The 69,551-nt window shown below is 39.5% G+C and overlaps 5 protein-coding genes across 6 annotated transcripts; 2 read left to right on the top strand and 3 right to left on the bottom strand.

Moving 5' to 3' along the window:
- The first annotated feature begins 1,280 nt into the window (after nt 1-1,280).
- Nucleotides 1,281-3,909, top strand: LOC102229889 (keratin, type I cytoskeletal 13-like). 2 transcript variants are annotated; one of them, XM_023334159.1, is made up of 8 exons: nt 1,281-1,699; nt 2,111-2,193; nt 2,328-2,484; nt 2,878-3,039; nt 3,119-3,244; nt 3,358-3,578; nt 3,671-3,681; nt 3,773-3,909. In XM_023334159.1, the coding sequence occupies exons 1-8, from the start codon at nt 1,349-1,351 to the stop codon at nt 3,856-3,858; spliced, it is 1,197 nt and encodes a 398-aa protein (XP_023189927.1). In that variant the 5' UTR covers nt 1,281-1,348; the 3' UTR covers nt 3,859-3,909. The 2 variants fall into 2 exon arrangements, with proteins under 2 accessions (XP_023189927.1, XP_023189926.1); XM_023334158.1 differs by having other exon boundaries at nt 1,282-1,699; nt 3,668-3,681.
- A 2,763-nt stretch (nt 3,910-6,672) lies between these two features.
- Nucleotides 6,673-8,798, bottom strand: LOC102225487 (keratin, type I cytoskeletal 13-like). Its single transcript, XM_005810340.3, has 7 exons — nt 8,277-8,798; nt 8,087-8,169; nt 7,844-8,000; nt 7,579-7,740; nt 7,298-7,423; nt 6,983-7,200; nt 6,673-6,880 (listed from the first exon to the last, which is right to left on the bottom strand). The coding sequence occupies exons 1-7, from the start codon at nt 8,733-8,735 to the stop codon at nt 6,787-6,789; spliced, it is 1,299 nt and encodes a 432-aa protein (XP_005810397.1). The 5' UTR covers nt 8,736-8,798; the 3' UTR covers nt 6,673-6,786.
- Nucleotides 8,799-15,758: 6,960 nt separating this feature from the next.
- LOC102230152 (keratin, type I cytoskeletal 20-like) lies at nt 15,759-22,085 on the bottom strand. The gene is made up of 9 exons (XM_014473035.2): nt 21,725-22,085; nt 20,563-20,688; nt 19,406-19,488; nt 19,128-19,284; nt 18,882-19,043; nt 18,665-18,790; nt 17,005-17,234; nt 16,880-16,917; nt 15,759-16,773 (listed from the first exon to the last, which is right to left on the bottom strand). The coding sequence occupies exons 1-9, from the start codon at nt 21,965-21,967 to the stop codon at nt 16,667-16,669; spliced, it is 1,272 nt and encodes a 423-aa protein (XP_014328521.1). The 5' UTR covers nt 21,968-22,085; the 3' UTR covers nt 15,759-16,666.
- Nucleotides 22,086-25,779: 3,694 nt separating this feature from the next.
- LOC102225751 (cholecystokinin-like) lies at nt 25,780-26,491 on the top strand. The gene is made up of 3 exons (XM_005810341.3): nt 25,780-25,866; nt 25,954-26,193; nt 26,323-26,491. The coding sequence occupies exons 2-3, from the start codon at nt 25,956-25,958 to the stop codon at nt 26,400-26,402; spliced, it is 318 nt and encodes a 105-aa protein (XP_005810398.1). The 5' UTR covers nt 25,780-25,866; nt 25,954-25,955; the 3' UTR covers nt 26,403-26,491.
- A 67-nt stretch (nt 26,492-26,558) lies between these two features.
- Nucleotides 26,559-49,779, bottom strand: LOC102230415 (trafficking kinesin-binding protein 1-like; the record flags this gene model as incomplete). The annotated part of the gene is made up of 15 exons (XM_023334527.1): nt 26,559-27,891; nt 30,295-30,397; nt 30,528-30,716; nt 32,025-32,362; nt 32,446-32,655; nt 33,194-33,405; nt 33,933-34,007; nt 34,178-34,308; nt 34,397-34,475; nt 34,591-34,699; nt 36,605-36,699; nt 36,790-36,906; nt 37,054-37,130; nt 48,182-48,370; nt 49,488-49,779. Coding segments are annotated over 15 exons (2,622 nt in total), but the record flags the coding sequence as incomplete, so codon positions are not given.
- Between the last annotated feature and the right edge of the window lie 19,772 nt (nt 49,780-69,551).

Genomic DNA, 69,551 nt, shown 5'->3' on the forward strand with positions numbered 1-69,551 from the left:
TGTAACGATATGCTTTCAACGATATGAAAAAAAACCATCACAGGCACCGCAAAAAAAGGAGCAACATTGAGTATAAACTCATAAAAACACATAAATGAAATATACTTCTGGTTTAGAGGGTTTTTTAATTTGGCGGTGCGTTTATTCCAACTAAAAACAGTTTGTTATTTTGATAAGTGAAAATACATTCGCAAAAATTTTTATCGTTTACGAACACAAACAGGTTGTACTGACAAAAATACCTCCACTTTGCTTGTGAAGAAATGTTTTACAGCATTGCCAAGAATAATTACTGCAAAGATCACAGGCGCATATTGCCCTGAAGAAACCTTTTTGAAATTCTTGAGCAAATGTCACTTAACGACAGCAAACTAACACATCGACGGCAGCAACTGCAGCAGTTGTTGCAGTGAAAGCTTGTTGTCAGACTGCTTTAGGTGAATATTTAGCTGGATATTTGTACTACTTTTTACAATGAAAGCAAAAGCCATCAAAATTAAAAGATTTCCATTTTAGAAAGATTTCATTTCATCCGTTTAGTAAAAATGTTGCTATACTTTTAAAAAAAAAGTCTATGTCTGTGTCACCGCAAAATGTGTGTAAGAGTTTCTATAATTACCTTTCATATAAATGTTAACATCTGCAGTCTAAGCTGTTCACACACCAATAAATGTAATTTATATTGAACTTTTTTTTTTTTGCTAAAGCTGCTAAAGCTTGTGTGCTACCCTTTGATAATAGGCAGTGGAAGCAAAAAGTGTGGCTGGTGAGAATATTACAGCCGATGAGCAACTTGAAACTTGAAAGCTCCATTTTCATTCTGTTATCACCAGATTAGATTTTGGTATAGTTCTAAAGACTTTCTTAAAGATGTTTCTCAAAGCCTGCGTGTCCAAAATAACTGCAGCTGCCATGTCCTCCACCCCTGGGTCCACTTTTCACAGAGGTGAAACTGTCACTGGCATGTGTCAATTCTGTCACTATACGAGCAGCTGGAAGACCAAAATATTTTTAATATATATTTATTGTAAAGCAGTGACTTGAGTTTGCCACTGATGAGAAAAACAAACATGTTTGTACCTTTACCATGCCCTTTAGGAACAAGAAAATGTGGATTTACGAGTTTGACTTGTTGGTGGACAAATGAACCCCTACCCCGTGATCGCCACACCCATGGCAAAGAAGGGATTAGATAGAAGAGGGGTAATCTGCCAAATGCATTCCTCCTTTCATGTGAAGCTCCAGGCCCTTCCCACTTTGCTGCTATATAACCAGGGAGTCCCAGTGGTGTTTTGTACTGCAGATCATCTCCAGTTGTTCTTGCTGGTTCAGATCCAAACTCTCCAAGATGTCTTTCTCCTCCAGATCCTTTGGCCAGAGGTCCACTGGTCAGAAGACCATGAGTGTCTACGGCGGAGCAGGAGGTTCTGGCACCCGCATCTCCGTAGGCCAGATTGACTACTTGTCCCGTTCAGGAGCCATCAACACCAATAATCTCGATCTCCACGTTGATGCCAACGAGAAGGCCACGCTTCAGAACCTGAACGACCGTCTGGCCTCCTACCTGGAGAAGGTGCACAAGCTGGAGAAGGAGAACGAACGGCTGGAAAAGCAGATCGCAGAGTGGTACACAAGCAAAACTGTGATCAGCCATGATTACAGTGCCTACATGGCCACCATCGAAGATCTGCAGAACAAGGTAAGAGAAAACACCCAGAAGGCTGCCACCCCTGTAGGTCTGATGGAACCACATGTTGTGTCTGTGAAGGTGCCACGTTATAAGATTTTTAGATGTCTTTCAAAGTGTGCGGTTAAGAAATTTTAATTACTATCATAACAAATTCAGGCCTCAATGGAGGGTTGATTTTCACCGTGACTCATTTATCAGTCCTTGTTTAATGGCTAATTTTAATCATGAGTTACATTCTAAATTCATGATTAAATTAATTTAAACTTTATTTTAAAAGTTAAGTCAATATAATCAAACCATATTTGTGGATGAAGCACAATACTCCTTCTACTCTTTGTCATCAGGTAACACTAAGAAACAAAAAAAAAGATATGCTCACCTTTATTGAACAGCATTCCTGATTTATTTTTCCATCCTCAGATCCGAGAAGCCACCATGGTCAACATAAGGACCTACTTGGAGATTGACAATTCAAAACTGGCTGCTGATGACTTTAAAATGAAGTGAGTCTAAGTGTTTACTCCCAGCTCCTGCTGTGCCATTTCGCTAATGCATCACAACGTAACGTGAACTCATGCCCTACAGAAAACGTCTTCTGCCTGAAACCTCTCTGACCTGTTCTGCCCTTCCTTATCAGATATGAGACCGAGCTCAGCATGAGGCAGGCTGTAGAGGCCGACATCGCTGGGCTGAAGAGAGTTTTGGATGATCTCACTATGTGCAAAATGGATCTGGAGAGTCAGCAGGAGACTCTGAAGGAGGAGCTCATCATGCTGAAGAGGAACCACGAGGAGGTAAAGCTGCAGAGAAAACAGAGAGCCTGTGACAAAGAAACAAGTTCGACGACTTTGGGGTGCCTGATAAGTCAATATGTCTGTCCACACCAGGCCTAAACAGAAGCTGGACTGACCCGATCCGACTATGATTAATTAACGCTGGTTGTAAATCATCTATCCGCACCTATTTACTTTACTAGTAACCTTAGTTTGACTCATATTTCTGTTGTGTGCTAAAGATAAAACACATTACTTCTTCCTCGCCCCAGATAAAACAGATGGAATATTACTTTAGGCTGCATTTAAATGAAAGAACTGGTGGCATTTTTGTTGTTCCTGGGTCTGCCCTTTGCTCTCTTGACATACCCATATGTTGTTCTCTTCCTGTAAGATTATTTAATTCTCCTACAGGACTTGGCTCAGCTGAGGAAGCAGATGAGCGGCCAGGTTAACGTGGAGGTCGACGCTGGTTCTCAAGTTGACCTGAACCGGATCATGACGGAGATCAGGGAGCACTACGAGGCTCTGATTGCCAAGAACCGCAAGGATCTTGAGCAGTGGCACCAGAGCAAGGTGAGACACAAAGCTGCAGTCCTTTCAGTCCAACAGAGCTTCACTGGACTCCAACAACATTTGATGTGATTCTGTCCAGATTACAGTGGTGGAGAAGGGTGTAGCAGAACAAACAACCAATCTTCAGACATCCCACACTGAGATTAAAGAACTGAAGAACACCCTGCAGAAATATCAGATTGAACTGCAGTCACATCAGAGTATGGTAAGCCTCATCTCTTCCTTGTCACATTTTCACTCCATTCAGTTTACCTCCCCATGCAGTTGAACCAAACTATGAAAAAAACTAAACAAACATTTTTTCTCCTTCCCCAACAGAAATCATCTCTAGAGGCATCTCTGCTAGAGACTCAGCAACGCTACGCTGCCCAGCTATCAGGTCTGCAGGATGTCGTCACAGGCCTGGAAGCTCAGTTATCAAGTCTGAGCGAAAACATCAGAGAAAACGAACTGAAGTACAGCAATCTTCTGGACATCAAGACCCGTCTGGAGTTGGAGATTTCAGAGTACAGGAGGCTGCTTGATGGGGAGGACGTCAGGTGAGAGCCGGGCAAGATAAAGAGAACTTTATGAGTAAGATTAAATAAACATGAAGTAATCATTTCATTTCTTTTCCCTTTTCAAATAGCAGCTCTAGACAAGGTAAGATGAATTTTCTTCTAAATTTGCCATTTAAGTATTCTAATCTTTAAGAACATCAATTGGTTTATAAATCCTGCTTGTCTTTTTGCAGTGGTCACAAAGACCATCGTTGTGGAGGAGACAATTGTGGATGGAAAGGTGGTGTCTTCCTCCTCTTCCTCTAAAGTGGTGGATTAAAAATATTATAAAGCACAAGCAAAATTTAATAAAGGTCTTGCAGTCAAATTACATTTTCTTGTGTGTTTTTGTTATATATATATATATATATACACATTTAAACAGCAGTTTTCTTTTCATACAAACTGGGACAAAATATCATAATTATATTAGAAAAGACTATTTAGATCTGCTTCCTTTTCCACACCTACCCAGTGAACTAGCCTTGGTATTTATCTTTTCATGATTAAAACCACAAAGATTCACTAGCTAAAGACGCATGCTTCAGTATTTACTACAGACAGTAGTTTTGGGTTTCTTTTAAAAAGATTATTATTGTTATAGCACAGTTTTTTATGATTGCTAAAACATTCAAGTTAAAACTGTCCCACATTTAGCAAAACCTAACAGCCAATTAGCAAAACGCCACCCCAGATTTGCACAAATATTACCACATTAAAAACTTCAAATTTCTATTGTAAAACCCCCAAAACATTTAACAACTTTTAAATTAAAATTGATCATTTGAATTTATTTATTATAGGGACAGTGGATATTGATAACATTTCTGTCAAAATGCCAGTTAGCTTAAATGCAATTTTTCACTTGCAGTTCTTAGACACCCTAAGAAATTAGAAGTAGAACTATAAATTTACAAAACCAAAATTCTTTTCCATCTTATTTTATTCATTTAATTATAGACAATTATACACTAGAATACGAGATGCGATGTTTTTTGTGTTATAGCGGCTTTGCTAATTATCAACACCTGACTATAGGAGGTTTTTGAAGAATAAGAAAAGAAAGGGGGATAAAATGAAGAAAAATAAAAAAAGCAGAATGACCAGTAAGCAGCTTTGCCCAGGCTTAAGCTATTGCTTTTGGGCACTATTACAGATGCTAATGTGTGTCTTTAGCTTTAGCTCAGTGGCAAAGGAGTTCCAGAGTTTGGGAGCCTAAAAGACTGCAGCTGTTAGACAAACATCAGTCAGAAACAATTAGCACAACCGAGACACGGTGACAGCAGAGGGCAGCAAAAGCAAGTCTAATAGTAGAGGTACAGTATGTCTTATAGAAATGTTTTGGCTGCTGCTTTCTGGCTTTAAAGTAATTACGCAGCTCGGTGTTGCGCCAAAATCTGATAGGGAGAAATCGGGCGCAACCCCAAGGAGTGAACCCAGCCTGCTTGTGTCTTGATGAATTGTTTCAAATGTCTTTTTTTGGTTGTTTAGTTCTTATAGATAAACTATACAGCAATAAGACATGGTTATATGCCCAAGGTTACAACAACGGTTTGTCTAATTTATCATTTTCTCTCCCTTGGAATGTTCTCTGCGTCAAAGTGTCAGATTTACGTGTTTCGTCATTTGTCATAAATATTTCCTCCTCCCATCTAAATAGCAGTGAACGTTTTCTTTTCACAGATTGTCTACAGGCTTTCTTAAACTTAGAGGAACTGTGATTCTGTGTGTGACTCAATGAATAGTGCTGTGGGGTTCTATTAATTAGATTAAATTCAGAAACGTCATGTTTGAAAAACTAAAGCACAGGTCTTGTGCAGTATATCTGAAGGCATTCAGTGTCACACTGAAAAACGCCCAAAGATAGAGCATGTAACTTATTTTTTTTAAAAACACTATTCTATTGTTATAACTGTCACTGTGACAGTATGATATGAGACAAATAATCTGTGAAAAGATTGAGCTCTTCTGACCTCCCCTGAGAAATGCACCGTCCCTGTCAAAAACAACCAAGCAGTGCCAGGAGGAATATCTTAGCGCTGTCAATACCCCTCTTTTATGAGATGCTCATTCTGCTAATAGTGGAGAAACAATGTTCCAGGAAAACAGTTTATCCGCTATCTTCTGTGGCTATGCTAACTAGCTTCAGCATTCACAGCAGGTTTCATTGTAGAGTAGCAGAGAGCAAGGAGGAGGTTGGGAGAAGCGCATACACATGGATGATGTGAGCAGGAGCAGTGTATTTCTTCAGATGGCAGCAGGTCCACAGGGAGAGGGCATAGAGTTACAGAGTTATGACAGTGACAGTTTTAATAAAAATGTGAAAGAACATATTTGTTCATAAAAATGTCATTCAGGTACAACCTACAATCAAACTACAGCTGGACCGCTCACATTCCTTCGTCCTCTGCAGAAGGTCAGAACATAATGCCTGTATTATTTGGTACTGAATGTAAACAATAACAAAGAGAGAGACTGAAATCAATCTGCATCGACAGAAATTGACAGAGACATACGTTTCCTGTAATTTTCTGTCAATTTTAAAACACTAAAAGGATAAAGTCACTGGCAAAGCAACAAAGAAAATTACTGTTTTCTATCACCTTGTTGATTTTAAACTCATCCCTGACGGGTGTTTTTGTTCAGACTCATCATCTCGAGAAGAGGGATAAATGTGTTTAAAGACTCAATAACTTTCTTTTTAAATGTGTTAATATTATAGGATTTATTTTTCTTCCAACATACGATTTAATTGAGCCTGGAAGCTTTGCGGTGAGCGATTATGATTATACTGGAGTACTGCAAAAAATATACATATATATATATATATTTTACTTCAGGACACTGAACAGGTCAACTCATAAGAAATTGTTACTCAAGGAGGTTTTTATAAACTAATATCTATGTTTTCAAGCAGATAAATTTCAAGTTGATCTACTTTTTTTTAATTAGAGGCTGATCCTTTAAGTCTGAAGATGTTGTGACAGAATACAAGACACAATTCCCATGTTACAGCGCTATAAAGCTGCCTGGTGATAGTATGTTAATGAAAACATATTTTACATTATCAAGAATTACAAAGACGCAGACAGGATAGAGTGATAGAGGCTTTTATTGCGTTGGTGATATATGAAGGAAGCAGTTCTGATCCAGATGGTGACGTGACCTTCAGCTGCGGTTCCTCATGTTTTCCATGTGTCTCAGGTCATCAGGAGGTTGTTGAGGAAACCAGCTTGCCGTCCTTAATCTCCTCTGTGACCACGATGACCTTCTTCACCGTGCTGCTTTCTTTACTGCCAATGCTACAAGGACACAAAGACAATCAGCGCTTGTATAAAGATAAATGTGAGGCTTTTGTTTAGTTTTTGATTAAATGTCAGATTGTCTTTTTTTTCCCCACTAACCTGCCCTCTCCATCCAGTAGCCTCCTGTATTCTGCGATCTCCATCTCCAGCCTCGTCTTCACGTCGAGCAGCATCTGGTACTCTTGGCTTTGTCGTTCCATGTCGGCACGCAGCTGTGTCAGCTGTGTCTCCAGAGATGTCACCTGCATCTGGAGCCCTTGGAGCTTCATAGAGTACCGGGACTCTGTTTCAGCTAACGTGCCCTCCAGACCCGCTTTCTGATGAGGAGAGAGGAGGATACATACATTTGCCAAAAGCAGAACAATAGCATTTTGTTCATGGGAACAGAAGCAAAGCCAGGTCAGGGTAACTTACCATGCTGTATTGTGACTGGAGCTCAATTTCCAGGCCTTGTAATGTGCGCCGGAGCTCAGAGATCTCTGTCTTGGTCGTCTGCAGAGTTTCTGTGCTCACCACCATCTCTTTGTTGAGTGTCTCTGTCTGCAGATATGGGAAAACATCAGTCATGAATCACATCACACTTTTAAACTTCTGTTGACCACTGGGTTCAGTGACCATGAAATCAAGAATCTGCAAATACCGAACCGTAAATAGACTGGTGTCCGCTGAACTTCTCAGAGAGAACCAAGTCTCACCTTCGAGTCGAACCAGGACTGGAGTTCCCTCTGGTTCTTGGCGGCCACGCCTTCATACTGCTCACGGATCTCAGCCATGATCTTGGTCAGGTCTACCTGCGGCTTTGCATCCACCTCCACATTGATCTGGCCACTCATCTGGTTCCTCAGAGCCTCCATTTCCTGCATAATCACAACGCATGTGCTGTTGAGTTGGGTTTCTGTGGATTTTATGCTACCTTTCAGACAGCATGCGGATGTAGACTTGCTCCTGTTCTGGACGCACCTCCAAATGGTTCTTTTTGAGGAAGATCAGTTCTTCCTTGAGACCCTCTATCTGCATCTCCAGGTCAGATCTGGCTAACGTGAGCTGATCCAGTACTCTCTTCAACTCAGCAATGTCTGCCTCCACTGATGTACGCATGCTTAGCTCATTTTCATACCTGCGGGGCAGTAAAAAACACACATCATCTTCTAGGGACTTCTTCCAATTGTACGAACACACCCAGGCTTAAGCTCCTGTTCTTACTTGGCTCTGAAGTCGTCTGCTGCCAACTTTGCATTCTCATGGGCCAAGAAGACGGTTCCATTATCACAAATAGCTTTCTGGATCTGCAGGATGAAGAAGCAACTCCCAATATTGACTGCCAGTGATCTATTTGACACATTCAGGATGGAAAATCATGTTTTAATTAGAACTAGAAAGTCATGCAACGTACCTTTCCCTGCAGGTCAGCGATGGTGGCCAAGTAAGCAGAGTAGTCCCGGGAAGCGGGGCCGGTCTTTTTGTCCAAGTACTGTCGGATCTTCAGCTCCAGCTCGGCGTTGGCGCTCTCCAGTTTGCGCACCTTCTCGAGGTAAGAGGCCAGACGGTCATTCAGGTTCTGCATGGTGGCTTTCTCGTTGGCTCCAACGTTGATGTCCATTCCTCCGCCGGCCCCGAAGCCTGCACCACCCCCGAAGCCCGCTCCACCGCCGAAACCTGACCCCCCTCCCATCCCATAGCTTCCACCCCCAAACCCACCAGAGGAGATGGAGATCTTCGCTCCACTCCCACCTGCTCCACCATAAACACTGGAAGCGTACTGCCTCTGCATTCGGGCTCCACCCAAGCTTCCACCACCTAAGTTACGTCCAGAGTAGCCGCTGGACATGCTAATTCTTGATACGCTGCTCATTGTTGAAGCTGCTCAGGAGGTCTGCCTGCTCGAGAGGGAAGGAGGTGGCTGAGATGCACAACGCTGCTGCTGCCTCCTTTTTATGCTGTACGCCCCTACTGCCAACATGGGTGGAGCCCACAGGATGACTGATGGCGAGAACATTATCTAAAAGGGGTGCAGAGTCCAACCCTTCATGCACCAACTTCAGACTCTGTTTTTTTATGCCACAGTACAGAACTAGATATTTTTAAAGAAAAATTTACAAGCTGAAAATTAGTTTTAAAAACTAACCCAAGACACACTAATTTCATGAGACAGTGTTTGTTTTTATTAAAACAGTGCTCATATCTCAACATTTCTTGTGTCTGCAACAGGTTGAGTAAAAGAGTAAAAGAGCCACACCCATTATTGTGTGTTTGCTTTCACCTCGGACAGGTTTTTAAGTCCTGCTAAGATCCTCTCAGGTAAAAACAACTTCCTTTGATTTTCTGCAAAACCAGCTTTGTTGCCAAGACGCTAATCAGAACAAACACAAGAAAATGGATGAGCTTGGCTTATGTCCGATACATTTTCACGTTACATTCAAAAAAACTTTCTTTTAAAATCGTCTAGGATAAGTTGCACATCTTACATTTCAGTCTCCTTTTGTTCTGCAGCAGCCTGCAGGGTTTTTTCCTCCTGCAACTCTCTCTGGCTTTATTCAATACTTGGCTCACCATGGATTTAACTGCCTGTTATTTTCTTGGACTGAAGTCCTGGCATGCCCGTCATAACCCGAAAGAGAACAAGCTCTCGCTTGTTTGCTTCTTTACATCCTGAAGGGTTTCATAATATCCCCCCGAAGATTTAACCAAACTGTGTCACAGAAAACCTTTGGAAATAATTACATAGTTTTAACCATTTGAGTCCAGATCATGTTGGTAACACTGAGTTTTAGCAACACCCCCTTTTTTTGTGTGTGTGTCTGTGATTTATGGTTTTTATTACCTCCAACCGATGGATGCCTGTTGCTGACGGTGCATGCACACAGTGCAGGAAAACGCAAACCAGAGCTTCCCTCAAGCTGCAACTTATCACTTTGAGGGTCCAAACTCGACTCCTCAGAGCTAAACAAGAAACAGATGTCAGGGACTCTGGGCAGTTTCAGACCGAAGGGAAGACAAAATATGCACAACAAAGTTGCTATTCATTATATCTTGATTACTACGCCACTGACAAAATAAAAAATTTTATCCCTTTGAAGGATTGGCAGAACTTGAAAATGATTAGATGTAAAAGGAGCTTGAACAGGCAGCAGAGGGGAAAACTGGTGACATCACCACATGTGCTTCAAAGACCAACTAAACAGCCTTTCCAGAACTTCACAGAGTTCATTAATGTCTGTTGGAATTGCCTCGTGGAAGGATTTAAGGTCCAGTTTAATTGCCCGTGGCAGAGGTAAATGTCAGAGAGACCTGAATTTGGAGGCAGTGGGTTCATGATCGGAATATTCCTTCTGGAGAAAGTTTTGTCAGAGTGTTTGGTTGGTTTGCAACCTTGAAAACAGAAATGACGTGATCGATTTAAAAGCATCAAGTTTGCATGTGCTCCCCATACATTCACGGAGGCTCTATTCGGTACGCCAGCTTTCTCACACAGTCCAAAAACACAAGTTAATTAGTCTCTCTGAATTGTTCTTAGGCATGAGTGTGTGCATTGCACGCATGATTCCTGTGATGACAATCTGTCCCTCTGCCCCTCTTAACACGTACAGACTAGAGATGAATATGTCTTGATACAGTCCTCTGATTGTATTTTTTATCACATTTGCAATAATAAAAAAATACAAATTAAAAAAACAACCTGTAAACGTGCTGATGTCACACATATCCCACAACTTTGTGACCAAATCTTCAGTAGTTGTGTCGATCTTGCAGCAGAGGCATTAGGGGACAGACGGGAGCTGAATCGCTTAGGATTTAAATTTGTTTCCATGGTGACAACTTTCCTCAACGTGTCTCCGTATTTCCGTCCGCTGCACGACTTCACATCACAGCGCACTTTGGTGTGGCACAGAGGTGGAAGGGAAGCAGAACGAGCCGCTGCTGCGCTCATCATATTGAGCACATCTCAGCTCAGTGCAGCAGGTTCTGGTCCGATGAGGGGGGAAGCAAACCGGTCCTGATCACATTAATACAGTCAATGCTCTGTGCGATGCTGGAACAGGTTGATGGACTTCAAGCTACGGAGATTATTCAGGGCGGAACAAAAGAGAGAACATAAGAAACAGAAACTCCTCGAGAAAGCTTAGATTAATAACAATATATATATTAATGTGCGCTAATTTGTGTTGCCCTCTCTGTTAACCCTTCAGTGAATCTTAATTTAGTTTGTCAGATTCAAAATATTTAAAGGTTATCAAGGCTTATTAACATTTACATCTATATTAAATGCCTCCTTCAGACTGCTGAGCAGGGGCATAGGCCTATCCAATAAGTTTTTAAAGAGGAGTGAAGGGGGGACACGGTTGAGGTGGGGCATCACTGAAATAACACCCCCCCCCCCCCATCTAATCCTTTGACGTGTCATAACGGGGTTTTCTGAGCCGCCTTTATGCAAATCATGAGCGTTAAAATGCTCACGCCGGGTTTTACACCGATGTGTGCAGAGCGGCTCGCCTCATGGCAGCAAGACGGCAAAAGGCAAAGAACTTTTCCAAACAAGCCAAATACTCTGAGTGACGCTGTTGGACTCTAATAATGTGTTGAATTAATCTAGGCCTGTATCTTATAACAAAAAGCTACTAATTTTGTCATTCTGTTCAGAGGTTTCTCGTACTGGCCACATTTACTTCAGTAACCTTTTGGTAGCAAAAGTACTTGTGGGAGTTTTACTGCACTTTTTCCTTTTACTTGACTAATACGAACTATTGCTACTCTTATTGGAGTAAATCGATTTTGCATTTAAAGAAACAGACTTCAGAGATCGCAGACATTAGATTCTTTCTGCAAAGTATGAGCAAATGTTCATGTGAATCTGAACGTCACTACTCTGCATTTTCTATGTGTCACTGTTTGCATCGTTGTTGTTTATTGTGTATTAATAAACACGGTTTATTGTACATACATACAACATGGTTATTTCATTTGAAAGATTACATAAGTGCTTGTATTTGTATTTATGTTACATTAAAAGCCTGTTTACTGTTACCCCCCTGGAATAGGCAATTGCCCCCCCAGCTGGAGGGGGTACCAGACGCACAACTTGAAAATCAAAATTGATATGAACATATATACATAAAAAGATGAATATAATTTTAATTAAAGCTATTTATCTTATTTTTTTATTTATTGTTAATCAAAACATATTATCCAGGTGAGACTTTGCCATCAGGGGGTTTAGTAGCTCAGACCTAATCTGAGCTGGTTTAGTATATTTGTCTAATCAGAGTGACTGTCCAAACAAAAAATGCTTAGCAATAAAAATAAATAAAAAACCTCATTGATGTCCTTTTTTTCCTTCAAATTATTCCAAAACATCATTGTAGCAATACTTATCAGCCATATCATTGTTTTCTTCAAAAGCCATAATCAAAACATCAGCAGCTGTAATTTATTGTATGTATCAAATTCTTATCTACCATTTCAAGCTCACTGTAAACTAAACACCTGCCAGATTTCACTAATACCCTCAGTCAAACAGATTCAAATCTGAGGCATGCAGGTGAATTGTCCTGTTTCAAAAGTGTCCAATGTGAGACTCTTCCTTGTCTCAGACTTTGGCACTCAGCTCAAAACTTTTCACAAACTCTGGCTGCTTTGTTTTATCGTAAAAAGGATAATTGGTGAGCTGTCACAATTGGAAAAATGATGGGTTTCTCAAAGATCAACTGCGTTTAGCTTCCACGATCTCTCACATTCTGAGACAAAAAGCTTATGTTTAAGAACAATAAGTTTGCATTTGGTCTCCATATTTTGCTGGTGACATTGTGAGTTACTTCACAACTTGTCTTGTTGGCAGATCAGGGAGAGAAATTGTAAATGTGTTGCTACAGGACAGCTCTGTTTGAGAAAGCGCTGGCATTTTGGCATGATGTGACCTGCAGAAACTACCCAAAGTGAACAGCTCACATCGCTGCTGCAGGGCAAAACGACAATCCGGAAATGTTTGCAGCTTGTGGTTGCTTTGTTGCCCTGGGTAAGTAATCATAACAAGGTAACGTGAGAGGATCTCTCTGTCCCGTAATTAAACATGAGCATCAGCAGCCAGAAGGGAAGACAAAGCACCGAACAGAACATTCAGGACGCAGTGCACAGAAATTAGTTTCTGTGGTTTCATCGGCCTGAGATCAACAGAGTTGCGACCAACCTGGATGTGTTTCACTTTGCACCCAATGACAGCTCAAGATAGAAACCCGCTCCCCCTGCAAGCAGGAGCCTGTATGGACAATGGATGACCAAACCTGAATTGTTGGCAAGGCTATTTATAACAGGGACAAATGATGATTTACATTCCTTGTTAGTATCCACTGCATTGTGTTGCATTCCTACCCGCTCAGCTATGTCATATTTTCTCAAATTACAACCACAAGCCGCAATGTTTTCACAAAAATTTTAAATACAAAAGCATAACAAAAACTTTGTAGAACCACCTTTTGCTGCAACCTCTGCCAAAGACAAACAACGAAAACATTCAAACCAACTCAAGAAACCAGAATGTATGCTGCTTTTATTGAATTTGCTTTATTCCGTTAACCTCTGAGGCCCCACCCTTGCCTATTATTGATTCATGCAAATAAGATAAGTCAAAATCAACAATGCACATTATTTCTTATACAAGAACAAAACAACCTTCGAAGTTCAAGCAGTACAAACCTTTCCCACCGTGCAACATGAACTCTAAGGTCTGGTTAATCCCTGAGATTTATAGAACTACAAACTAGCAAACAGAGGAAAATGCGAATGTAAGTAAGAGTTAATAACACCGTATTCACCTGCTCTCTGTTTGTCTTGTTCTTTGTTTTATCTTAAATGTACAACTCATTTTAAAGCTGTTCATTCCTGCACTACGCTCACCTTCCCTACAGCCACAGTGAAGCCATTGTTTCATTTGTCGCTGAATGATTGATGGTGTCGGTATGTGTGGGGATAAGCCAAGGTGTGGTTGTGGTTTTTGTTTGGAAGCTTTGTATTTGCTTGCTCCGTTTTGCTGAATGAAGTAATCAGCGTTTCGCTTGCTGGAACAATCCAAGCCTCACCACAGATTCATCCTGATTTATGATTTCTTAAGTGGGTTATTATTGCGCATAAGTTGGAGATCAGTTTGCGGTTGAGGCAAGAAGATCAAGCGTAATTCCTTGTCACACATTTGCCTGCGCTGCACGCTCCAGTGACTTCTCAGGATGCAAAAAGCAGATTCGAGTCTGAGTAGAAAGTCCTATCCTGGCATATAGAAAACCTCCCCCCTAGCCAACCCTGCTTGTCATAAAATGAAAAACAGTACGTCTGTAATGTGCAGAAGAATGATAGATATGCCCATCGGCCTTTACCTGGGTGTGGATCCCTTCTGTGTGGGCCAATACTACACAGTATCTCTCTACTCATTGTGAAGGTGAGTGTTAGTGCCAAGATGACTCACAGCCTAGTCAGGCACTTTTTACTTATTTATTGGCAGTAATCTGGTGTCTTTGTGTTCTGTTGCACGCTCTGCTTCCTGTACGGGTTTCTTCTGATGCCCTGCAGTGACCACACCTCACACAGGTTTCCATGCAAAGGCTGCAGAGATTTCACAAGTCTGGAAATTTACAGCTCCCATTGATGAAAATTAAAGTTGATTATTGTCAATAAATTTTTAAAAAAGCCATAAAGCTTGTGCTTGTGTGGTGTCGTGGTAATGATAGAGGTAGCTGCGAGTAAACTGACGGAGGGATTTTATCTCCCGAGGACCTGAACACAAATGTGAAACGCAGCGTTCTGGTTAGCTTGATTGTAAATCCTCTATAGCTAAAGAATAAAAAACATTTCTTCAGGCAGCCATTTGTTTTTACAATTTTCACATCAGGAGGAAACACTGAAATTAGAGATGCTCCAACCAGAGTTTTGTGTTTGAGGGCGTTTTTTTTTTGTTTTTTTTTTTTGCACCTGAGGTTGCTGGTCAGTTTTGTGCGGTTTGCAGCAAGCAGCTAAAATGGAGACCAAAGCAGCGGTGCAGAGGCTGTCTGGAGGAGGCAGATGGATTCCAATGAGTTTCAGCAAATTTAAGCTGCTTTTTGCTACTTGTGTACGTAAAAGAAGCTCGAGAGGCAGATTGTTGAGCTGCGAACTCTAGAGAAGATTTAATGTAGCATGCAGGTTTGCTTTAGATAATGTTTTTCACTGACCTGCACTTTTATAATTAGTAACTGGATTAAATGGGACCGCATGCGGTTATACGGGATTTAAATCTGCCTGCACTTGAATTTAATTGAATAAATCTGGATTTCACTTAATTATACGCATGTGGTAAAAATAGCAAAGGAAGTAAACCCCGTTCAAATACTTTTAGGGTTTCTAGTCTACTTAGTATTTATTTACTTTTTCCCAGTTTTCAGGGCATGGTGAAATATCTAGTGTGTGTTCTTGCACAAGTGAAGTTGAATCACTTTAGAAACCGAGAACACCTTATCATGAAGGGTGTATTTGATTGCATACTTGAAATGGTGTTTATTCTGGATTTGCCCTTAACAAATAAAGCTGAAGTGAGCTAAATGCTGTTCAAACTTCCTGTGCTACTAACTCTGGGCTGTGGTCTATTTAAACAAGTTAAATTATGGGGTTCTGCCTTTTTCCTGCAACTTGATTGATTTGATGGTATCTGTTTTCGTGAATAATGTCATGTTTTGTGTAAAGTGCTCATTACTTTAGCTGCCCCATGGGGCTGCAGCACCACCAGCCCACCCCTACCTGCGCCAGTGGTCGCCGTAGTCAACCTAACACTTTAAAAACATCCTTCTTTTGCACGCAAAATAAAGATGAGTTCCTCTGCTTCAGCACAGGTTGTTTCACAACTGAACTGTCGATGGGAATGAGTTTCACCTTTATTGTTACGGAAACTTGACATTTTGACAGAGGATTATAGATGACAGCATGTTGACAGAAAGCAACCGCACAAAAGCAGCGAAGGGGAGGCGGACCTCAAACCGCTGCATTAATCCCAGCGCTCTGCTTCATTCAACTCCGCTTTGACAAGAAATCTTTGATGTCTCCAGAATGACCAGCAACCCATAATTTTAGCTCTTAGAGCATTATAAATCTCTTTGTACGATCTATTTAATAAAGCAAAAAAAAAAAATCCCCCCCTGCGTGCTTCTGTCAAATCATTTCCAGCATTGGCTTCGTTTCCTCCGGGACTTTTGGATGTGCAATAAAGCTTCAGTTTTATACATCCAGCAGATAATTAACTTACTGCCAGTAAACCAAGCTAATCATATTTGGAAAAGTCTCTTTTGCAGCAAAAAGAATCTGTTTCCATTTTAGCAAATTCAGGTTATGCAACACGAAGCTGTGCCAGACCGTCTTCTCAGAGACAACAGAGACACCTGGTGGTCACAACTTACATTACATCACAGTGAAATTTATGTTCTCTGAAGATATCTTTGGGTTTATAAAACCTTTGCAGTATTATTATATATTTTATCTTTAGTGACTACGACTAACTTACAGAGGGGCATGAGTTCCAACTATGATCAAAATGACAAACATTTATATGATCCCAGATTCACAATCTGTTAGTTTACAACTGGATTTTTGAAGTCGTTTATTTGATTTTTTGGGTTACTATTTTTCCAAAAGTAGAGCCCGTATAAAGACCAGCACATAAATCAAGTTCGCTGCACATGTCAAGACAAATCCAAACCACCAAAAAGAACACGTGGTCAGCTGAAAAGCACAGGTTAATCACTAACTCGGCAGGTTTTGGAGGAGGCAGGCAGACTACTGAACAGTGTGCACTCGAGTGTCAACAGAGGAGGACACAACTTGTCCATTAACAATTTCCTCCACGATGGTTTTCACTCTCTTCTCAATGTGGGGTTTTTGCTCTGCAAAGGGAATAAAAAGTCAATAAGACGTAAGAAGATGAGAAAATGTCAGGGATTTTGATACAGAAGCATCAGGATTAAAAGGGTGAAGGGTTGAGATTCTTACCTTCAACTTCCTCTGTCACTTGCTTGATGATCAGAGCCCTGTGAAATAAGTTAAATAAGTAATGATAAAGTATAAATACTCCCGTGGACAGGTTCTCTGATCAAGTTTGGGTAAAAATGTCTCACTTCTTCTGTTCATATCCCTCTCCCTCCAGCAGCCTCCTGTACTCGGCGATCTCGCTCTCCAGCCTGGTCTTTATCTCCAGCACCGTGTCGTGCTTGATCCGGTGCTCGGTCACACGCGTCTTCATCTTCTGCAGCTCCGCCTCCAGAGCGGCGACGACCGACTGATGGCAGCTGAGCTGAGCAGAAGTCTGGTTGTTCACCACACAGATGTTCTGCTGCCAGCACTGAATCTGCAGGACAGGCAGGAGGAATAGATGTGAGAAAGGGCTTCGCTGCAGGCTGGAGACTTGTGATGCGTTGCAGATTTCAACAGACTTTTATTTTCTTTTTGGCTGATTATTATACTAGCGATACATCTGATGGAGTATTGGCCACAAGCTCATTCTTCCCAAGTAAAACAACTACATGTGTAGGTCTAGTCAACATGTCAGCCATCATAAAAACCTTGGTATTTTCGTGACAGAAAGACGTTTTGTCCTCCTGGGGATATCTCACACAAGAAGTGTTTTCATTCAGGACTGCTGTTTGATAGTTTGCTGATTAATCTTGCCATCACAATTTGGTTTAGATCTCTGACCAAAACTGAAGTTTACATCAACCCATCATGAGCAAAACTGTTGTGTAAATTTGAGGCTTTTTTTAAAACTGTATTTCTTCCAGTGTGGAATAATTTCACAGCATGACTGCTAAAAACAAGAATAAGGAGCACAAGTTTGAACTTAAATTGATCCACACACAGTCAAAATGACACAAACAAGCTCAAAAACCCAAAGTTTATTCTCTTGGCATAAATAGCAGCAGAAATAGACCTCCTTTAAACTGTTTGATGTTTCTGGCACGGATTTTGCTTTTCAGCATCGTCTTTACATCGCAACAGTTGGTGGAGCTTTAGGAGGATTACTCCAGAAGCTTAATGATGGTTTGTTTTGTTTATTTCAAACCGGTTTTGATGGTTTTGGGATCGTTATCCTGTTGGGACACGCAGTTCTCTTCTGGTTACCAAACCTTCACTCTCAGGTGAAATGAAATTGTTTGGGATCAACATGGGAACCACTTCATTGAAGTCTACCAGTGAAGCAAGTTTCACATTCCCTGAAATAAGCGAGTGCTGAGCAAGAAAGAAGCCCGCGCTCCAAATCAGACCCCTTTAAGGTCGATCTTAACCTCATGTAGTCGAAAAGTGTTTTAGTCAGGAAGACTAAGATTGACCTGTTTGGTCAAAATGACTAAATGAACGTTTGGAGGTGTCAAAGTGAAGCTTTTAGACAGAGCTATACCAAAACAACACTGGCCAGAATTATGTTTACTGGAGGTGTGTGTGTGTGTGTGTGTGTGTGTGTGTGTGTGTGGGGGGGGGGGGGGGGGGGGGGGAAGTGTTTGTAATTTTACAGTTTTTAGGGTAAGAAAAATACACAGATGTTCATGTTTCCTGACCAAGATGACATGTTTTAAACAGAAAGTTTCATCCTAAGCAGAAATCTTGTTGATCTATAATATCCTCCCATATTTTTTTTAATCGAGAGAAATTACCCCCACGAGTTTAACTTGTCACATTTTCCATTGGGGTGCGTTTCTGTCGATTTCAGATGTAAAAAACAAAACAACACAAAAGTTTTATCTTTTAGAGCGGGGCGTGTTTCTCTAATCATCTGCGGCTCACCTCGGTGTACAGAGCCTGGCGGGTGATCTCCAGAGACTGGTAGCTCCTCTTCAGGACTGAGGTCTGAGAGCGGTGCGTCTCCACCTCTGTCGTGTAGATGCGGATTTGTTCTTGAAGAGCTTTTATCTTTTTTAAACAAGCGAATAAGAACAAAATAAACAGTGTTTCGTTTTGTTTTCATGCATCTGAAGCTATCTGGTATTCCCCAGCGACTCACCTTCTCCTGGTACCACTTCTCGATCTCCTGCTTGTTGTTCTTTATCACGATTTCGTACCGCTCCCTCATCTCCGCCAGGACCCTCTCCAGGTCGCAGGAGCCGGCGTTGTCCACATCCACCTTCACTTTCCCGGCGCCCCGGCGTCGCAGCTCCTCCATCTCCTGCAGCAGGAGAACGAATGCTTCATTGATTCTCCACGTCCTCCTTTCCAGACGCTCTTTGGTTTGACGGCCTGTGGATCTCACCTTTTTGTGTTCACTTTTCATGCGGATCAGCTCCTCCTTCAGCTCCTCCACGGTCAACTCCAGGGAGCTCATGGTGAGGGTCATCCCGTCCCGGATCCCCCGCAGGCGAAACACGTCGGCCTCCACCATCTTCCGCATGTTCATCTCCATCTCATCCCTACGCGCCACATAAAACCCTCCTGTCAGGCCTTCTGGCATCCCAGAATCTCACTCATCTGGACTTTAATTGATTTATTGAACACATTTTTTTTTAAAAATTGTTTTAAGCTCCAACATACTTCAATTTGAAATCTTCTGCTGCCAGTTTGGAGTTGTCAATCTGCAGTAGCACGTTCTGGTTCTCTGAACAGCTTCTTGTAATCTGAAAGGAAGGAAAACAAGACCTTTATGTCCCGGGATCAACCCATGATTGGGCCGATCCTCTTCACTCAGCACGATCAACTGGCAAAGTTTCTGACATGAAGGAAATGTACTGGTTTGGATTCAAATCAGCCTCATAGACAATTCAGCCTCTTATTAAACAAAGCTGAAGCTAAAACATGAAATCTGTCATCTTTGCACTAAAACTGGAAGTCTGAATCTGGGCTGGAAACAAATAGTAAATTGCCTGGTGTTATATGTAACACAAACAGGGGATAATATCAGTGGAAAGATGCTCTCAGCTGTAATTTATTACAAAAACGGTGAAAATTCTGTGCAGAAAACGGTTGGCGATTTGGCTCCTGAAATGCTCCTTACTGGATTTTAAGGCATTACAATTTCACAACTTCACAGTAATTCTTGTCGAAGGGAAGTTGGTTGGCTGTCCAGAAGATGAGGGCTTTAGGCCTCTATGTTTATAGTGAAGCAGCAAAGTCAACATCAGTTTTAAACCTGTATCTTTAGCTTCCCAATAGGAAAACTCAGACAAAAATATGATATTTGTGGCAGTTTCTGCTGAGGGTGTTAATGGAAAACAACCCTGAAGTCAGCTTCTGATTTATAGTGTCCTAGTGTGGAAACTAAGTGGCTATTTCACTTATTTTTATTTTTTTTCTTCAAGAAATCTGAACTCAATTTGATCATGTGTGTGTATTTTTATTATACAGAGACTTATCAAATTTTGGTCTGACTAATTTTTTATTTGAGAAAACATAAAAGGTGCGTTTTCAGGGCTTGTTTAGCCATTAGCAAAGTTTTAGATGAAGATAAACATGAAAACTTCAGCATTACCAGACTTGAACCTTTCTACTACAGATTGTTTCAAACAAAGTTATATTTTTAATCTGGTTACTAAACTAAATGTGGTGTTTATATGACATGCTGGGCTGTTTTCCTATTTATTTTTAATACTTTACACAAACTAACATTATGTGCTGTGTGTCTTCTACATTTAAAACCATGATGCTTTCTCTTCTTCATTCTTGTGTGCAGCAAAGCGAAGTGTGAGCGGCACCTCTGCTTTCAGGTCACGGATGATGGAAAAGTAGTTTGCATAGTCCTTAGTGATGTATGAGGTCTTCACACGAAACTCGTCAATGTTAATCTGCAGCTCCCTGTTCTTGTTCTCCAGAGAGCGCACCTATAACACACACACACACACACACACACACCGGGTCAGTCAGTTTATCACGAAATACAGAGTGCCATCATTTAATTAGACTGTTCAATCAATGACAATAATTAACACAATTTGGTCTGTTCCTTAGTGAAGATCTACTCTGATTTCTGTTGTGAGGAAAGATTAGGCAAAAGAGCAACTTTCAAATCTTACAAAAAAAAAATAGCAATTTTCTTTTGAAATGTCAACATAACATGATGAATTTCAAGCTTTTCTTTAATAATTGAGATTTTGATTTTTTTTTTTTCCTTTGAAAGTCGACTTATGCTGTTTAACAGCTTGTGTCTGAGCAGGCTGTGACACAAACACCTCCAGGCTGTGTTTACTCATCAGAAAATGGCTGAAAGAAAGAGAAAAAAGAGAAAAAGTACACTGTCTTTTTCTCTCTTTTTGTTGGTGAAAATTGGGTAATCAGAAATGTTTTCCTGTGACCTTCATAACAGTAGGAGGCGCCGTTTCTTTTTGACAGTGATGTGAGATTTGACTGCAATAGAGAAAACAGTCACTAAAGTCATGAGGACAACTAATGGAAATGATAAAAGTTTTGTTGCATTAAATTTGGCAAAGAAAAATAAAGAAACAATCTTTTTTTGCATATTCTAAAATGTTTTGGACAAAGATAGGAGGGGAGTTTTTTTTATGTATTTTAGCATTTTCAATTACATTGAGAATTGAAACCAACTTTTTTAGATAAAAAAAAAAATGAAAAAACGACATGTAGATCAATGAAACTTTTACATTTAAAACCAAACTCAAAAATATATTACATTTCTGATTTCATTACTGATGAGAGCTTCTGCTGGAGGAAAGCATGAACATGTGATCCAACACCAATAGAAACTGCAGGTTGCCATGTTTGAAACTTGAAGCTGAAATAAAGGAAATTTCTCAGACCCTGTGACTTAAAGAACCATCTCAAATGTATGAATGAGCTTCGGCTACGCTGTTAAATCTTGAGAAATGTTGCATCCCACGCTTCGGAGCGAATGGGTCTCACCTTCTCCAGGTAGCGGGCCAGACGGTCGTTGAGGTTCTGCATGGTGAGCTTGCCTCCGTTAAACACAGGCCGTGCAGAGCACGAGGAGTTGAGGTGCGACCCCTGGGAGATGCGCGTCCCGAAGCAGCCGGCTCCTCCATACACGCTGTGCGAGTATCTCTGGGGGCCGATGCAGGAGGACTCCAGCATCCAGCCTCCCAGGGAGCTGGAGCTGAAGCCCTGCTGGTTGACAGGCACAGACATTATGCTGCTGAGCTGGAGGAGGCGGTGGAGGAGGTGCAGGCCTGCAGGAAGGACTGGACTGACTCTGCTGTGGACAGCTGGGCCCTTTATAGAGACGAGACCGCGTCAGGGCCCACAGCATGACAACCTGAGGTATGCACATAGCATAATAGAGATTTACAAGTAAATGGGCGTGAGGGGTGGGAGGGCGCATTTGTGTCAGAAAGGTTCAATCATCTTGTTCTGCAGCTCAAAACTGACAATTACACTGATATCCGGCTGTTTGCTGGTGCCTGGGGCAAACATGCAGGGCTCTGGGTGGTTTAAACGCTGTAATTCCTGAAATGTAGTAGGAGATCATATCAGATGAAGAAAGCTGATACCCAGGGCGTTTTAAGCAAAACACCCTGTACTATCATTGTGGATCATTTTTCTCTGCATATCAATACGACTTACTTCTGAATATAGGAACAAACTCCTGTGCATTTCAATGCAATTTTATGTGAAAATCAATTTTAGGTGAAAGACTGTGAAAGTGGAAGGACTAATTGCACTGAGACCCCTTCACTTTGACATGATTATTCAATAAAATCCAGTGCAAACAGCTCACCTCAGTAGACTCCTCATGTGTGTGACTTCACCTGAGTATAAATTCAAGTGTTGTGTGGACGACTCAGATGTTTGTCAGTGAACATTAGAGAACGAACAGCATCATGAAGATCCAGAAACACAGCAAGCCGGTCAGGGAGAAAACTGGAGAAAAGTTTAAAGTCCGGATATTAAACAAGATCCTGATCTTTGAACATGTTCAATGTTCACAAAGGTTGACCAAATGGCTTCACAGTCACACCAGCAATTTGCAATCTGCTAATGCTATTAGCTTTCTAAAAAACATTTTTCACATTAACGGCTGTGAAAAAACCCCCAAATAAATAAATAAAAACAAAAAAGTGAAGACTTCTAAATATAAAGCATCTCATACTCAGTCTGTCAACAGCCAGGGAAGAGTTGCATATTTAACAGACATTAAAATGAAATCATGAGGCATGATTGGCTAATGCTAATGCCAGATAAACATTTCTGTCTCTAAACGTGCAAATCTGATGTAGAGCGATTCACTCCAAAAGAGCTGTGTCTTTAATTGCAGCAATAGATGGTTCTACAAATTGCTGAATACAAATGCGCACCACACTAATCAGATTTTGACTCGTAGTTATAAACAACCTTGTGTTGGTCCATCATATAATCTATAGTTGCCATATGACAAAGTGCTATTAACTCAAACTTGTGCTGTCTTTCACCTGAGATCTCATTACAGAGTTCTCAAATAACCTGTGTTAGTGAAAGGCTGAATGTTTGGACAGCTCTCCTTTAGGGAGAAATGCAGCCGCAAACTGAAGGGCGAGCTGCTAGGCTGACATTCAGCAAGTGTGCAAAAAGCATCGTCACACGGTCCAGAACCGGTTAGTATTAGTAGGATGGTAGCTAAAATAGAAATAAAATTATTAATTTATTGGTGAATATAATGAAATAAATTGGGGGGTGGGAAAACAAAACAACAAGAGTAGTTATTTGTTTGACACCTTTTTCATTGGTTTTTTCATGTAATCCTCTTAGCAACCAAGACAAAAAAATGTAGTGTTTCATTCATCTCTGCAGTAAGTCCAGCTCGCACCAAAACAAGGCCAGTCAGACATCTTGTCTTCTTACGTTTCTTTTTTGGTTTTTTTTGTTCCTGGTGAGAACTGAAAAGTGAGCAGGTGGACGCGAGCGCGAGGCAGCACCTGCTCATCCGTACGGTCGAGGTCACAGATCCGCTTTTGGCCAGACACACGCCTGGCTGACACATTTCTGAGACGACCATCTGGATATTTTATCCGTGAAAACAATTTAAAAGCAACAGAGAAAACTTTCTGCCGTCTTCACGGATAAACAGGGCGTGTGTGCATTTTCTGAATGTACCAGTCTGATCTGGGAATCTGGTCCTGCGAGAAAGCTGACTGTCTGTGGGCCTTGATGCGTGTGATGCTGCACGAATAGATGCAATGATTATTTCAGCAACGCAGAATTTAAAAATGGAAAGTTTTGTTTGGTCTTGGTGTAGCTTCTGCAGGTAAATGAACTAAAGGAATCTGACTTGCAGAGGGGGGGGCAAACGCACGGAGCAGTTGTGCAACTTCACCGTCAGACAGGTGACAGGCTGGAGACCGTTCACGTCTGAAGGTCCTGAGTTCCTGCTGCTTTACGAGGATCTAAATCACACTGACCCCTGGCGGAAACGAGCCACTCGAGAAAGAAAATCTATACTGAGTGTAAACACCATTAACGCCTTCTAATCTCTGAGGTGGCGTCACTAACAGGATAGCAATTCGTCACCCAGGAAGTCCAGCAGCAGCTCACTTCCTGCTGAGGCTCGTCGCCATCCTGCTGGACCCGTGGTAAAGATAACGAAAAACTTTCCCCACAGAGAGAAAGGAAAAACACATCCAAGTTTTTAAACTTCCACTGTGAGTATTCAGAGGGAGCAGCGGAGGCCTGCTGGTCATTTTCCACACAAACGGAAACAAGTTTTCGCCTCAATGTCACAGAAGTTCAAAATCGCAAAGTGGGACGTCTCCGGGTCAATTTGACCCATCGCTAATTTGTAGTCATTACCATTTTGATCAATTAGTTGGATAAATACTCATAGACAAAGCTCAAAATCCCACAAATAATATCTTCCTTTGTCTTGCATTGCTATATCTCCATTTCCGATCCCCGTTTGGACCAGTTGATCCACATGAACCAGAAGCCCTGATGAAACCAAAATCATTTTCCTCCTGAGGGTAAATATTAGTCACATAACTACCTTCCTGTAGAGTGAGAGTCGGCTACAGGAATCACTTTAAATTGCCAATTTAGAGAAACTATTCCAAAGAACATGGTCGGTAAGAAACGTCCATCGACAGGAGCTTTTTTAATACGACCACAAAATCTCGGGTGAAAACAAACCAAACTGCAAAAGGACTGTGAAGCCCTAAAAGATTCATAGTGGAACCAGATTTACAGAAACGAGAAAAAGGACAATAACATTAGTAAAAAAAAGGAACTTTTTTTTTAAAATCCACTCAACTCAAATGATCAACATTTTAACAGAACTTGAAAATAATTCATGCCCCTCTTAATGATCATCTTAAAATATACATTTGTTTTTGTCACAGTAGTCAAACCCTTCTTATAGCTCCTGAGCAGCTTTTTGCACGATTCAGGTGGAAATTTGATGGTTTGTCTTTGGTGCTGAGCTTCAGATCTTAAGACGGCGAAGGGGCTCATTGCCATCACCCTAATGCATTACCTCTGGTCAGAGGAAACGACTGGTAGAAGTCAAAAATCACTTTCTTTTAAGCTTAGCCAATATAGAGAAATGCAACATTTCAGTAAAGAAATATTGCATTTATACTGAAATTCTAAAAAACAAACTAATAAATGTGTTTCTGTTTTTATCAGGGTCTTCCTCTATACAAATTTCAATTTCAAACATTGAAAGCTTTTTGGGGTTTTTTTAGCTTTTTTTTTTTATTGCTTTGGTTGACATTTCTGTGTTTATGATCTGCAGGGCTTCTGCAGCTCCCTTGAGGCTGAACCATTATACTTGTATTGGCTACAAGCAGCTCTAAAACGTTATTGAATTTCTTCTTTAAACTCATCGACTTGTTTTATTGTTATTGCAGTGCGAAAAGCATAATTACGGGTTTTAAGGTGCGTTGTTTCCTTTACGCACTTCCTTCCCGAGCATCTGTCTCCCAATCCATCAAATGCCCCCGGATGAAGGTTCTTATCAGTCTTTGATTTTAGGTGGTATAAAAGAGCTGACCGACTCTCGGGTCTGCAGCCGAGGCAGCGTCTTTCTTCGGAGTGAACGTCCCATCCCATCCTCACAGGTACTTTTTATTTTTGGTATGCAATATCTCGTGTGCATTTCTAACTGATTTTTTCTCTCTTTTTTTTTTTATATCTTCTTGGTGCAGAAATGTCCAGAAAAGTTATTTTGGTCTTTGCGCTGTTGGTGGCGTTGATCGCCTCTGACTCTGCGGCCGCGCCTCAGAGCGCCGCGGCCGGACAGGCGAAGGGGGCGGACGTCCTGCAGCGGCTCCTGGCCAAGAGGGAGAAAGCGAGGGAGGCGTCGGCGCCCCGGGCGGAGAGACGGGCGCACCTGTCTGAAGACGAGCGGGAGATAATGACCAAGCAGGTCATGCAGGCCATCGCAGGTACGCCGGGGCGGCTGAGAATGTTCCCTTCTGATTATCTGATCAGATGGGTGAATGTGCGGAAAGTGATCAGATCTGTGCACTGAGGTGTTGTGTGTGTGGTTCAACGTAGGAATGGTTTGTTCACAGAGGTGATGAACTCTGACTGCATGTTGGGCCGCGACTACCAGGGCTGGGTGGACTTCGGACGCAGGGACGCAGCGGAGTGAGGAAGGACAGCAACTCTGTCCTGGTTTTTCTTCACCATGTACAGAAAAGTTGAGGCTTGAAAATGTATAAATAAAGATCTTTGCAGAATGATCTCTGCAGTCCGGACTGATTTCATCTTCACTGAAAGACATTCAAAGCCGAAATGGATGAAAATGTACGTTTTTTGTTTTTTTTTATTCTCAGGTGGTAAAAGACACACCGACAGAGAGCTGGCAGACTACAGTGGAAAGCAGTGCAGAGAAACAGGAATTTGGCATATTTCGGTCAAAAACTAATTACAATGTTGTGTTCATGATTTCTTCCCTTTTAAAGCCACAGTATCCTATGCCATTTTTTGCTACATTTGATTGCTCTGAATGTTCAAACATTAAAAGATTGAGAAATCACTCTTAATGCCCAGAAAAATGATCCTGATCAGATAGAAATCCCAGCGGTTTAACAGACTCCTGACGGTGTGAAATACAGCAGAATCGACATGATCTGTTCCTTTGTACGCTGGAAGTCCAACCCGTTCGCTCGGGCGTGGCTCAGATCGACACACAAAACAAATCGGAGATGAGAAGATATGTGGGAGGATGAAGGACGTCATCGCAGCGCTCCTGTATCAGTTTCTCTCAGTGTAGCAGCTCTAAGTTACAGGAAAACCAGTGCTTTGGTGCATCTGAATGTTCTTCAGTGCCACAACGTCAGTTTATACTGCATGTAGTCTTTTTTTTCCCTTAAATAGCAAACAAGAATACTACTATTTACACTTTGGAAACTAAAAAAAACAACAAGTGATTACATTATTTAAAACCAGCGATGGAGACAACAGTAAAATGACATTCACCAACACAATATAAAAAGATTCTGTTTGCTGTTCTGTGTGTGTGATGAGAAGCGGTAATCGGCTCCTGACATGAACACTGGCTGAGTTCATCGCTCTACCCGGTTAACGTCTCAAGCGTGGCTCCAACACATTCGATGGCGTTCTGTTTTTCAAGACACGGGGTGCTGTGGTGGGCTGTGAATTGCACGGTGGGGGAATCTCATGGCTTAATGTGAAGTCACGCAGGTGAAGAGGGGGAGTCGGGGTGAGCGTGTCACAGTTTGGTGGGATGATTGTGTCCGTCGGTCCCACGCCGGCCCATCATTCCCCAGGCCGCCACCCGGTGCAGCCCGAGGCTCTGGAGCTTCTCCACCAGGTTCAGGCTGAAGAGGCTCGACCCGGGGCTTTGGTCCGAGGACGAGCTGCGTCCTCCCGTCTGTGTCACGGCGGAGGTCGGAGGAGGCGGCGGCGGCGGCGGCGGCGGCGCGTAGTGCAGGTTGCTGTAGGGGTCGGTGGAGGCGGAGATGCCGTGTTGCTGCAGCAGCTCCAGCAGTCCCAGGGATGCGGTGGCGCCGGCGGTGGAGGCGAGGCTACTCTGGTGAAAGTGCTGGAGGACGGAGGAAGACGAGGCGCTCACGTCCTCACCGTCCCGATGAGGTGGCAGGCTGAAAGAGCGAAGGCTGCAAACCAAAACATTAAAAAAAGAAAACATGAATGCAACATTAAATATAAGCTTTATATACGTGCATGTGTCCATTCACAAACAGCAGCGTGCAAAAGGTTTATTCATATTCTCAATATCTTACTTCCAAGGAGCCACACCTTTAACATTCTTAAATTTTAATGTACAGCTAACTATAATTTAGCTGTTTATAATCAGAAAATACATTAAAGTAATTACAACTACATGTGTTTTGTTCATGGTTGCTAGTATTAATGTGCTGACAGATCAAATTTAAAACTGATCGTCCTACATATTATTACAGCTGGACATATTATTAAATTAAGATACAAAAAAATAGTCATTTCATTTCATACATAAATCTATAGTAAACTTGTAATAAAATAACAAAAAAAAATATATGAAAAATATAAAATTGAAATAGCCAAAAACAATGATTTATTAAAAATATAAAATATTTGTATACAAATCCAAAACATTAATAACAAATTATTAAGTAATACTTGTTGATGACATATAACAGAAACATTTTTCATTTTGTTATGTTCTATTTTATATTAGAAAACATTGCCTTTCTTAAAAACAATGTTAAGATAATAAAAACAAATCTTAAAAATATCTGTAAGAATATTGATGTGATTATATCAAAGATATGTTGCATATTATGAAAAATAGCAATATAACAATAACAAACATATAAATTATTCATAATAATAATAACAGCGTTAAAAAATGTAAACAAAGTCCAGATAAAAAGAAGAAATAAATTTGAGGGCTAAAATCAAAGTCTGGCTCCTTCAAAGGAAAACATGAGTTACAAAACAAACTTTTGCAAAACTGGTGACAAAACAAGTTTTGGTTATTTTGGTGATTCATCTCTAAAAAATGGAGAAGCGTGTTAGTTTGTTAAGAATAATAAGGCAGCATCTGTTTGTTTAATGAAAACTTAAAGAAAGAAAAAGCCGATTAATGCAAAATGACAGCCGAGACTTCAGTCAGCTTAGACGACTTTAACATCAGCAGTAAATAAAAAAACATTAGTACACTGTGTTTAACACAGAGGCAGAGGAAAAATACTGAACTGCAGTTAAAAGTTGCTTTTTTTTAATGGGTAAAATGTGGTCTATTGTTATTATGTTATTTATTGAAGAGAGAAACCTGAGAACAAGGAGCTCACAAAAAAACGCAGCTTGTGTTACATTAGCACAATCAGGTTGAGAAAGTCTCTAGTGGGGGAGTTTTTATATCAAAGTCTGATGTATGATTTAACTTGTATAAATTAAACAAGTTTGTCTAATGAAATTTAACAGGAGAAACTGGAGAACTGATGCCAAACATGAGATGAAGCTTCAAGACAGCAAGGAGAATCGATCTGAAGTGGCTTGAAATGAAGAAAAGCGTCTGGACTGCAAACGGGTTCAGATGCTGCTTCAGGAATTACAGAGGGCTGATTAATAACTCACTGATTTATCCACTAAATCTGTGCACATTAATTGTAAATACATAATGGAGTAAACATCTGATCGGGGGTTTTAAACAATTACTTCGAGTTATGGAGTTAGATTTAATCTTCAGTCCTTAACATTATCAAACCTTTCACAATAACACATTTTGCTGAACAATAAATTGTCCCAGAAATTATTTTGATAAGCAATAATATTGTTGTTTTGAGATAATCTACAGGTAATATATTAATAACGGCATAATATGGTAAAAACTCAGCCCTCTCAAATACTTTTAAACTTTAATTGATAAAACACAACAAAAAAAAATAAAACACAACAAAAAAAAAAACAATGAATAAAAGGGAAATAAAAACAACACACAACAGAAACTGTGTATAAAATAAATAATGGAGTCTCCCAGCTAAATTTCCCTTCAAAAGATATTATTCATTATATCTCTGTCTCATCAGTTTTTCTTTGCATTTGAGACTTGGGTGTCTGTCAAACAAACATATATGAACAATTTATCCTCAAATGCAGTTAACTGTTAGTGTTTCTGCAGCTGTAACTTCACATTAAGCTGTAGTTTAGCCACATAAACATGTGACTCTGCCTCCGTGGTTAATAGTTAGGATGCCAGCAAACATTTAGCATATGAATCAGATAATATGCAGGCATCCGCTGGGCTCTTACTTTTCCCTGCAGGCTGCTTCTAAAGTTTCAGAATGACCCTCGACAGACGTTTTCTACCAGAGGAGGGGCAAAGAGGACAAAGTCAGGAGGGGGAAAACGGCAGGAAACAAGACAGGAAATCTGGAAATTTTGATTTGATATAAAGAAGAAAAAAAAGAAACATTTGATCAGCTGGCTTGAAATTGTTCAACTTTATCGAATATGAGAGTGAATTCAGTCAGAAAATCAACAGACATCAGCAGCGTGACCTGCAGAGCTCTTACCGATTGGAGAAAGAGGGGACGAGAGGGGAGGGTTGGAGGACTTTGCAGGTGGTTTTGGGATGTGTGGGGAAGGTCTGAGGGAGGTTGGGACCCGATGAGGACGCTGACCGGTTAAGGGAGGAGACACAAATATTAAACCTCACATGGAGGAAAACCCACACATCTTTTAGGCTTTTAATAAGCTGACGAGGATTGAGAAATTGGAAGATATTTTAAATAATCATACGTCTTACCCAAACCATGAGCTGCAGAAAACTGCGAGAGGTCAGGCTCATCCTCCTCCAGGTCGTTCAGGCTGTAGACGTGCTGCACGTCCACCTCCAGCTCCTTGAAGTCCTTGGTCAGGACTCCAGGACGAGGGTGGAGGATGCCCCCCAAGTTTGGTTTAGCCAGCTGCTGCCAGTGGTGCAGAGTCACTGAGCCTGATGGAGAGACAGACAGACAGAGGACTGTCTCCAAACCGTCTTAAACAAAAACACAGATTACTGAGCAGATCCTCGCTTGGCTCAAACATTTTTCTATGGTTTTGTTTTCTGGATTTGTCACTTTCTGGATGGTTTGTAGTAATAAAGCACCACAATAGTACTTTTCCAATTGAAGTTCATGTTGAGAAGCGCAGGCTAGTTGTTGACTTTTTCTGATGACACAAAATATGTAGCGTTTCTTTGATTTTTTCTTTTTCTGGACGACCTTAGGATTAAATCCAAACTTAGTGGAAACTAACAGCCATGTTTGCAACAGTGGCAGGTTTTGGGCAATGTTTCTTTTCAATGACAACACCATAGCATAGTTTGCATTCTTAGACAAAACTGTCTGTAAGTATTTAAAACAGGGGTGTCAAACTCCAGTCCTCAAGGGCCGCTGTCCTCCAACTTTTAGATGTGCCTCTGCTGCACCACACCTGAATAGAATAATTAGGTCATTAGCAAGACTCTGGAGAACTGATCTACACAAGGAGGAGGTAATTAAGCCATTTCATTCCAGTGTTTTGTACCTATGGCACATCTAAAAACTGTAGGACAGCGGCCCTCGAGGACTGGAGCTTGACACCTGTGATTTAAAACATGCGGGCCGTGAGCTAATTACACATAAGTCTACATTCAGTTTGTTTTTTGCTTCCTTTTTTCAGTATACGTTCCTGACTGAGGTTAAGAAGGTAAATGAATAATTTTAAACTTTCAGTCCAAATATTTTAAAGGCAGACATCCAAACAGTTTATTTTATTTGTCTAATGTTAATTGACTTCCCCTCACGTTTAAAGTGAACTCTTGTGTGGTTTGAATGCGTATGTGGATGCCAAGCGGATTGAAGACTCCTCTAAAAGTGGGAAGCGAACTACAGCGTGGAGCATTCTGGGTAAATACAGCCTAAACAAACATACGTCTCTAGTGGTAGCGAGAAAAATGGTTTTTGGTCTTAGATCAAAAACAAAACAGAGAAATCCTACAAATCCTAAAATCTGATGCCACTTCACTTTTGTTTACATTTTGTGAAGAAAGAAATTGAGCTCATGTCTTCACCTGAGATTTTCAAGTCATTTCTTTGAGTAGTTCTTGGTGCAGCGCCACCACAGGCGAGGAGGTACAGAAGCTTTTCAATAAATTTGGATCTTTTGACAGCACCGAACCGGACCAAATGTTGCAACTTTAGTCGCCAATCAAACTGAGTCTAACAGACTATCAGGTGTGAAAACAGCTGTAAACCATGCTTGAAAGTTTAACCTTTTTTACCTTCTAGAGGTTTAACGATCTGCAGGCGGTCTGGCAGGTAGGACCTAGACCCTCCTGAGGAGCCGCAGGAGTGCCGTGAGCTCCCGTTGGAGTAGTTGGTGCCGGTCGATGCAGCTGAGCTGGAGGCAAGGCTGTCGTTTGGTGTCAGGAAGCCGCTGGAGCCGTCGCCCTCCTCGCAGTTTGCCGCCAAGGCGCGGAGTTTCCGTTCTCTCTCCACGTCGAAGAAAGGCCGGTCAGAGGCGTGGCTCTGCTGGCGAGCCGACAAGTTGCGCAAAGCGGTTTCCAGGTCCTGACCTCCGGGTGTGCCTGGCTGACCCAGGCGTTTTGGCCCACTAACACTGTGGGGGAGAAAAACAACGATGACTTACATGAAGTAAAACAAAGTGAGTTTCAGCCACTTCCTGCCGCTCCGGAAGCTCACTTGCTGTCCTCTCTCTGAGTGGAGCTGGAGCCGGGCTTGTCCTCCAGGATTAAGCTGGCATTGTCGGAACCGTAGAAGCTGGTCCGAGGGGTGCTGGTGCAACTGGACACAGGGCTGGAGCCCGGTAGTCCTGGTGAGTGACACTGGGACCGCATCCTCCCTGCTTTGTTCGCCACCTTCACTGTTTCAAACACGCGATATGGATGGTTCCTGCCAGGAGAGACCAACAACGTCACTAACACTTATCACTAAACTCTGTAATCAATTTTCTGGAAAATTAGGAGTAAAACTAAATAATACAATCGTTATTACAACACAAAAAAATATATTTTATTTACATAATTCTCTGGGCCGCCCTTCATCCCACACTTGGGGGCGCCACTGCTGCTAAATGCAACTTCTTGTGGTTTTCTATCAGAAATTGCCTTTTTCCTCCTCATTCTCTACAATCTAAGTCACGTCATTTATTTGCAGAACTTTCTTCTTTCAAGGTCAAATGGCAAATCCTTTGCCATTAAAACACACTTAACAAAATAATTAGTGTCATTTTGTGACTTTTGCACTTTTATTTGCCCAACAAAAAGTTGTAAAAAATGAATCAAAGGAAAATTTTATTACCCAAACGAATCAATCAAAAATAATCAAATTCGGATCTATCATCTTTACCAATATTAACCCCGATCTAATTTTGTACTCTTGGACAATCACAAGCGGTGAGAGTGGTTGTTGTTTCTGATGACAGACTCACTTGTACTCTGACGGAGCGGGAGAGTCCAGACCTTTCCGGAAGGTGCCTTCTATCTCTGCAGCCAGAGAGTCCATGGGGAGGACCGAGGCCAGCGCGGTGTACCGCTGCACCGTGCTGTTGGGCAGACTCTTGTTTCGCAGGTTCTTTATGTCCTTCTGTGCCTCGTGCAGCATGTCCTCACACTCAGAGTACTTGTCTTGCAAGTCCTTGAGCTGCAATATACAAAAATAAAGACACACATTAAATAACTAAGATGAGTTGTTAAGCAGACATTGCAATGACTACAAAACTAGTGAGAAATAAAAAGCTAAAATTTGCATTTTATCTCATTTTAATCCAACTCTGAATGTGATGTTATAGTCCCAAGTTTCCCAAACGTCTCCATGCCATGTCCCCCAAACAGCATTAGCTTCTGGACAGGGACCCCCTTTGCAAAACGACAGACAATGCTACAAAAACTATTTGAATGTTCTCTCACATTTATTTGCTATTCAATAATTATTACATTCATTTAGCATGAATTCTGCCTTGTACTTTCTGATTTTATGTGATAAATTTGACTGCATGGCAAATAACATTAAATAACTATTTTAGCCTATATTTTATAATAATGACTGAAAAACAGATTACATTAAAAGCTATAATTAAAAAATGTAGTAGCTTCCCTCCAGCTTTCTGAGGTTCCTCTAGTGCCCCCTGGTGGCCAAACACTTTGAAAAATACTGCTGTGACTAATTACCTCAGACGTAAATTTTGCCTCCTTCTCTCTGGAGGCACTCAGCTGGTGGTTCAGCGCTTCGTTCTCATGGCCAAGCTGAGGAACAGAAGCAGGTTTTAAAAAGTTTACCATCACAGAACAGAAAGTTAATTTACTTCACTTTTTGGAACCAAAATAAGAAAATAAAAGAAGAGGAAAGCTTTGGAGCTGCCAGGAAACAATAATTTCACAGAGGTGGACTGTGAGTTTGTGTTTTTGCGCCTCACCCCTTTGCAGCGGGCCTGCAGGTCGACGAGCTGAGCGAGCAGTGAGCTGATCTCCTCCTGCTGTCGGACGGTGTCCTCCACTTTTCTGGCCAGTTCTTCCGACAGGTCCACCACCTGTTTATTTGCAGACGCTGAAACACACCGGCTTCATAAATACAACTGGAGAGTGAGAGAATAACTGCTCCATCGTTTACAAGTAAACCAGGGAGAAAAACTTACAGAGCTCCTCCACACACACCATCATCAGCTCCTGCTCCTGCTCCTCATAGTTGGTCGTTTCTGTGGAGAGCTCAGTGGCCTGAGAAAACAACATTCTCATATCAATAAAACAACACAATGGTCACTATGAAAAATAGAAAACCTATATTTTCCTTTCTTTATCTTATATTGAGTTGGAATTTCATTGTGCATACCTCCAACCTCAGTTTGCGGTTCTCTTCCTCCAAACCCTTCAGTTTCTGATGCAGAAAGTCGTAATGGACAAAGTTGCTGAGAGAACTGCTGGATTCATTTCTTTTAATTCTGCAGAAAACAAAAAGAAAAAATATTTTAACTTTCAAGAACATCACTTTACACCATGGCAAATGAATGTGTTGCTTTACATAGCATGAAAGAAGACATTTAACTGAGAAACAGATGCTGATGTGTGAAAAATAAAGATGTGTCGATTTGGTTTGATGGTAAAGAACCAGCTTTAAGTTCTTATAGCCAAAAGCTCTTCATTTACTGCCTCCTCTGGGCCCCAGAAAGCAAAATAATATTAGAAGTTGACATACTCAGATTATGAAACCCGCTGTAGTAACTCTGATAATCAATAAAACATCACTTGCTATTACACATACGCATTTCTCAGAGAAAAAAATCAACTTGGATTAACTCCAGATAGGAAGGAAGTTTCTAGAAAGCTAAGCTGGAATCATTAAGAGGATCAGAAGTGCTGCTCTGACGTGTGTTTACTCACAATCAAGCTTGATATATGGAGCAATTCAATTAATTTTAATAAAGCAGGAGGGTTGTGCTACGTTCTATGTCATGTCTTGTGTGAAACACTCAAACATAAACCTGCATAAATCTAAACTTGCACTAAACTACAGGTTTAGTAAGAAAAATTATCTCAAAATGTTCTAGAAATGAAATATTAGATGCATGTTTTGTTCTTGTTCTGCAGCTAGGTCTGAGCCAGCTTGAGACTCTTAGAGTATGTTTTTAAAATAAAGATATTAAAATATATGACATCTTCTTATAGTGGCACTACTGACATTTACAATGTCGATTTTAACACAGCAAATATTAAAATTAGTTGTATGTTTCAAGGGATTTTTGTGCAGAACTTCAAATCTTATTAGTTTACAGCTCTAATCACAACTGTGAGCTAATTAGTCCTGCTGTCTGCACCGGTAGCCAGCCTGGAGCCGACTACTTAACCTACATGTCACTCGTACCTCATTAACTGTAGTTTTTAAACTGTGTCACCTTAATAAGACGGATTGGTGGTACACCTTTAGTTTCCACACTTGACACTCTGTCTTTCTATTTCTTTCCCTATTTCTTTTTCTAAATGAGGGAAAAGTGTAGCAGCCTCCTTTGAGCCAGCTGATGAGCAGCAACAAGTCAGGGAGGGGCGACGCTTTGCTACTCAATGCTTTAAATAGCCAGAGAAAACGCTGGTTACAGCAACACTTTGGCGTCTCATTAAAACTGCAGCAACAACATGACTAAGATGTTGTTGCTGCAAAAGTTGCTGTTTCGAAAGGCAACTTTTTGAAGTCTTTGGCCTGTTTTTGCTTGATTCAAGAATGATGCTAATTTGGCTCACCAACAATGTCACCTTTGCTGCAGGCCATACAACCTTTTAATAAAAAGTAAAAAAAATGTTGGTATAACACAAAGCTTGTCTTGTATCAGTCATGCTCTTTGGTTACATGGAGCCACAAACTTTCAGCTACAATTACTTTAAAGCACATCCATTCTTTAAACTTCGCACGTCGTGTTTTGCTGTTTTGTTGCCAGATAAAAATATTTCTAAACAAAACAATTTTTTTTTTATAGTTTTACATCATATTACGTTAGTCTCTCATCCAAAACGTACACAGAGAAATCACTTAATCTATTACGTTTCTTTTTATGTTTAAAATTTACTGCACTCCATAACTTAGGTTAACACAGTTACTTGTTTGTGAAATGAAACGACACTATATGCCTGGAAAATACTTTATTCTCTTAAGTAAAATATTGCATGTTTGGATTATTGCTGATCTGTTAAAATGAAAATCCCAATAAAATTATTTTTGGATTAAAAAAACAAAAGGAAAACATTTTGGCTGCTCATGGGTGCCTTTAATTGACCAACAGGTATTGTAGACTAATCGTCAGTGTGTGTGTAGAGCATGAGTGGATGTGTGTGTTCTTGTGTGTTTCTGTACTCACGGTGACAGGCCCTGAGCGTTCTCCGTCTCCTCTGTGCTGGCGTAGAACTGCAGCAGGTCGTCTCGCATCGACAGCTCATGGCGAAGTTGAGCGATCTAAAGAAATTTTAAAAAGTGTTGTTGATCGCTGAAGCTCAGCAGGATGGGAGTTTTTTGTCTACATTTGTGCATGATGAGGCTCACTACCTCTTCCGTTGCGATTTCCAGCTGTTCGTCCAGTGTCTCATTGCGAGATGTTAGCTCTTGGTTCTGCTTCAGGAGGGACTGTCCGATTCGAGCCGCTAACTCCAGATCCCGCTCTTTCTGCACAGGGATTCACAAACGCGTATATTTTGAATGAGGTTGATTGGGACATGTGAGCCAAAAATTGTGCAAAACAGAGGCTGGGCAGAGAGGACCATATGTCTAATCCTCTGTTAATCCAGTTCATCTGCTGTGTGTCTCTCTTACCTCCTCCAGCAGGTGGGTCACCGCCTTGATGTCATGATACGTCTTGGTGACCTGGCCCACTCTGTCTGAGCACAGCACTGAGGAATGAAGAAGAGGAGGGGAATTTAATGAATGGTGGTAGAAAATGACGCATTTCTGACTGAGGAAATAGCAGAAACTAAAAAATTAACAGAATGAACATTTTATAGATAAAGGGTATTTAATATCTCCTGTCCCACTGATGTTTTAGGAGCTATACCAAAACATCTCCATGTGGCCCACCATCAACTGATCCTCTTAGCCTGATCCCTCTGAGCCCAGTTAAGATGCCAGTAAAGACATCGCTCCAAAATACCAAAATAGCTTCATTCAGCCGACCACAGGGGAAACCTGATGGTGTCCATTTCACCCGGAGACGCAGGGAAAGACGATAACTGGATACTGACGTGAAAATCTGTTTACATCCTGAACAATGGTTTGTCTTTATTCACTTTAAAGGCATTACAGCGGAACAAGAACAAAAGGATTAATCAATTAGTTGGTAGGGATTTAGCATTGACGTGGACAGGGTTTGGAGTAAAGCCATTCAGGTCCCTATTATTCGTAAGTATTCACAGTTAATTTAAATATTGATTAAATTTTATTGGTGCTGAACGTCCTGCAACCCACTTAATTCCACGAAAGTGTAGCTCATTTTCCAATTAAAAATTTAAGGTATTTCTTCAATATTTCTGGTTATGAAACAAGAAAGAACTAAACCCACTGAAAGTTTTTAAAGTCACATCTATTTTTACAAAGAGGGAAATTATCTTACTTTAAAACTAAAGTATTGAGCAAAGGAGTTCATTACAATAATAACTTAATAAACCTTATGAGGCAGAAATATATGTTTTTGAGTAAAGGATCTAGTTATTTTTGATTGAGAAGTGATTTAAATGTACAGTTTGGATGTTTGATTATTGTTCCCCTTTTTGTTTGCTTGATGTTTTTCCTGTCATCTCTACAGAAAATGAGTTTCTTTCCCCTTAAACTTTTCCACTATTATGCAGCTTGCATGGAACTCAAGCTCAGGTTTGTTTAAATATTTGCCTTAAACATAAGGTCTGAACATGACATCAAGCTGAACAACATTTGTCAAAAACTGGGAAACAAAGCGTCCAAATTTTCATCAATTTAAACGTAAAACTGGACTTTAAGTGAGAGCAGGAAGCTTACTCTTCTCAGGTGCTGTTTTGTTGTTTACGATAGTTTATGAAGTACTCAAAATATATTTCCCCACTATAATGAGACTGTTGAACCTAAGCATGTAAAAAAAAGCACATTATTTATTAAAACAACTGGACGTGTGAAACATCTTGCTGTAACTAGTTTGTAAAAAATAAAAAACACATTGTTGTAAAAAAAACAAAAACAAAAACAAAGCAAAACCATGAAGTCACATCAATAACAATCCTTTGAAAGCAGACAGAACTTGAGCAACATTTAAACATCGAGTTTATGACTTTGTGTTTAGTATAGAACAGACCTGAATGTATCTCTGATGGTTCCTTTACTTAAATCAGAAACATTTTCCTTCATTTACGAAGCTCAGCTGAACTAACAGGCTTTCTACAAGGTAAAGTGATTAGATTGAGGTTTGATTTGGCCTGGAAACAGTGATTTGATACTGCAGCCATATTCAATCAGCTTAATGGAGAGCGTCCCGGCTACAGCTGCACTAAGTACACCGTCAATGATTAAAATATATCAATAGCCAAGATGATTTAGTGTCAGTTTTAGATTATCATTTTCAGTCAGCAACAATAGGGTATGTAGAAAAGAAAATCATTAAAACGTGACCAAAACGTTGTAGGACAGTTGGACAAACAATACTGTAAGCCTTCTTTACACCCTTAAAATTGTTCTGCTGATCGGACAAGACGGTTCCCTCTAATGCTGCAGCAAGGGAAAAACGTACAAAGACGCTCAATATACAAAACAATACATCTAAGTGTAAACAGATATTTAAAGTCTGTTTACACTTGCTTTTTGACTTATACACTAAAAACTTAAATATCACAAGAAGAAAACCCCGAAAAATGAAACATTGAGAATTTCATGAAAAATATTCAAAATCCTACTGATTAAAGTATCTCTATTATCCCACTAAAAAAGAGAGAGGGTAGACATGTTTGTCCTTCTCAGGGGTGCACTAACAAAAACAACTCTAATGTATTATAAAGGTAGATCCTAAATTATGCAGGATTAAGATCACACACACACAAGTCTTCCTGAAGTCCAAACTCTGAACCGAAACAGAGTCTATAAATTAAGAAAAGCCTAATGAGATAACTGTTCCACTAATCCTATTGTTCTCAAAGTGGATTCCAGCGTTTCCTGTGCTAACAAGGCAGCCTGCAGTGGGACACTTGGCTGGCATAGACATCTATTCACACACACCCAAAACAAGATCCATTATGTTACAGAAAATCCATTCAAATTATCTTCCAAAGCCACCAAACAAATAAATAAATGTTTATATTCATCACATTTATATTATTACACACAGGGTTGCATTTTTACAAGTAAAATTCAAGAGTACGCATTTGTTTAGTTCGGGATCCCATTAGGTTTGATGCAGACTAAACACCCCTTCAGGTTCCACCAGGTGAAATCCCTGACCTCTGACCTGCTGACCAGGCTGCCACACAGCAGAGATAAAGCTACAGGTTTTTCAGTGTGGGTGAAGCTAAATCCAAGCAGGTGGTTTGAACTGTTACCCTAATACTGTCCCTGCAGATAAACCTCGTTGACTTAGGTGTGCTTATGACGTCTGTTATATTGAGGGGATCAGACAGGCGAGGATGAGCGCCGTTGCAAAAAGAAGAAGAGTATCACTATGGCGAAACTGATCCATTTCTCTAAAAATAAAACGTTAATAATAATTTTTAAAAAACTTCTCTGATATAAATATGAGCGCCAAGACAAATTCTGAAATTATTTGCGCTCCTCTAATCTGGAACAAACTTTCAAAAAACCTCTATATCAAGGCTAAACGCCCATTTGTTTAGAGCTGCCTTTGGTTAGTAGTTAATGGGTATGGGATCATGTGTATTTGCTTTATTCTGATGATGGCATTTGACAAAATGTAATGTCTACTGCTTGTTTCATAATCAGTGACTATATGATGTTTTTAAATCACTTTGAGCTGCCTGGTTGCTGAAATGTGCTTTACAAATAAAGACAGAAGGATGTTCATCATGTCTTGGTTTTTGGAGAGCTGCCAGCAGGTTGCAGTATTTTTACCCTCCACATGTCTATTCAGACAAAGGACACCACAGAGAGAAGGACAGAGGAGACTCGGCTACATTACACCTAAATAATGATGAGAGCCCATTTTAAACCAAAAACATGTGCATTAACTCCCTCAGAGAGGCGGTCAACACCAACTATTCAAGATCACAAAAGAAGTTCAATAAATATATTTACATATAAAATTTAAATAAATCAAAGACCTACCCTGGTATTAAAAAGAAAGCTATATAAAATAACCTTCGCTCCTCGATTATCAAAATTGTAATTACTGAAGCACAACTATTAAAACACTGAGTAGGTTGTTTTAGTTTTTTTTTTTTCATTCTGAACTACGTTGGGATTTTTGAATGAAAGCTGCAGCAATCAAAGGATGATGTGCCAAATTTACAAACAGCATTTGTTGAGAACAGCTTTACAGTAATGATAATAACTGCTGACACACACAGCTTCGGACTTCTCTGTGCAGCAGCAGACTGTACACACACACACACACACACCCATATGTACTTATCTCAGTGACCTTCATCAGACTACATGGAAGCATTTTAAAGCTGTATTTATTTTCAAAGCTACCAATAAGTTTTAGTGCTCATATATTTAAAGCTACAAAGATCAGCATTACCAGCTTATTTTGAGCTTTTTAATCACTATGAATGATGCGCTCCCAATGAGATCTCCGCACGCTGAACTACATGCACTATTAAGCATTAAAGCCCTTAGATAACAGACCTAAAAACTGCAGCTCACTGTGAACCTCAAGGTACATTATTTACCCCAGTGCTGTTTAAATACATTGAACTGCTTTTTATAATCCTGCATGTTCTGAGCCTCCTGTCCTGCAGTGGTATGATCTCTGCACATCACTTCTCTGCAAGCCGCTGTCACGTCGCCCACTGCGACAGCTCACCTTGTGTTACCTCCTTGCAAAGGCTCTCGTTGTTGTTATTGTTGTTGTTGTTATTGCTATTATTGCTGTTGTGGCTGATTTTATCCTCTTCAAGTATTTCCTCCACACAGCTGGACGTGCTCTTGTCGTCTTCCTCCTCCTCGGATGCCGAGGAGCTCCACACCTCCATGGTGACTGCAGAAAAACTCCCCTCTGTCACTTTGTCCATGAGTTAAATCCTCTGGTTTTCCCGTTTTACTGCACGCTGGCGGTGCTGCGACGCGCTGGCTGTGTCTGCTGCATGATTCTGCTGGGTTCTGTGTGAGTCTGTGTGAGGCGTTTTGTGTGTGAGAGAATCTGAGCTGCTGGGAGTTAATATATAATCCCTCAGAGCGTGCGTGCCATCTGTCGTCATGCCTGCCTCCATTCACCTGGCCACGTTGGACTACCGGGTAGGAAAGGAGAGGGAGAAGCTGAGGATGGAGCGAAGGACCAATCGAGCTCTGGACCTTTAGACACAAAGGAGGATTTTAATCATTCTGACCTGGAGCAGTCACAGGAAGATGAGGAAGATGCATATGCAGGTGAAGGAATACTTTGGAAGATGGTGCATTTGAAAAAGGATGCTGCACAAATCCTGCTCTACCCCATGATTTGAGGAAGATGGTATGCTCCCAGAATCCCTGCAGCTGCTCTCCTCTCCTTTCATATGTAACAGAGGAGAGGCTCTGCGTAACTCTGCTGCAGACAGAGACACACCCACAGCGTTCTGGTGGAGGCAGCAGCCTGCACAGAAATTTTACTGATATTTACCTACCAATCCCAATTTAACATTTTCTATACAATTTAAGTATCTGATCTGCTGACTTCAATGAGAGTTCACGAATAAAGATAAAGCAGCTCAGAAACACCCAATGGAGCAGAGGTATTAGAAATCCTATATGGAAGAAAATAAGAATTTTACTAAGAATATGTCTAAATAAATGTGCCAAGTTATTAATAAAAATGGTTCTTAGGTGAGTGAGAGCCTCAAGAGAATGGAGGGTTGTTGTTTTTTATATACATTTGCAGAGATTTTCACATTTTCCGTCCTGAGTTTCTTTTCTAGTCAGGATTTACAAGCATTTTTGATGAATCTCAGAATTGCTTCCACAGAATTGCAAACATATTTGCCAGTCTGCCGGGGAAAAAAAGAAAAAAAAATAACCTAGACCAGACACAGGAGTGTCTAACAATCAAATATGAACCTCCTCATAAACATTTCAGTGACCATGCAGGGTATCAACGTGCAGCCTGCACGGTCACAGACACCACTTTCACCGTCACTGGTGGGACGCCGTGCCGCGTCTTTGCCAGAACACGTTTGTTTATTCCAGATTATACGTTCCTGATACCTTGGGGCTGTGAAACTGATTACTAAAGCAAGATAACTGAAGTTCCAGAGAAACAAATGGTTATAAGGAAGTAATGGACTGAGGACTCTGACCTCAATATCAAAACAACAGGAGTCAGATGCTTCATAAAAAACTAAAAACTACAGGAGTCAGATGCTTCATAAAAAACTAAAAACTACAGTTCCTTCCAAAAGTATTCATTCCTCTTAAGCTTTTTCACATTTTTTATGTTACAACCGCAAACTTTAATGTATTTCTTTGGGAAGTTATGAGAGGCCAACACAAACACTTGATAAAAAGATGGAAAATGACACAATGTTATATTTCCATTCAAATGAAAATTAGAAGAATGCATTTGCATTCAGTCTTTGCTCAAATACCCTTAAATAAAAGCCAGTGCAGTAAATTGTCTCTAATAGACACTTAAGAATCCACCTGTGTGTAACTTATTCTCAGTATGAACCCAGCTATGAAGTCTTGGGAAGTCAAGACAGGAAGAAACTCTTTTTTATTCTTAAGCTTTTCTGTCATCATTGAAGAAACAATGGCTCTTGTCTGGGCACTTCAACATTTTGCTGTGATGAAGAGTTCGCTGCTCCTCATGTGGCCCATAATCCCACCACTATCTTGAACTCCTTCCATTGTCCAAATCACAGCTTAATGCGACAGATTTTGTTTTTACAGTCTTTTCATTTACATACTTGCCACATAATGACTCTGACAACCATGTGGCGGATGCTTTGCCCCTTGATCTTCGGGTGTGTCATCACATTAAGCCCTTTGATCAAACCTCACCTTCCCTAAATGTTAGTCTCTAAGTGATTTCTCTAGGTACTGGGGATTTCCAGCATGTCTGTTTTAAAATGTAACAAGTTTGTAGAGTTAACTGGGTTATTAGTGGAACCAATTTCTCTAAGAGGGTGGAGGGTGTTTGTGTAAACCCACCACTAGGGGTTCTCTTTCTTTTTTGCTTTTTAGGGGAACCTGCCATTAGTAGTAAGAGATACTCATGGACCTGTTGTGCTCCTGCCTACTCTTCAGTGGTGCTCCTCTGCTCAGAGTGGAGTTGTCTCTGGCCACCTCTAATATTTGGTTTTAGTTATTTTTGCATCTCCAGGCTTTCAAACATTACTGAAAAGTGACACATGTTACTTTTGTACTGCAAAACAAAATCTCACTCAGTTTTTGGTTTAGTTTCTAGTGTAAATATCTTAGTACACTTCAAATAAGACAAAATTAACTTGGAACAAGACCTTACAACCTTAAATATGGGGAAAATGCCTTAAATGTTATTTAACTTTTAACTAAGCTCCCATGTTGTGCTGTAAGTCAGTATACTTGAAATAAGACAAAAGATATTTGCCCTACAGACCAAACATAATTGACAAGATTTTGTGTTTTGCAGTTTGGGTTTATATACATGTAAGTAAATTATTTCCTTAAAATATTGTCACCTTGTGTTGTCCCCCATCTGTTTGTTGCAGCAATTAAGCCAAACGTTTACAAATCATTTGGCAATTTATCAATAAATTTCATCTGTTTCACTCTTCAAACATCAACACTGATATCAACAAGGTTTCTTTGTAAGAGGGAAAGTAGGAATGAGCTTTACTGCCTTGTTCAAGGCAACCATATACAACCACCGTGAGCGGGTTACGTGCCTTTAATAAACTTAATATATAACCAGAGAAAACCTGTGAGAAGGACTGGAGGACAACAACCCTGAAGTCTGACCAGAGTCACAATAGATCGATTTATACAGAAGTATGACTTGAGTTAGAACGATTCACAAACAAATGCAAAAACCTTTTAGATATTTATCTATAAAACATTTCGAAACCCATGTGACAGTTTCCTTCTACCTCAGTTGTCTGATACTTTTTATGTTGGTGTATGGTTGTAAAGAGAGAAGTGAAAGACTTTAGCAAGGTTTATTGCTCTGCTTTCTGTTAAACTTTCTTCAGAAATCAAATCATTAAGAAGTGGAGCTATACCCTCATGTTTAATGATGTTACCATTAAACATTCACTCAACACATTCTTACAAATCACTTAGTGATTTATTAATATTTACTTTAATCTGCTTCACTGCTGCAAGTCCAAGCAACAACGCTGAAATCAATAAGATTCTTTGTGAGATGAAAACCAGGAAGGTGCTTTTATTCACAGCATCCGAATAAAAACACCCTGTACGTGCCTTTAATAAACTTAATACGTAACCAGGGATTACGTGGTAAAGATCAGACGCTTCATTTACAGTCAGCTCCCAAGTGAATAATCAAAACATGCAGCATGATAAAGACAGAGCTCCTTTTGCTGCACTGCATACTCCCAAAATTAAAGAGATAGCTGCTGATTTTATGTCACTGAAAAAAATCTTGTCTAATGCTTTTTTTCTTTACATACAACATATTGTATTCAGATTCACTCAGTGCTCTTGTGTGACAATACAATAGGTCTTAAATTTCAAAAAATCTAATTAAATTATCTAAAATGTTAAATTTGACCACAAATGACTGGCTTTTGCTCATTTCTCAGTAAGGTTTATAACAAAGTTGTGTTGCTGCAATCAAAAGTTTCAAGTTGTCTACTGCAGGTGTAAAATATGCAGACATTAATTAAATGGCTTTGGATTACAATGGTGCATATGATGAACTAAAACAACCTAATTCACCAGCAGAGCTAAGCTCCATCTATAATACTTCACTTTAAAAATTTGCAAATTAATTGTGATAGATGCAATTTTACTTTAAACAGTAAAATTATAGGGCGTGCCGTGGTGGCATAGTGGATAGAGCGACCTGTATTTGGAGGCCTTGAGTCCTTGACGCGGCCGTCGCGGGTTCGACTCCCGGACCCGACGACATTTGCTGGATGTCTTCCCCCCTCTCCTTCCCTGTTTCCTGTCAGCCTACTATCACATAAGGGACACTAGAGCCCACAAAAAAACAGTAAAATTATTCAAATTATTCTAGCCCTAAGATGTTGCTGAATTCCAGTTGCCAACTAAATTTGCTCTAACAAAACTAATGCACAAGTTCATTTACTAAAGCTGCTGTAGGTAAAGTATAACATTTATTTCTTTATTTATTTATTTTACATATTTGCTAAATTTGCCATATGTCCTGTCAGCATAATATAAGACAGATAATGTATGGAAAATCAATCTTGCGCCTCTGTTTCTCCTTGTAGACCTGCTGCCATCTGCAGCAATTCACCGCCCCCAGTCACACACAACCAATCAGAGCCAGGAGGAGGGTCTTAGCGCTGTCAAACAACCTCAGGTACGTACTGCTCATGCTACAGTTCCTATGCCACAGACTAGTCAAAATGGCCACAAATGACGACGGATAAGCAGTTTTCCTAGAAGTTTTTTCTCTGCCGTTAACACAGCTGCAGTAAACCAGGAATCTTGAGCTTATACACCCACATGTATCACAAAGGCAAGCTACCTTCTTTAAATAAGATGAAGGGCAAATATAATTTATTTTTAAAGCTATGGAGCATAATTCAAAATGTGCATTTCCAAATTATAAAGACTGAAAAGTAATGAAAAACATACTTCTCAAACACACACAAAAAAAAAACACTTAAAGGCCATGTCACTCTAAAAAGGAAATCCACTACCATAAATGGATAACACATTGTCCTCTTGAACAACAAGCTGACTGTCCACTGTTGTGCGACAGCTGCTATTATGTTTGGAGAGAAAGTGCTTTACTTTAGGTTGTAAATTTTAAGACATGCACTTTTAGTTTTTACAGAAAACACTTTTTTTAAATAAAAGATGTTAGATTTAGGCATGCATTTCAGAATGCATTAGTCTCTTCTACTTTTAAAACATTTGTAACATCTTTTCCTGTCAACTTTTTTAAGGACTTACTTACTCTATCGTACTTTTAGTTACTAACCTAGAAGTTTGTTCTCATGCAAAATATTAAAAATTGTGGAAATTTTGTCATACATGAGCCTGATGCCTCAGGTTCTCAGTAAACCATCAGTTACACAAAACAAGTGTGACAAGACTCATTTCAGTGCCTAGTGGTAAAAATAAAATGCAAAGCACAAACAACAACAGGGCAACAGGATACCAGAGGATTCAGTAGCACTGACAAACACCACCATATGTCCCTTGGCTAAATAATTCAAACAGAAGCACAGTGTGGCACAATGTGCATCAATTAGATTAGTCTGTCCTGGTTCTGATAGCAACATGTGTTTGGGACAGTCTATTGGGTGTTAAAAGGACATACCCCTACAATCTCACTAAATCCTCACTATAAGCCCATTTCCTTAGTGGACTATTTTCCACAAAAACAAGTGATTCAGGCCTTTAGTAAATCTATTCAGATTTCCTAAAGGTCTCGATAAAATCTGATTTAACAAACTGTGAAAAGCCCAACAAAGAAGGGTCAGGTCACTGAAAATGGTCTTAAAAGTTATGGATTAACTACAATCTGCAGGTAAAAACAACAAATATGAGTTGCTGTATTTGTACATTTCACTCTGTATAAATCAAGCCCCTTTATTTTAAAGAAAAGAGTCTTTTACTAAAGCATTTTTTACATAATGGACATCGGATTGCTAAAATGTACATAAAGAGCACCTGACCGTTTGCCACACATCCGTTCATCACCCTACAAAGTCTAGACAACCAATGAATCTAAAAATAAACCATCTCAGGGTGGCTGCAGCAGTCGTCATGCCAACCCTGTCATCATGATGTCAGAGCGGCCATCGGGATCCGCAGTCTGCTCGCCTTCAGCATAAACTGCTTAGAGCGGCAAGGAACAGTAGGGTAATTGGCTTGATGGCATTTGACATCAATGACTTCAAAATGAAGCACTTATCCTGGAGGTGTGAGATCAGAAAAGAGCTCAAAACGAAACATGGGAGTTTGTTTTATATTTCAAACTAAATCACCTAAGACTTAAGAAATGTGAGGGACGCTTGTTTTAGTAAGCAGTTTTAGAGCAAATCTTTCTAAAAAAAAAAAAAAACAGCAACAACAAAAAACAATCATTAAATTCTATTTCGTCATGTGAGATGTTCATTCATGTATGTTATTCAATGATGCAACATGATCAATTTAAATTAAATCATTATTTAGTGTGAAGATGCCATCTGAAGATGCCGATCAGATATTTGTGATCTGTGTGTTGATGCCAAGCTTCATTCTGTAGTTAAACAGTTAATTATTAGTTTCAATTAATTAAGCCACATAGAAGAGTTTTTAAGCAAAAATTGTGTGTTTAAGTTCATTAAGTTGGATCTCAGTTTCATTTAAGGTCAGACTTTGACTAGGTCATTCCAAAATCTTTCACTAATCAGCTCATTGTCCTGCTGCATAACGCAAGCCAGCTGAAGATTGAACCGGACCTTGTGCAAAAGTTTTTAGTGAATTAAATAGGAGTGATTTATCCAGCTCTGCAGTAAAATGCTTTGAAAGAAAATATGATCTGAAAATAAAAATATCTGAATGTTTGACATTAGATCTTAAAAGGATATTATTTTATTAATCCTGAGACCTCATCTGCCTCACATCACACAACATGTAGAAAACGAGCAGTACTCACAGAAATATTTGAAGGTCTCTTCGATCTGTTCATAAGTGAGTCCCAGTACGACCACTGGTGGCACCAGAGGGGTGTGCAGCCAGTCGTCATTGTCATATCCGAACACGGTGTCTGCTCTTAGGGTGTACTTGGGCTGACCTTCTGACAGCAGACTCACTATCTCCAGCTCTGGCAGGTTTGAGCAAAGGTCTGAGCGCGCCGAGGGTTTGGGGGATTCATGAATGTGCAGGTTCAGGAATGTGGGAAGAAGAAAAAGAAAGCGACATTAAAATTAACAACGGAGTTGATGTGTCAGCCATGCAGCTGCACTGCCCTCTAGTGGTTAACGTATAGATTTATTGCGCTCCATTGTTATTGTTTGTAGAGTCATGGTTTGAGGTTTGGAAGTGAGAAATGATGCAAATGTTGCATCTTTTTGTCCTGGCAGTCCACATGGTTCTTAGCTTTCTGTGCAAAATGCATATTGTTTTTGTTTGTCACTTCATTTCAGTATCATCAGCAGACAAGAGTGAAAGATTAGCAATGAATCAGTGTCAACATTAAAAATGGCCTTATATGTAAAGCTAAGGTTACCTTACAGGAGAAAAGGTTTTTAACACATTATTTAAACAGGATTGATGGACTGGAGAAAATTCAGAACATACAACAAGCCCCAGGATCTTCTTTTAAAAGTGTAACAAACGCCAAATCAACTTCTTTTTTTGCTGATAAACTATCTAAATAAGTTATTTTGGGCTCGATCTTTATGTTTCTGTATGAATTTTGACATTTTTGTGTAAGTTTGTTTAGTCCCGCATCATTTTGCATAAAAACCAACCTAAAGAGTGCTGGCTTCCAGAGGTTGACCGCTGCCTAAGCAATTGAATTTTCCGACTAGTTATAAACAGTATGGCTTTTCCATCACACAGCCCAACATTCTGGTATAAAATAACCTCACTCTCACTCAGATTATGAGGATGATCATATCCATGAGTTACTTCTAATCAAAGACACTTGACTTACAGAAAAACCAGGAAAACACAACAATGAATGAAGTCAAGAAAGTGTTGATAAACTTCAAGAACTGAGACAAGAATGAATCAATATCAGTGATGTTTTTGTCCATCTCCAGAATGTCAAAGTGAACTGAAGAAGCTATGAAGGATTACACTGTAAATATTGACCTTTGGCATAAATTTGACATATATTCACCAATTGTAGCCTTTAAATGTATTAATTTCTTCTTAGGTATCCCGTAAAGACAAGCACAAAAACCTAAACATACAAATGTTTGGCCATTACTGCCTTTTAAAATAAAACAGTGTACCTGTTATAGTGGACGCATCGTGGTGGGACAGCTGCGCCGAGCCACAGACGTTCCTGGGTGTAGAATGCTGCAGAGGCTGGGGGTCACCATCCAGGGCGACAGGTGCCTCCCTCTGCCCCTCATTGGGGTAGAGGGCTGACTTGGAGTCCAGATGGGCCTGTGGATGCCAGGAGGGAGGAGAAAGACAAGCCAGAGGAGGTGAGGAAGGAGAGGACGCAGGGTGGGACAGCTTGCCTCGGGGTGGAGGGTTCAGGGTGAACAGGAGCTTAAAGCTGGGCGTCCTGTTGGTGGCTTAGGGGCCAAACAGAGACATGAAGGTCATTGGAGCCTCTGTGAACCTGCAGGTGAAGCCTAAGCAGGAAAGGCCAAGAGAAGAAAGAGACCAAACAAAGACGAGTGATTAGAACAACACATGAATGTAGATACTGGACTCTTCCACTTTTGAGAATAACTTTCTAGTTTCAATTTTGCATAACATCAAACAAAAAGAAGAAAAATAAAAACAAAAAATCAAACACTCGTTAAACATGAAGACCCAAGACCCTGTATTACAGAAAATAGACCACTGGCATAAGTATATATTGTCTTTTATTTGCTTTCAATTTAAACCGTTTAATAAACTCACTAAAGGAGAAAAAGCAAAGTATGATACACGTCTGCAGTCACTACAGCCGAGTTGATAAATTGCTTTTATCTCCTTTCTTACAGCTCATTCTAACATTTCATATTTAAATAATCAAACAGCATTAACAATGATTATATTAAAAAATATATTCTTAGTGACTAAAAGTTTAATTACAGAACAGCGCAGTCTCCGATTCTTCTGGAGAAAAATTACTGTATTTTAGTTGTTATAAAAATACAATTCTGGATAACTGAATATAACTTGTTCTTTATTTCTGTTACTTTTTCTATTATATTTCTCATGAGATATGAACTGTAACCAACTATAACTTATTCGACTTGCACCAGGCATTAAAAAACAAGTTCTTGCTGTGATTCTGATCCAAGCCACTCCGGATATTTATGGAACTTTTATTAATATGAGGCATCGTTTTAATAATAAAACAAGTGATTTCACTTTGAGTGAATGCAAAATGTGTGTTTTTACTCCAATGTTTCCTTACAATGTCGTTTACTGTTAAAGGTCTAAGTTTTTGGGTCACAAAGATAGAGTTACAACAGCCTGGAGCCACAGAGATCAGGTTCTTCAGGAGAACATTTCACCACTATAAACACAATGCAAAGACAGGCGAACAATAATTATACACAAAACATTTGCTGCCTGGAGCTTCAGCCATTGTTACAACAGTGAAGATCTTCTCTCGGGGTCCAAAACTGAAGCTAAAGCCTTTGGAAGCAAGGATTTTAAGATGTTAATTAGATTTTTTAGTTTTTTATGAAGGCTTTGAAAATGCTTTTGCTGTTTTTTTTAAACCGTGGTGTTTTCACTCAAATTTTTTCTCCCACCGGCGCATTAAGAAACCGAGCCCACCTTTCGGACCCCTCTGTTCTCACCCAGTTTAAACAGCTGAGAACTCAGCCGTGTTTTATTATTAAAACGATGCCTCATATTAACCAAAGTTACATAAAGGCTTGAAGCTCTGCCCAGGCCGGTAACAAAAGGACACTTGATAGCTCGACCCAGTTATTGCAGTCAATAAAACATGCTGACCGGAGGGTAAAGGCCTAATTACAGCAGCTGCCGTAAGGCTATCAGGGTACATACATACACATGCATAGGCACATGACAATTGAAATACAGCTGTCAAGATTCATTTTAACTGTATTTAATTCCCCACTATCTCTACATATCAATATCAGTCGTGCAGAGGCTCTTTTTGCTTCGTCACTCCTGGCCTCCGTCTTAAATACTTTCAATCAGCTGAGTGTTCCTGCTTGTGGCCAACACATCCCCATTAATCCTGTCTCCCCCAAGCAAGGTCTGACAACTGACACCACACAGATTTAGGCTCTTGCATCACTCTGATCTTTCTGTATGGAAGTCTGAAATGACTCTGGGTAAATAACTTCCAAATTCATATCATGCAATTAACCCCAAAAGTGGAAAATGCCTAATCCTTTCAGGTCAGCAGCACAAAGTCAGCTTTGATTTAGTGGTTGGTAACCATTGAGGATGATTCAATAAAAACGCAGCCAAATGAGAAGTTAAACTATCTGTCCCTTAAGGGTGAGAAGAAGGGATATGCTACAAAAAACACAAAATCTTACCAAGTATTTTTGGTCTAGTTTCTAGATCATGTATCTTAATGCACCTGAAGTATGACAAAACTAACAAGTTCAGCATGACATCAGAGCTTGTTTTAGGTCAATAATACCTTAATACTGATTTTTAAAAAGTACTAGATGTAAGTGAAATAGTACCATTTGAATGAATATCATCAATATTAAGCTCATATTTTTTTCTGAAAAGTTACATGTACGTTAATATGCTTGAAATAAGACAAAACTAAGATATTTATACTAGAAACAAGACAAAAAATACACAAAATTGTGTGTTTGCAATATATAAGTTATTAGACATTTAGCAATTCTTTGCAATCCTGTTTTTTACCCTTCTAGGCAGGACACCAGAAGAAAAAGTCAGTGGAGTAATCATGTAGGACGCAGAAAACAAAAGAGCTCCAGAGAAGATTAGTGCAGCAACCTCAAAATGTGGAAGCTTAAAATGCCAACAAGGAAAAAAGCATGTCCCACAACAAGGCTTTAATTTTTTTTACATAATATTAATTAATGCATCAGTTGCAGGATGGAGTGGTTCATGGAGTTGGTCTGAAGTCATATCAGAGTTGAACCTGTGAATAACAAGCAGCAAAGCCTGCCGCTGACCTTGGAGTGTGAACCGGAGCAGCGGCGCTGCAGAGCTCTGCACTGGTTCTCTGAGCAAACAATGCCCTTCTAGGAGGGTGTGTACGTGAGCCCAGGCACACAGACAGAGACGCAACCATGGGGGGGAGGGACGCCAGGACGCATGCATTCAAGGACTGTCAGGTGCCATTAAGGACTTTTTAATTCACCGTCCTTACTGGAAATTTACAAAGTCTGCATGCTGAGAAATCAATTTACTTCAACCTCTTAGAGACAGAAAGGTCATCAAACTCTGACAACAACAAAAGGTGATTCATCTTAAAACTAAATCAAAATGATCTTCAGTTTGTGGAAAATTGAGGTGGTTTATGCTAATCTTCAGAGTACTAAAAACTATAAATGTTAATTTTATTACTGTATTTCAACATTTAACTTCATATAAATAAGTAAATTAGCAAACTCATTTATCTCATCTGCCCTGCAGCTGATAACCTTTGAACATGTTCACACTCTCTTGACCTTCCCTTGACTACCATGGACATGTTACTCCAGTGAGTCAAACCTTACAGGCCAGTGTCCTGGACAAGTCTTCCTTTAAGTTAATGATGAATTTAATTTTATTTAATTTAATAAATCTTCCCACTTTTCCAAAAAGACCAAGTGGGTGGAGTGGATGGGAACATGTCCCATCAAAAGATTCTGCCACCTGTGCTTTGTTTGCTGAGGGTCACAAGCCAAAAAGGTTGAGAACCATTGACTTAATGTTTAACAAAGTAACAAGAAACACTTGGCAAAGATGTCACACATTGTAGATTCTCATCTTCCAACCGAGACTAACACTTATCAAACAAGTCTGTTTAGCACATAATTAGCACTGTTACACTTTAATAAGAATGATAAAATCACAATTTAGGACAGATATAGCATCTGATCAACAGATTTAAACCGAACAGCTCCTGCAGTAAGAAGGCTTGAGCTGGTTTTTAAAGGTGAAGCCCAGTTTCCATCTGAACAACGAGGTTCTATTGAAAAAGTCGCTTTAGGTTGACGTTGTGGGATTTAAACAACTTGTAGTTTCCAAATACATTCACCACTTTACCGCCTCTTCACCTTTTCAAAACATTTTTATGCTGAATAAAACAAAATGTATTTCAGGGACGGATATCCTGAATCCATGCTACCTGAATAATTCGTTAACATTAATTGCAGTCTAAGCAATTTGTCAGAATATGCATATTGCACACAGAGGTGTTGAGATATAATATGCAGCTAATGATGGTATATCTCATAGATAGTGTAGTATATTCATATAGAACAGATTTTAAGCTATTTAGGATTTCTAAAACAAACAGGATACTTTTTTTTCCACCAGTGATACTAGATTAACATGCAGAATCTCACTTCACTCTGAGAAAATTGTGATTCTCCATTTAGCAAGATTAAGCCCAAACAAACTTTTAAACAGTGATGCATGCTATACTGACACTAACAATTTGGTCACTTTTTAACATATTCATAACAACCTGACAAGTAAAACTGGCCCGATATAAATAACCGATGTTTATCTCCATCTTATTGTCATCTGTATGTGTTTCGGTAGGAGGTTGGCCATGTGGCGTTTTTTTGGGCATGTGATGCTGATAGTTCAGCAGTGGAGGATTATGGGCCGTTTACCTGAAGCCATAACAGCAAGATTGATATCTGATCTTGATATCGGCCCTGATATTCATACCAGTGGTTCCCTGCTTTTAAAATATTCAAGAAGTAGCTGTTGGCTTGACTCACTAATAAATTCTCCTTGATTTTTTAAAATTGAAATCTGCAGATCCGTCTTCTGAAGGTGAAATACTAATTTCTCAGTGACTTGCAGTCGGGGGGAGGCAGGTGAGACAATGCTTCACCTGTCATCACAAGTAAAATGCTATCAGAAAATTAAAATGCAGTAAAGGCAACAGGTGATCTTCCTCCACACAATAAAAAGACTTCAAACCAAACTGAAAAATACAAGAAATTAAGTCAGCAAAGAACTGATATAGATCAACTCTCCTCCTTGGTGAAGAAACCAGATTTTTGTCTAGTCTCTTATTGTTAAATCTTGATCTTAACTTCTGCAGCAGTGAGGCCTGAAGCACCTAAGATGTTCTTGGTTCTTTAGGTTCCTCTTTTACATTGTAGGGCCATGTTGGTTTTAACCATTGATTATTTGAAAACTGCTTTTTGAGTTTTTCTACTATTAAAATTTGTTTTATGATACGAGTCATCTAATTGATGGTAACGCCTCAAGGCAGCAAATGTTTTTCACTCCACTCTATTCAAAAAACAAAATGGGGAAAAACCCTGAACAGGATTAACAGCAGCAGTTACAGTTTTTCTGCTTTAAATCCTTTGGAATCCAAACAAACTCCAGCATGAGCCGCGGCTGAACCTGTACGCCTTGAAACAACAACAAACATGTTCAGTGCAACTGAGGAGCTTCATTACTTCTAAAGTCTGAAAGGTGAGACAAGAAAATACCCATGAAACAACAAAAAAGAAACTTTTAACCATAGTTAGATTGGAAAATCAGTCATTTGAGTTGGTGAAGTTATTAACAGTAACAGTGAATCTTAGGTAGCCCATTACACCCACCCATTTAAGGGGCAGGTTGGTGTACAATCAACCTTTCTGAGCTTTATAGCATGTTATAATGTTATTCTCTCATCATAATTATACTTGGAGTGTTGCTTTGATTATTTCAAGCATGTTTGAGAACTCCTTTAATCTCCCTTAGGAACCATACAGGCATGCCTAAACACTTGCTCCCACAAAGCCTCACCTATTTCCACACAGTCTGCTTCACAGATCACCTTCCTCTACTCAGTCCCTTCAGACTAGCTGCAGCAACAATTAGCAAATACCTGGTGAAACTGACAGTCTGCTGAGCTTATCATACAAATTACTTCTCAGTCCAACGCTCATAAGATTTATGTTAAAGGCATACTGGAGGAACATTGTTGTGATGACGTGAAGGCAGAGTGATGGAAACAGCAGGAGCTTCTTAAAGATGCAGGTTCAATTTCAAGGCGTCAAATTGCAAAGTGAAATTTCTTTTAAGTCGTGTTTGATATATACAGAATTTGTATAATAACTGAAGGTAACACCGTTACTTGAATGTGCCATAAAATGAAATACATAATACCACAGATAAATAAATACACATACACACACACACACAATATATATATGCTTGTATATATCTATGTGTATTTGATCTTTTAAGCTTAAAGTGTGAAAGAGACAAAATCTTTAATAAATAATTCTAAACTTTCTGCTGTTTTTTTAATTACCCTTATTTAACCAACCTTTAAAAATCAACCAATATCCTCAAATGATCCTGAAATAAATATTTGTTCCTTATCAGTCAGTAACAATGATCCAACAGTTCGTCTGCAATATGCTTTAGTGACCAGATAAGACGTGCATCAGCTCACGACTGCAGTGCACCACAAAATACTCCCCACACGGCAGCCTGATTAGACACAGATCACAAGACGTTTATAGTGCAATTGAAGTGCAGAATATTGTTTGACAAGAGTTGAAGCTGTATCTGTGTTGCCAAGAAACCCGAATGCTTCATTGCTCCGATTATGAAGAACATCTCCGTATTTAACTGCATCTCAACCATATAATGAGACACAAATAAAAAATAAAGTTATAACAGGAACAAGCCAAACTACAAAATTTTAGGCTTCAGTTAAATGTTCATTTATGATGTTTTTATCAAAAACATTATAAATAAATAAATAAATAAATAAATAAATAAACAAACAAATAAATAAAAGTATAAGTCAAATGGGTCAAAATGAAACTGGCATATTCAAGCTGACATCATCATATCTGAGGGACCAATCTCCTTTGTAGCCACCTTTAAATTACAAGAACCGTTTGGTTAATCATTTGTTACCTACGCTTCCTACAAGGTTTCCAGAAGGAAGTCGTTACATTGATATTCCTCCTAACCATACTCCAATGAGAGCAAAGGTCTGGTGGCGTTTTCAAGTTGGCAGGAAGAGGAAATAGAGGCTGAATCATCTCATCACGTGGCTAAAGATCAAGGTCATGCAACATAGGCGAGTTGTAAAATAATATCCACAACAATCTGATGTATTATTAATAATGTATCTGTTTAAAAATGAAACTTGTCAAACAAAAAAAAAATCAATTTAAAAAAGAGCCTAAATACAATACAGCAAGGTTTAAGTAAATAAGAAATAATTAAATTCTGTGTATTCTAATGCAATATAGCAATTGTCAATGTTTATTCTTTAGTTTATCTAAAATTAACAGAGAGGTTAAACAGGGATAAAACTGAAAAAAAGAGCATGGGAAACAACAGAAGAGTTTACTGAGAGCAGGAATGTCACCCTGACAACTGGCAGAGCTAAATCTGGACAGCGACTCCACGTGAAAGGAAAGTGGTCTCAAAAACCTAAATACCAAGACGTTCACCCTTCTAAAGAGAAATACACTCAACCTGCAGGGGGTAAATCCTATTTATAGTTTAAAAAACCCTACAGGTTCACCATGCTGATCCATGAGATCTGGCCAAAGAAAATAAAACTTCTCTTAACCAAGTTACTGACCTTTTAACCACAAAATGAAACTGCCAGCTCAAAAGATGTAACTTAAATAATTAATTTTTATCTTAAGTTGAATTTTCATCTAAGCTGTCCAAAGTCCAGGCTCAGAAGGTAAGCAGGGTTTACAGTTTCAATGTCAATTTGGGCACTTCAATGGTAAAGTACAAAGGTCTCTGAATTGTGACTAAATGACAGTTTACCAAACAATCACTAACATACAGTATATAAATTTAGTATATAACATTTAATCTCTAGAACACAATTTTTACACTGAGAAAGCAAAACAAGACTTCAAAGAAGCTTGCAATAAATTCAACTTAAAACAACTCTTGGGAACAACAGAAAAAATGTGATACTTATCGCCTGGTTTTTATATTTTCTCACATGCATTTACACATTTACAGTTATGGACAAACATTTATTCAAAGAACCAATCATACAACTCATGAAGTGCCTTTTAGAATTGTAAATATTGGTTAAAACACAAATGTAATCATTTATTTTTGCATAAATCAAATTACTTTTGAACAACCAGCTAACCTTGAGCAACAATTTAATAGAACTACAACGGTTTCAATAGTTTTATTGTGTCGACAACTGCCAAGAGTGAGAAACCCAGCAAGGAAATGATTTGGAGCTAACTGCAATAAGTACACAATGATCACAGCAGCAGCACGAGAGAAGAAAAGTGCGAACACTGCACCAGCTTGTGCTGATAATGCAAAAGACAAAAAAATAAAATAAAAAAGACTTACCGTGCTGCCAAAGTAGTTATCTTTGCATTTGTTGTTCTGTGTAGGAGTGGTGCGGCTTCCTTCAGCGTATTCCCATCAAAACAAAAGCTCTCTACAGCTAGTGTTGCTTTACCGGCCGGCTTCTTCCCTGCACCGACTGTGTCCTGCCAGAAAGAGAGGAAGCAACAGTGAGGCAGGGTGGAGGTGGGGCCGGCATGGGAACGAGACAAGAGGAGGAGGAGGAGGAGGAAGGGAGGCTGGGGTGGGAAAAGGCGTGCTGCTTTATCTCACCGTGGGGCGGAGACACAATGGACAAAGTGAAGCTACTGAAGACCAGAAGAAGCTGGAAGTCTGCAATGGTCAGAAACTGTGATAAAAGTCACAACTTCCGGCTTCCTCGTGTGCACGTTTTATTTGCATCCATCCAAAAGTTGAGCTCTGCTCCCAGCTGTTGTTATTCAAATCATATATATTCCTGTTGTTCAACCTTTAGCACTGAGCCAAAGCCCGAGTCCGTTTCCCAGCACTGCTGGTCACTGATTTACAGAGTCCTATATGTGATTAATTACAGACGTCCTAAAGCAGACCAATAGTATTCTGCAGATGAATCATTCTGGCAGCTACTGCTGTTGAGAGTTTTATTTGCCCAAATATAGTAATAGACTATATTAAAAAGGGGATAGAAATCTACTATTACCATGTTGGACCTTCACATAACGTTGCACTAAAAACACATCTTTGAAGGACAAAGTGGGGAATGTTTGTCAAATCTAGTTGAATTTTTTTATTTTTTATTTTTAAAGGTTATTCCAGCCTGACTGGAGTTTTAAGTCAGTTGTGAGCAACAAAAAAGTACACAGTATTTACTTCCCATTTTTTATTTAGAAACCGTCTTGGAAAATTAAACTTTTGCTTATTTACTGGAAAGAATGAACTGATAATGAAAGTTTCTGAGCAAGTGTTATACTTATGGAACTGATAGCAGAGTTTTCAGTGAAGATGTTTTTTCTTCTTTATCCAACTTAAACTCCTTTCAACCAGGTTTGATTTAGGGACAGAGATTCCAATTAACCAGAGATGAGAGAAACTGAGAGAAACTCCCTACAGGAGAGAGATGGGTGGAAGGCATCGTGTACGTGACTGATAAGATATAAAAGGAGAATTGTATTTGTTAAGTTGCACTTCTTCTTCGTCCTTCTTCTCTCTTGGTTTTCTTTTCTCAGATGCTGATATTTACTCTGATTTTCTAAATAAAATATTTAAAGACAAATGCGCATTTCTCTGATTGATTCAGTGTATCGCTCTCTCTCAAAACGAAAAAGATTTTTCCTAAAAAACACAAAAGAGCATTTGGACGGCCACAGTCATGGTGCTGCAGGAGAAAGCTAGGCTGTTCAGTAAACAAACAAATATGCTGTTAAAAAATGAGACACATAAAATACACTTTTACTGATTCAACTGCAGGTGCAGCTCAATAGACTGATCAAAATATGATTTTTTTCACTAATTCCATTCAAACTGTGATTTGTTTCAAGCCTTATTATTGCTTACAGATGTTAAAAACCCAAAATGTAGCAAGTCAGAAATATTGTTAAAAACTATAGGAAACACCTGGTGGATAAGCCAAAGGATGTCTGTGCATTTCACAAAGTACCATATGCAAGCATATTCATAGAAAGTTGAGTGGAAGGAAACGGTTCAGTAGAAAAACAAAAACACATAATCGCCGCGGATCAGGCCTGTCACAATAACTAATTTTGCTGGACAATAAATTGTCCACAGAAATTATGATGATAAATGATAATATAGGTTTTTTTTAGACCATTTCCAAGTTATATACTGTTAAGGCCTAACAATAATAATGCAAGAGCACATTCTAAAAGATAAACTTTACATTCTAATTAACTTTTATCACTGGAGATGGAAAAATATCCAAAATAAATAGACAAAAACAAGAAATAAAGCAAATTATGAAGTCTCCATTAACAAAACTGTCCTTCAAAAAAGGGCAAGTTGAGACCAAAACACCAAACTGTCATCCAGTTTTTGGTGGAAAGAGAGAAAAACGATAAATCACTCTAATGGAAATTATTGGGTTTGTTTAAATTTATCATGCAATTAATTGATTTATTCCTTATTGTGACAGGCCTAGAGGGGATGACTGTAATCTGGAAGAATCACTACAGACAGATGTATGCAGGAGATGAGCTACAAGCACCTGAACCAGAGAAACAGCTGAATGCGACCTTTTCTAGGCTAATATGAAAAAGGACTGGATTCTCACTCATTATACTTCATTTGAAAATCAACAGTGTTTCATCAAGTCCAAAGTCACTGCAACCAGAACAATTTTAGACCACATCATTCTTCCCGCTACAGACAAGCTTTAAGGTGATGCTGATTATATTTTTATCTGGAGTTGGGTATCATTTCTACTCAAATGGCCGTGGTTTCTCCTGATCTGAATCCCACTGAGAAACAATGAAGTATTCTAAAAAGGAAGACAAGAGACAGCAGAGCCAATGCTGCACAATGAAGGTTGCTATTAAAGCAATCTGGGCTTCCTCAGCAGAAACACATGCTGATTTATTTTGTGCCACGCTGCATCTGTGCAGTAATTCATGCCAAAAGAGCCCAAACTAAGTACTGAGTGCAGATAGAGTACTGTAAGTGAACTTACTTTTCAGCAGGCTGACATTTTTTTAATTAAATACAGTTTTATTTGTCTGGTGCAATTTTCAATCTTTTTAAAAACTTGAATTTTGTTTCTATTTGCTGTGTTTCTATTTATTTCTGTCAATCATGAAGATTGACAGAAATAAATGCTTACATTTCATTACCGTGTTTGGGTTGACTTGTTGGCGACTGATTTCTTGGGATGCAACACTAGATCTTATTTTAATTAGGAAAAGCACAAAGAAAAGAACCAATGCCAATGAAAAATTACTGATAGTCAAGCTTTAAGTTGTTTTGACAGTTTTACCAGTTATCTTCCTACATTGTTTGCAAGCAATCACTAGTAACCAAATACAAGCTCAGCATCAGAATAGTCTTAAAATGAAAGCAGTTTTTTCAAGCTGACAGAGTGCAATTAAATGACATCATCAAGTAGGAAGTGCCGTCAGCCTCCTCTTTGACCTGTTTTTAAAAACGTGACGTGTTTGATTAATCATTAGCTGCACATAATTACTCCAAACTTTCCACAAGGAATATTTTGTCATATTGGGTAAAGTCACTCTATATAAAATTAGCTATGAAGTTACAGTACATGTTTTTCAACTCTGCCACACTTCTTCTTCTGGTCTGTGTTTTTCTAAACTGATAACTATTGACATGAAGAGGTGCTGGGGGATTGTAACAAAACAAAGAACTAAAAGAGACTGAAAGTGAGTAGCTGTTCTTTCTGAACACTGCCCTGCTTAACCTTGAGCATTACTTCATAAACCACGCCTGGACACGGGTATTTCATTCCATTCTGCCTCTGGATAATACCTCCATTTGACAGCTCATTCAACACTGTTGAATACACAGGGAATTAAAAAGCGGATAACACACAAAGGTGCTATTCATATTCCACCAGTTTGTGTACGGAGAAGCATTTGAAACCCTTCGTGAGTCACAGCGGTTAGACCAGGCAGCAAACCTCGCATGTGTTCACAATGTCTAGTTAAAGTAAAAATGGCTTCTGTAAAGCCCAACTAAATCATTTCTTTAGCACAATCTTGAAGTAGAAAAGAAAACAATTACAAAGTTAACATGAGTAAAAATGGAAAAAATAAAGCATCCAAGAGCTTTTGCAAACAGAAACATTGTAAGTACAAAATCTAAATATTTCTGGTTCTCATATAGCACAAACTCTTGTTCTAGAACAGGTTCAGTTCGTGTCCCTACGAACGTCGTTTTGTTTTCCGAACCAAGCAGCAAAGGTGTTGTGAATGCTACACAACACAGAAAAAGAGTGTAGTGGCAAGATGGCGGACATCTGCACGCTTCTGCAGCCCTTGTTCATCACCGTGATTGTTGTTTCCTCGATCCACAAGGTGACATCGCGGTCTGTTCTAAGAACCAGGTATTCCACAGTATTCGACTGGGACCAGATTTAACGTTCGGGAACTTCGTTCTTCAATTGGAAACACACAATACTGGCTCAAAAATCACATTTAGGAACCGAAATGGGCTCCTGACTGAGTTGGTGGAAAAAGCCCTGAGTAAATACGTAAATAAAAATGATGTGGAGAAAAAAAAATCATTAATTGTTCCCAAGTCAACTTTCAAAAGGCTGAAACCTACACTGTCTCATCAGATGCATGCGATCTCTTCATATACCATTTCATTACTGTGAGTTATGAACACTAAAGGCTCAAGTCCGAGATCTTGGGTTAAAGTCCCTGTTGTTTTGCTTGGCTATTCACATTCAAATTTTAATGCAAATGCCATCCAACCTCAGTGTACACCTCTGAACTGACTTACATGTGAAGAATATGATGTATATTTACAGATGGGATGCTACACGTATCAGTGTGTGTCGTGATTTATAAGGTGAGAAATAAAATTCAAAGCAGAGCAAAGAGCACTGGAGAGCAAACAAAGAGTAGAGCGTTAATAGACACAGGTAAAAAAAACAAAAAAAAACATATTTTTATGTTTATTTTAATGACCAAAGATGATTTGTACTATTTTGTGGATATATTTAACATTTTTTAAAGCCTACAATTTGAATTGTTTATTTCTATGCTTTCCAGTACCTTGCCGAAACTCTGCATATGTACAAAATAGACAAAATGGCATCACACATGGGCTGGAGAAAGGCTTATAAATTGATGAAAGGACAAACTGACCAACAATCAACATATGACATTTAAAAATATATATCTTAGACATGCAAACATTAAATTGCAAATGCAATAAATTGATCGGCCCTGCCAACGCTGCATTGAAATTTGAAGTCTGGGTATAATGATAAATTTATTGTTTATGTAAATATTCTCAATACGAGTCCGACCTTTAATGGTTTTAGCAGCTGCCACCGTCTTGCTAAGAAAGCTAATCGATAAAGGTTTAAATAAATTAAAAGATTAGGAAACCAAGAAAAGCTGAGCCTCAAAGGTTGGCAAGCCAGATCATTCCCAATGTACCTAGAACATAAAATTATTAATTTTGTGTTTAATCTAATATTCAACGACAGAATGACTCAAGTTAAGCCACATTTCTGCACACACAGTTAGAAAGATGTTAGAAAGATGACAGCATCCACTCATCCTCCCACAGAGTAATGTTCTCATCCCACCACCTTCTCCTTCCTGCGGCGCTGTGGACGCTCTCCTCTCGCTAAGTTTGGACGGTTCAACTACAAACAGACCTCAAAGCGTCAGGACAAAAACCAGAGCGGCCGGTGAGGGCCGAGGTGCGCATAAACAAAAGAGGAAAAACTGCAAACTCACATGTTAACTCGGTTCTCTGCAGTTCAAGGTCGTGTTCTCCTCTGAAGTTTCCACCGTGAACTTGTTGGAGCTCAACTGTCACAGACGGCTGGTCCGCCAGGAAGCGGGGTGTCATGGGTAATGTAGTCCTTTGGCCCCCAAACATCGCAAATTAACGCTACGAGGCTTTGAAGACGGCAAAAGACACACAATGAAAGGTTTTTCTGTTGGTAATTTTTTCTAAAATGTCGAATCTAACACTGTTGTTTTCAAGTTTACAAACAAATCTGTTGGTGGTGGACTTCGGATGAAAATAAAATTTAAAACAATCACCTCAGACTGAATCTCTTCAAATAGCGTTTCCCTGGATGTGCCTTTAAAAGCATCTGGAGTGGATGTTAATTTTAGCTGCCTCTCTGACTTAACCAGCACCAAGCTAATAAGGGTTCCCACGTGAGACTGTAGCTGCAGAACTATTTTAACCCATTTGAAAGCCAACACTCAGGATATGAACACAAAACACTGGCTGCAGGATAGCCTCCTCTACTTTAGGCTCTGTCTCCCTCTAGTGGCAAACCATCGACGGAAACAAAATAATGTTTTACAGAAAAAAATAAATTGAGCTGTGATCCTGTTGTATATCATTGAATGCAGTTGGCTGTTTTATTAGTTTTGTATTCACACTAACACGATTAGAAAATGAATAGTTTCATAGTGAGTAGTAAATAATAAAAAGCATCAGAAACATCTCTCAGCACAGTTATATTAATCCGCCTGGTACAAAATAGTATAAGTAAGAAAAGGTTAAATTCTAAATTTCAGCACATTTATTCAGAGGTGGAAAAGTACTACATTAATCAATAATTGTTTGGGTTTTTTTTTTTACAAAATCACCAATGCCACAAGAAAACATGCCATTCATGTAAGCTAGTTGTATTTCGATCTTAATAAGGTCACAAAGATGAAGGAAATTTGTCTTCAACACCACTCCTGGGCGATAAATAAAAAGTTTAAAGCAGTTCAACTTTGGCTAACAAGGCTGTACAAGAGTCACACACAAAAACAAAAAAATATGTATCGAAAGCTAAAAGCGCTGTGACAATATTTATCATGCAAAATTCAGCAATTCAACATTTTATTTTTCATTTTAAAGCTTTACAAATATCTTTACCAGATGTCTTGAAGAGTTTTGACGAGAGCTTCAGTACATAACAAGCACTCTGAACTCATCCTTAGCTACTTTTCACATTTTGTGCTTAAATATAACTGTTGAGTAACAAAGAAGAGTCTGTGTTACTGTTACTTTGTTACTGTGCTGCACATACAGCTTAACGTTGATATTCTTGTTTCTTATTCTCAGAGTCCTCCTCTACTCAAACAGGTGTCTGGCTGCAGCTCTACTGTTCATTGTTCCTTGAAATATTTTAGTGTAGACATCCACCGTCAAGCTGTATGTGTGTGTCTTCTCTTTGTCAGGGATGATTAATAATTTAACGCAGTCTCCCTCCAGTGAGCGACCGGTCTGCTGCAGGCCACTTCCTCTCCCAGGGACAATGGGCCCATTTCCTGTGGGGCACGAAACCAAGTACCAGAGAGACCAGCAGAAACAGACGAGTATTGTAAAGCAAAGGCATCGTATCACCGTATCTAGTTGGAGAGTAAAAAGGCAGACTGAGATTCGTAATCATTTTACCAGGCAGGAATGGAGGCAAGACAAACAGCTAGACAACAGAAGCCACACTCAGCAACCTTCATGTGTCTATATATAGCGAGCATTAAGGTGGTTTACAACAGACACACTGATTGTGCCTTGCCAAAATAGCTTTTTCACATTTTTGTCATTTTTGTGTCCCTCCAGCAACCTTTGCCACCCAAAGAGCCGTTTTACCCTCAGTCTCTTTTAAAAATCTAATTTGTCTGTAGCCTCAAAAGCTACATGACCCTTCAAAAGAATTGACCTTTAAAGATTTGCACAAAAATACATAGAAAGCCTTCCTTAGGTTCTTAAGAGCTTGAAAGAGTCACATGCGGATCTAGAGCTGCAGGTAGAAACCTCCATAATGTGAATGCAACAAAACTAAATTTGTGATTGTGAAATGAAAGCAAAATGATCCTTCCATTAATTGTCTATACCTGCTTATTCCTTATCCAGCTGTCATTGGTTGAGAGACGGGCACAACTTGGACGGGTCAATGCAGGACAGAGTATCTGACTTTTTTCAAAAGAAGAATCTGAAGCATAAACAAACTGAAGCTACATAGATCTTTTCTAGTCATACTGACAACTCAAAAAGCTTTATGCCAAATTCCTAGGAAATTTGGAAGTGCCTTGCCGAGGGACACATTAACATGAGACAGGAAGAACCTGGAACTGAACCCACAACTTTCAGACAGTAAGACAACTACACACTGAGCCACAGAGACCCATGCAGGGAATGCCCTCTAAACCTGGACTCTCGGTTTAGGTGGGTGTTCAGATATTTATGGTCTAGCCTTTGTGCAACACTCTCTCCATTTTCTGATGACTGATTGGATTGGACAGCGCTCTGTGAGATGTTCTAAACTTGAGATATTATGTTATAAACTTAGTATCCAAAGCCAAACCTATCTGCTGTATTCCTTTGTTTCTCTTTGAGGCCTTCACACAAAAGCTCTACTTACACTGAGATCACTTTAAACACTTCGGATGTCACTAATTAAGTGACATCCGAAGTGTTTAAATTAATTAAGTGACATCCGAAGTGACGTATCAACTATACAAGGATAAATACATATCCATGGGTTTTTGAGAGTCGTGCATAATTTTGTTTCCATTTCAAAATTATGCACTACCGTAAGAAATCGCAATAAACAACATCAAAGTTTGTGACTGTGATGTGGTAAATTGTGGAAAAGTTTGAACGGTGTCAATACTTTTGTAAAGCACTGCATTCACACAGCCTCTTTATTGTCTAATGAACGTCAAAAATATCCAGATGCTTCAGCTGTAAGCCCTAAATAGAGTTTATAACAAGAGTAATCATGAGCTACAAGCCCATTCTTTTAATTCCTGGCAGAAAGAAGCAGCTGTGTTCAAACAATGGCTCCATTCAAGCCCGTGCTGACCCTGTGTCCACCACTCAGGGATATCTGATGAAGCAAAAGTCAAAGCCAGCAAATTTTAGATTCAAATGGTCCGCTTTGGCAACATGAAGCCACTGTTCCGTTCAGTGAACAGCCTAATAATCATTGGGCCTCCCCTTCCCCCCCTCTGCCCCTCAAAGCATCACGATAAAACCCAAGTGTCAATTAGACCCGGAGCTATTTTTAAAAGTCCACACATTCGTTCTGACAAATATAATGGCCTAAATAACCAGCGGTGACCTGGCCTGGCCCGTCCCTGCTCTGCCTCTGTCCCTTTCATTTGGCGAGCCACAGATGATGACTGTCACAATGGCTGCACAGGAGAGAGCCGGGATGATATCGCCCGAGGCGGGACACAGAGAACAGCCTGACCTATCTGCGTCTATCATCCAGCATGAGTGTATCATACAGGCAGTTAGAGAAGCTCCTCTGCACACTGATGCATTTTACCTCCTCGGAGTTCAATATAAATCTCCTCTCTGTGTGGTTATTGCTCTTTTTTTTTTAAATATGTATGACGAGAAAGTCTTCATCTGAATAATGCATTTATATGCATGCATTACTGGCCAATAAAAGGCCGCTACTCTGCAAGTCAGTGGGTAATTAGGGCATTAATCTTTTCCTGACCTTTGCTGTTTGATGTCGAGCATACGGACACATGCAACAGAGTGCAAAAACAGCAGGCCCGACTTTTGTTCAAATGCATATGACAGGGTATAACATGGGCTCTTTAACCTTTGCCACAGAGGCTGCTGGAGAGAAATCAGGACTGAAATAAACAGTTCTTCCTCTTTTTCACGCATCACTACACCTTTAGTTATAACGATACAGCTGATCAGCGCACAAAGCCAGTAGAGAAGTGGAAGACACACAAAAGTCCTCCATGAAAAGTGAAACAGCAAACCTAACAGCAGCTAAATTTAGGGTTCGATTCCACTAATGTGCTTTTACATAATGCATTGCTATATTATTAATGCTGAAGCATCAGAGGGTTGTTACAGTCTGCCAGTGGTGCAGCTGCTGCTTTAATACAGGAACGCCACAGAAAAAAAGCAAAGCTCTGATTCATTATTTCACGTTGTCTGTTTTTAAGTTATCTATGACTAAAAGATTTAAACGCTTTAAATTAAAACTGCTAATAAAAGACTCACGTGCAAGACATAATAACACACAACATTTGTAGGAGTCAAAAAATGAGTCATAAGGGATGGGAAAATACTTAGTATATAGTGGCGAAAAACCTCCAAATAAATGAGCAGTTAACAGTAACATGCCATCAGAAATATGTTGCTTTTGGTGCTTGGATTACTTAATATTCTGATCTGGTATTTTAATAGTAATAGTAATAATAATGTTATTTTTTATTGTCCTTATAGAAACCATGCAATAAAAAATTGTCTACATATTTAATTCCAAGGTAAGTACTAATTTTCTCAGTGTGTGTTTTGTTGTTTTTTCTCACTTAAATGTTTCAGATCTTAAAATAAATCTGAATATCAAAATAAATTTGAGAATCATTTACTCACGTTAGCTTGAGTAAACGCAAAAGGTTCTTTCTAATGATGAGATCATTCACTGAAAGAACCAAACTATCCAAGCAACCAGGTCTTACTGTATCTGAAAAAAACTTATTGTCCCCTTAAGCTCATAACTGATTGAGTCACCCTTGGCTCAGTCAGTTGCCATTAAGCTTTTTTGATGACTGGCAGTGAGTCTTTTGCAGTGGAGGATTGCTGGTTCTTTCTTCTTCGCATCATTTTCATTATTCGGTCACGTTGGTGGATTTTTGAGAGTGAACCGCCTTGCTTAGGTCATGCAAGGACTCTTTTTATTTGAATTCAAGTCCAGACTTTGATCAGGCCAATCAGAACATTTGTTTAGTTACTTTTGAGCCGTTCAGAGGTGGACTTGCTGTTGCGATTTTAAGCATAACCCAGTTGCACTTCAGCTTAAAGTCACAGACTGGTGGCATTCTCCTTCAGGATTTTTAGCTACAGAGAATAATTTATTGACTCGTCAATTCTGGCAAGCTGTCCACGTCCTGGAGCAGCTAATCAGCCCTTGATCCACCGTGTTTCACCACAGACATTATGCTGTTCTTTTTCTGAAATGCCATTTTAGCTAAAACGTTACAAAGAGATCCCTCTTATTAAGATAATTTTTAGTAAACAAAAAATTATTTATTTTTTTTGTCAGCAGTAGTTTTGGTCTCAAAACTCTTGCATAGATGCATTTTGCAGCGTCTCTTTGTTACTGTTGAATCATGACATTTGACCTTAACTGAGCCAGGTAAGGCCTGAAGAGCTTTAGATGTCGCTCTGAGTAATTTTGGAAGGTCAGGGACTCCTGGGAAGGCTCACCTCCGTTTCATGTTTTCTTAATCTGTGGTTTGCTTTACTTTTTACAGAAGTCCAGAACTTTGTTTCTAATCTATTCTTGAATTTCTTAAGATCAGGGCATGATGGGTGGCTTTTAAGATCTTTTTAGCTTACATCAGACAGCTTCTATTCAAGATCTTGATTCCCCAGGTAATCAGACCTGGGTGCGGCTCTGAATCTGAACTCTGTTCTCCTAACTAAACAAAAAATTAATCACAGTCAATTTCTGCTTTAACTGGGGCAACATTCCCACACTTAACATCCACGTATTCCTGGATAGCAGTTTTCATTGTAAATGACATAATTTATGTATTTATTTTTGCCTTGTCTGGGCATCTTTGCCTGACAATAACATTTGTTTAATGATCTTAAACACATGCTATGCATCTACAGTCAAAACAACAACTGAAAAGGTCAAAACTGTAAAAAAAAAAAAAAATAAAAGGCAGCTTTGAAGGCAAAAAAGATTGTACAGGAGGTTATAAGTAAATCAATCTTTCTGTGAGATTATGCTAGTGAAATTAAAAAGCGAATTATTTGGAGGTCATTTACTTTTCCTGGCAATGACTGTACTTACAAAAGTACACATGAGAATATGTCATTATTTACAGTGGGATTTCTAAACTATTTTTCATATTTAGCAAAGAACTAAGTAATTGTTTTATTTAAATTTAAAAAAATAATAATAATAAAAAAACTCCCCATGTGAAGATGAAGAGAGACGTGACAAATGTTCTCTGAACGTTTTCGTCTTTTCTTCATAAAAGGGCTAGAACCTTAAATAAGTTAGTAAAAAATACAAATGAGACGCGAACATAATGGAGGGTATGTGTTTGTGAGATTTGGTGCGCTTCACTTCCCGGTGGCAGGAGTGACTCATTCAGCTGTCTGGTTTCGCTGTTATCAAGGTGTGGCCGAGCGTCATGCAGGTGGGAGAAAAATAAACCCAACAGAGGGGGGGA

The sequence above is a fragment of the Xiphophorus maculatus genome, chromosome 5, assembly GCF_002775205.1.
Source record: "Xiphophorus maculatus strain JP 163 A chromosome 5, X_maculatus-5.0-male, whole genome shotgun sequence".
Taxonomy (NCBI): Eukaryota; Metazoa; Chordata; class Actinopteri; order Cyprinodontiformes; family Poeciliidae; genus Xiphophorus; species Xiphophorus maculatus.

Bases quoted from the DNA above. Each gene is read 5' to 3' on its own strand.
- LOC102225751 (XM_005810341.3), top strand. From the start codon at position 25,956: ATGTCCAGAAAAGTTATTTTGGTCTTTGCGCTGTTGGTGGCGTTGATC. The intron at 26,194-26,322 runs GTACGCCGGGGC...GTTTGTTCACAG, and splicing joins GGTCATGCAGGCCATCGCAG to AGGTGATGAACTCTGACTGC.
- LOC102225487 (XM_005810340.3), bottom strand. From the start codon at position 8,735: ATGAGCAGCGTATCAAGAATTAGCATGTCCAGCGGCTACTCTGGACGT. The intron at 8,001-8,086 runs GTAAGAACAGGA...ACTGCCCCGCAG, and splicing joins GCAGACGACTTCAGAGCCAA to GTATGAAAATGAGCTAAGCA. The intron at 7,741-7,843 runs GTGCGTCCAGAA...GTGATTATGCAG, and splicing joins TCAAAAAGAACCATTTGGAG to GAAATGGAGGCTCTGAGGAA.
- LOC102229889 (XM_023334158.1), top strand. From the start codon at position 1,349: ATGTCTTTCTCCTCCAGATCCTTTGGCCAGAGGTCCACTGGTCAGAAG. The intron at 1,700-2,110 runs GTAAGAGAAAAC...TTCCATCCTCAG, and splicing joins TCGAAGATCTGCAGAACAAG to ATCCGAGAAGCCACCATGGT. The intron at 2,194-2,327 runs GTGAGTCTAAGT...CTTCCTTATCAG, and splicing joins GCTGATGACTTTAAAATGAA to ATATGAGACCGAGCTCAGCA.
- LOC102230152 (XM_014473035.2), bottom strand. From the start codon at position 21,967: ATGTCTGTGCCTGTCAACCAGCAGGGCTTCAGCTCCAGCTCCCTGGGA. The intron at 19,489-20,562 runs GTGCCGCTCACA...CCTTCCTTTCAG, and splicing joins TCCGTGACCTGAAAGCAGAG to ATTACAAGAAGCTGTTCAGA. The intron at 16,774-16,879 runs GTAAGAATCTCA...TTCCCTTTGCAG, and splicing joins AGTGACAGAGGAAGTTGAAG to AGCAAAAACCCCACATTGAG.